This window comes from Brachyhypopomus gauderio, chromosome 12, assembly GCF_052324685.1.
Source record: "Brachyhypopomus gauderio isolate BG-103 chromosome 12, BGAUD_0.2, whole genome shotgun sequence".
NCBI lineage: Eukaryota > Metazoa > Chordata > Actinopteri > Gymnotiformes > Hypopomidae > Brachyhypopomus > Brachyhypopomus gauderio.
The window spans coordinates 5,502,871-5,574,959 of NC_135222.1; the positions used below are offsets into that span (position 1 = coordinate 5,502,871).

General features: G+C 44.9%; 1 protein-coding gene and 1 long non-coding RNA gene across 2 annotated transcripts; both read left to right on the forward strand.

The window, feature by feature from the left end:
* The first annotated feature begins 5,924 nt into the window (after positions 1-5,924).
* LOC143528402 (uncharacterized) lies at positions 5,925-11,725 on the forward strand. Its single transcript, XR_013134449.1, has 4 exons — positions 5,925-6,054; positions 9,198-10,044; positions 10,604-10,681; positions 11,570-11,725. It is a non-coding gene; the product is annotated as an uncharacterized LOC143528402 (long non-coding RNA).
* A 30,633-nt stretch (positions 11,726-42,358) lies between these two features.
* Positions 42,359-49,085, forward strand: nfia (nuclear factor I/A). Its single transcript, XM_077024615.1, has 2 exons — positions 42,359-43,472; positions 48,513-49,085. The coding sequence occupies exons 1-2, from the start codon at positions 43,446-43,448 to the stop codon at positions 49,068-49,070; spliced, it is 585 nt and encodes a 194-aa protein (XP_076880730.1). The 5' UTR covers positions 42,359-43,445; the 3' UTR covers positions 49,071-49,085.
* Positions 49,086-72,089: the final 23,004 nt, after the last annotated feature.

Consider the following 72,089-nt stretch of genomic DNA (forward strand, 5'->3'; position numbering starts at 1 on the left):
TACACAAGGCAAACACAATTGCGATCTTACCAACACTCTATTGAATATATGTCTTTATAAATAATAAGTTGTTCCCTTCAATGTTCCCTGTAAAATGAGAAACCAAATTCTTTAATGACTTTATACAAGTACATCAATAATTCAGATGATCTTCTGTAGTAACGATCAGGCATGCACGATGACTTGGCTTATCTTCTTTCTTCCTTTCTTTCTCTGTTACTCTCTTCTTTCTTTGATCATTTTATCATTTAGTTATTGAGTCTACACAGCAATTTCAGTGTATTTGTATCATTCTCAGATGACAGCAAAGTCAGAAAGACAAGAAGAGGAGATGTGTGTTTGTCGTGTGTGCGTTTAGGGAATCGTCTTTGGGTCCATCTTTGGAAACATGAGAGACAGCGACCAGTTGGACACCTGAACTGTGATAAGACAGCACAAGCACAAGCTTACGACTGGTGTGACAATAACACTGATATTACAAAAACAAAACCCCAAACTGATCAACATCAAACTGACATGACAGTTGTCAGTATATCTTGTCTGCACCCAGCCATCTCGCTCTTGTCTGCAGATCCAGACGCTCTGGCATAGCGCACCAGATTGCCAGACCCCCCGTCTCTGCCAAACATCAGGGCCCCATCCTGCTGCCTGTTCCCTGAAGGATGGACCAGCACCTGCTGTTGGCAGACAGCACCCCCCCCCCCCCCCTCTTTACAGCCCCCTCCCCAAACTGGCTTTCCAATGCTGGAGGGTGAAGCATCATGGGGAGGGGGTAGGGTGGGGGTGATGGTGCCACCACCACCACCACCATCACCATGCTGGGACCATTGCATGCTTGATTCAGATAATCTCAAGATTTTGAGTCTTGATTGTCTGAAGCCCCGGGTGCATATTCCATATGGTTGTCACCTCCGCCTCTATTCCATCATGATTTTGGTCACGGTGGAATTACTGACTGGCTCAGATGACCTGCATTCACTCTGGAAGAAGAGCAGAAGCCATCCAGATTAAAAAAAAAACATAAACAGAGCGTGTGATAAATGCTTACTTAAGACGCAGAAATCTATGAGCCATCACGCACGTGGACTAGTAGGTCATATTATGGTGTAATAATGCACACTGTGTTTATGTTTCATGATCTATTCTCTAGAGTTCACCCTGTCACTTATCAAACAGTAATTAGTTTTTTTTTCACCCTGAATTAATGCACACTGGAATAAAGACTATCAACTCTTTATTAATGAAAGCCAGCATGTGTGAATTCCCTCCAGAGGAGTCCTCCCATTTATGATCATTACTATTTCCTTAATTATTTATATTCATATATCTTCCTCTGATTTTAATTCAAATATGAGACACGCTGACATTATTGTGCTCAAATATCTTGCCACATATGGTGGGGTATATGAGAAATGGCAGATGATGTCAAGTGCCAGCGTGCTACAGAAAGCCCGATCTCATGAAACTGCTATCGATTCAGTCAACAAATTTAGATTTAAGGTTGAACGTTCAAGTAACCTCAACCAATGCCTTGGAGTTCATATTGCAGCTGATCGTGCAGAGAATGCTGCAGTCTAAAAACAATGTTCATGAAAACATATGTTTCTGCGTCCCACATAATTGCTAAGCAATCATTTGCATTCTGCTCATCTCTCCTCCTGAGGCTATAGGCTAATGCAGTAGGGCCTGTGCGCTCTTGCTAAGAGCACATACTGCTTTATGCTAATTTCAGGCCTGAAATGTTGATGCCCAGTATGAGAGAGTCCTTTGGCTATATCTTGCCCACCAGGTTAAAGAGCAAGGCCAATCATGGCCAAATAAGGGCACTTCTAGCCATGGTATATTGAGCTCCCCATGGCAGAAAGTGGAGCCCTGTGTGAGGTCAGAAGATCCTGAGCTTTCCCCTCCCCCCACACAAACTTCACATCTCACACACTCAGGAGTTGGTAACAGTGCAGTATCTCTGAGCATATGGTGCTAAGAATTCTAAAACTGGAGTCAGTGACATTAACACAGAGGTATTTGTTGAAGTGAGTGGGGTTGCGGCAGGTGAACAAGACCCAACCCTTCAAAACAAAAACAGGTAGAAATGCTTCTTCTTGCCTTCTTTAGTTAATAGAGTTGGCTCAGCTCAGTTGACAGGGCTCCTTAATCATCTCATTTAACCACTTATTACCCAGCATCTGTCTGAACGCACCCAGGAGCAGCACAAACCGCAGTTCCGGGCCTAGACTCTCTCCTATCGCTACCGCTGATTCACACCAGCAGCACACGAGGTGGCTGATTTAAATCACATCTTCTCACTTATTCAATTCAGGTTATTTATTCCCCTCCTAAAAGCTTGAAATTGTAAACGAAAAAAAAAAAATCGGTATAATGAGTTTGCATAATGGAGTGTTTAAGAGGGACAAGCTTGGGGTAATTATGCTCATTAAGCGCAGTAACTAATGAGGGCCGTTCCTCCTGTGCCACAGTGACAGTCCTCTGCTTCGCCAGTCATCATTAATCTCACGTAATCAAGGCATGTCTCATACACGTCTCATACACGGGGACAGCCACTCGTGTTCCAGAAGAGCCACCAACAAATAGCCATTTTTTACGGTGATCAGTAGCTTTGGAAACAAGTGACAATCAATCAGAACTTGGCTGACAGTGATGAAAAGAATGGAATGGAATATATTTTACACAACAATTAATGGCAGGTTTGTTTTACATTTAAAGTGTGGCAGCCATTTTTTACATGTAAAGTGTGGCAGGTGTTTTTTTTACGTCAAGTGTGTTTTGATTGGCTCTCCAGAATGCCCCACAGTGGCAGTGCTCCAGGACCCTACTGAGCCACTGTTTTAACACAGCGCACTGCATATAAATGACACCCCAGAGTCAACTGTGTTTTACATAATAAAGGAAATCTGCCTATGCTGAGCTGGGTCACAGTGTGGTGATAAAAGTACTTACTCATTGTCTTGATTAATGGTGCAGAGATATCTGCGCCCCTGTTTCACTCAGTAATACAGTAAGAGCCAATAGCTAATAGCTCAGACAACACTACCATGCCTGTCAACTGGTGTAATCAACATCTGAACACCTTAGAGCTGAATATAAAAGCATACGATGGAATTCAAATACATCCAAACAACATAACTGCCAACATTTTCTGCCCGCATCAGGTAACCTACTTAATTTTGACCAAAATGTCTAAATGAATAATGGATGCTCTGCTACCTATGAGAAAGGAGTGATTAAATTAGAGTGGACAGTGGAAGTCAGACCATTAAATATGAAGTTAATGGCATAATTATGAAAAAGAGGAGCATTCAATGAATTTTAACTTTTTTTTTATGTCTGTAAGTCCAGCATAGCTTCTGAGCTGGTTCTGTCTGAAACATTGAAACCTGACAAAGGGCTAGAGATGTGTAGGATCAGGTTACAGATCCTGGGTTCCAGTTCAGCTCTGGACTGGGCCTGCCACCTGGTCTCCTGCTGTGCCTGTTCTCCAGCCCTTTCCTGAGCACATGTCCAACAAGCTCCAGCGCAACATCTCACGCATTCTGCTTTCCGGTCTGTACCAAATGATTATAATCCTCGATCAGCACACCCGTAACACACATCGGCAAAGGAGACGTAGAAAATGACGAACGAATGCAAGAAAAAATACACTCATGCGCTGTGGGACCAACACAGAAGCAAGCCTTTTCGGTCACAGTGTCTCTCAGCGTCACTCTAGGGAGATGCACTGTTCGGTGGGCTTTGAAGTCGTCGCAGTGGCACGAGCAGGCTGTTCCTTAAAGCTGTCTCGGGGGGAGCGGGCCACGCCAGGGCAGAGAGCCTGCCAGGCTGCTCCGCTTGCCTGTTAATCTGCGCTTACTGGGACGGGGAGCGCACGGACGGGCCTGCCAAATGTGGGGCGTGCTGCAGATGGCGATGCTCACGCGCTGCGTTCCTCTCCTGGCTCTCCCGCGTGCTCTCACCTGCAGTTATTCATATGCATGAATCTGCTGTGGATGCGATCCTCACTTCTGATTTTTTTTAGCTGTTTCCTTCTTTCCTGTATTCCTCAGGATGGTGTCAAGAGTAAAATGACAGTTTTTGTTTTTGCAATTAAGGTATAGGGGAGCAAGAATGTGAATGTGAGCGTCTACAAAGCGTGAGGGGCAATGGAGAATTTTATTTATTCAATTTCTATAGCATTCCAGCCTATATAAAAATATCTGAGGAAAGGACAGTAACCCTTTACATTCAACGTTTCAACAAGTCTTTTATAGTGTAAAAACCATACCCATAAACTGACCACATTGCATTAAACAGTTTATAATGTGTGTCTTGACAAACGTGGGGCGCCTACAGAGCACAGACAGTCTAACAAAAAGAGCTTGCTGAATCTCACACTCTCACACTGGGCTCCAGTTCGAAGATGGACATCTGCTGGAGGTTGTTGAACATATGTTTCCTCTGTGCTCTGTTTTCAAAATTAAAAATATAAGGTCTGTCCAATTAAATACACAGCAAACTGTTTTCAATTTCAACACAAAAGAGGTGGTATTTTAAAACTCTCAGAACTTTGACAGAGTAGGTCTACTGTTTGTTTAATTCACATAATTTCATGCTATATTTCATTTACACTGACAGTAAAATACAATAACAACTGAAAATTGCTGAAAATGTTTTGGCTGCACAATTGTTCAACTCACCAATCTAAACCATAAAATGAAATGGTTAAATATGTCCACGTTTGACTCTTAATGTAATATTAGTCATATAATATAAATCATTTTTTATGTTTTATTTGCTTTCTTAATGATAGCTGCCTTGTTTTGCATTGTCCTGTCAGTATTGTCGTTGGAGTCAGCGTGCAGATGTGATTAACGGTAGCAGAAGGCATGAGAACACTGATCTTTACAGTAGGATGATTAAATTAATTATGTTAAACAGCTGTAAACGCAACAAGCTGCAGAAGGGATATTCTCTGTGATCAAAACTGGACAAGGCAAACCCAGGTCAAAGGAGACATCACCGCAGTACTGGGTTTAAAGTAGTTTATATGCAATGCTTTATACTAAAGGATCTGTTATGTCATAAATACAAACAAACTACCTCACTCTAGCGGGCTTATTGTGTTTCTAGCATAATGAGTTAATTTTAATTACATTGATCATTAATAAAATGCTATCAAACAACAACAAAAATTTTAAACGATTATTATATATTTTTCCAGAAAAATAGCTCTGGACATTGCAGGAATTATCTTGCAAGAAGTGAATCCTTCACAAATCGTATTATTGTGTCTCTTAACTTCTATCACCCATGAAAGTCCAGGGTTCACCACACAAAGTTGTGACTTTAGGGTTTTGAAAACACGGATATTTTCAAAACCTAACAATAATCATTGTGGGCCTGGCTGTCACAATGATCATTATGTATCTCATATTATTATGTATCTCATATTAAATAAACATATTTAAATCACTGAATCTAATTCATTTTAGAAATGAGAATATTTACAGAGCAGTATTATCAAACCATTAGTATTTACACAATAAATGGTGGACATGTATGACAATTATCCAATGACATCTGCAGTAGGCTATAACACACGTCTTTCCGCTGTTTTTGTGGAAAAATTGAATTCCAGGTACGTTTATTTTTCTGTCATTAACATAAACCATATGGCTATACTATACAAACTCTTTATGCTGTTAAAATCAAAAATATATACTTTGACATCAGATCCTAGTCTAATACAAATAAATAAGACAAAGGAGCTTTTATGTATATACACAAATATATTTATACAGTTTCCTCTGTTACAGTCAGTTTCCAACAGCCGATATATTGTGATAACGTTGAACATCGTTCCATTCATTCACCTCACGCTACTTTTCCCGCCACTGAGCACGAGACCTCAAAAAAGAAACGATCTTCACAGTGAGATGTTGCTGGCTAGTTAGCCAGATGCAAGCTTTGCTTACAAATATTACTCTGAGGTACCGTTGAACTAGTCGTGAATTCTGAAGATGTCATTACTACACCATTCAAAATCACATCATGTCTTTAAAGGTAAACTTTACCACTACTTTTTATTACGTTTTTGGAAGCTACGTTTTCCTGTTTAGCCAAAATCTTATTGAAGACTATCCTAGTTCGCTGACCTAACTAGCTAGCTCGGGCTTAAATCTAATGGCTAATTAGATCTAATTGCTAATTTTGTTGATTTTAAACGTTTACCTTTACGTGGATTCTACATTTTCATTTCACATTCCAAAATGAAGTAGGCTAAACTAAACACCTGTGTTGTACAAAAGAAGCGCTTAACAACTGCAACAACCGTTTTATAGTAGCAGTAGTAGTAGTAGTAACCCACATCACTCTCTGAATAACTTGCTGAACAGTTTAGATAATTGGGACAATTTGGAGTCCATAACTTGCACAGTAACTTGATAAAATGTGTTTTAGTATAGTACCTATTAACAAACAATATGACGTCTTCACTGCAATTTCCTCTAGTTTAAATTATTGTAGAATATATAGTTGGAAATGTAGGCTTATCCTAAATAATTTCAAATATGTTTCAGTTTGTGAATGGTCTGATATGTTTAACCCATCAGTTCTCAGTGTGTTGACCACATTTTATGCAATTATTGACACTAAATAATTTCTGGAGCTATTTACAATATGGATAATTATTATGGATCTTCTCTCAATCTATTAAGTGGAGCTTGACAGACTAAGTTGACTTTTTGCATGTCCTTAAAAATGATATATGCTGTATTATGCTATTTTTAACGATCCCTTCAGGTTTGTTAATGAATATTAAACGTGTAAGGCATGGCATTTCATGGGACAGATGGGTAGGAACAAGATGGAGAGAGTGGTGGGTGAGTGTTTAGATGGGTGAAGGTCAAGAGAACGGTGCATGGGATGCTGCTAGCTGACACTGGACATCACTGTGACAGATTTGGCTGCCACTCGTTGCCATTATTTTTGATTCACTATGACGTGCCAAGACAGACATCAGTGTAACGGGTCCTTCTCAGGGTAATAGAGCTGCACCCTGCAAACTGCCTGATGCTGTAAGTGGCACTATGGCATCACATCTTATTTTTTTGGGGGGTGGGGGGTGTAATGCTGTGGCATTTGGCGTACCTCTGCGGCATTTGGCTGCCATTCCAAGTACCTGTGGGGCTTTTTTGAGAAAAACATGCTTTCCCTTTTCACAATCACTCATGCGAGGAAATAAATTCCTCAAAAGTTGTCTGCTTTTCCTGACTCAATCATCAACTTCGGCACTAAGAAAACTGATGAATGTAATATAATGAACCATTAATATTCTTTTAAAGGTCCTTGGGTATAAATAGCATGGAAGGACAGTAAGGGGTGTCCTGAAACTCTTCCAGAGAAAGGTTACGTGCCAACTAGTCATTAATCTCTTTTGCCAGGGTAATTGTTTCAAAGTTTTATTTACGTGTCAACATAATTAAGAAATCTGTATAGATTTGAGGTCATTTATCCACTTGCGTCTTTACTGGAGTCGTTTGTGCGGGCCATGGTACTAGACGTGACTTTATCCCCACCACACCAGTCCTTGTAAATGAATGAGTTTGGGCATGTCTTGGCGAAGAGTACGCTATGGAAGCAGATGGTGCTTATGGCCAAGTCTCTTCTTTTTTACTGTGCTTCCTCTCTGCCTTAACTCTGCCAACCTCTTGGTGTAAGTCTGCTGCCTGCTGGCACTTTCCAGACAGGCACACCATTCAGTTTAGTGACACACACAGCACACATACACAGTTATCTACCACAAACAATCACATCAGTTGTTATTAGGATCACCTGGCCTTTTTGCTCATGACTTGCATTCATCTTTATGAGAACATCCATTCGTTTAAGATGTTCTCATGCCATATTCGCACCTTGGCATTTTACTGTTTAATCCTTAGGCTTAATTAAGCAGGCTTAATCCTGCTTTTAGGATACACCGACTAATGATGTTTAAGATGTGTTTGAAAAGGTATGACTTTTGTCGTCTGTTATATATGTATTGATTGAATTTGATGTGGCAAAGAGTAAGTTAAGCTGGATTTCATTTTGTGTGGTTATAGACAGGTTTTTACATTTCTTACTTGATTTTGCAAAACAATGGACTCATTATAGAATGGCTTCCTCGGGCAAATCGAAAGACATTGGAACACACTAAAGCATATGTTTGCCTAGCGCGTTTCTAATCGCAGACACACATTTTTTTTTTTTTAGAGCAAAACATCCTGGCCAAATTTTGGTGTTTGTGCAAATGATTCAAATATGAAACAGTGGCACTGATGATCAGCTCACATTTTATGGCATTGTAGAAATTGTGTTTGTACAACCGTAATTGGTCTAAATGGCTCATTAACATTTCATAATCTTGATGGACAATTTAGAGTTTCTTGTTCTCACAGTTCAAAGACATCATTTAAGTATCACTCATACCTCATGTGTAATATGCTGATAAAAAGGTAAGCAATAAAGACATTTATTTTGCAACGCCAGGTCCCTTTACTGTTTAATAATCTGTAACCAGTAGCATCTGCCAACAATTGGAGAGGAAAAATGCATGGAGGTAAACACACTTATTTGTGGAAGACGTTCCTGGGAATATACTGGAACTTCTTTTATTCTGCATGTGCTTGTCAGGCATTCGTTCAGCTCACTAAGATGTACTCACTCTGGGTGTCTGTGGGCATTGGCAGCATTGAGAATTACTCCATAGTTCATTATGGAAAGCAAAACAACAAATAGAATGTGATATGTGGTATTTCATTGTACTCAAAAAGAAATGTGTTGCCTTTTGTGCTTATTTTATTTTTAATATGGACTTCCATTTGTTTAATTCAATTTATTATAAAATGATTCTTATTATATTATTCCATTTGTTATATTAACACTTTTAACAACTTTTATATACTTCATGTAGACTCCTAATTTGCAAACCAGATGAAAGAGTGGCAAGGAATAACTCCCTAGGTAACAAAAGAGAGAAACCTTGAGCTTATTGTCAATTTGGGACCTCATCAAATTCTTGTTAACATCACCATTTTGTTTTAGACTCAGCTCTGGTCTTTTCTCTCACAGTCGCCTTGTGTATAAACGTCTGTGTATTAGAAACCACAGATTTTGAAGCGGACGATCTCATCACCATGACTCTCCGTGTCATTCTAAATCCACAGGTATGGAGACGTGTGCAGTATGTGCGTGGTGTGTGGCCTGGCTGGATGTGATTTGGACAGTGGTGGATGGCACTCTGCTTCCTTGCCGAGACTGTAGTGCCAAGGAAGTGAAAAGAAAACAGATGTCAGCAATTGTTTTTGAGGCATTTTGAATTAGACTTTGGTTAGCAAGAGGAAGTCCCCTAACGTACACATTTGGTTTAGTTATTGGATTTTCAACTAAATTAAAAAAATCTGTAAGACATTCACAGCAGATTTCAGCATTTTGTATTGTAAAAAATACTTTTAAATTATAATTATACATAAATTTATACTTATATTTAGACTTCCTAAAGCCCTTTGTTGTACAGCAAGGATCTCTACATTCTCTGTGCTAGCACACACCCAGGAAAAATAGCATTGCACAGGTGTGTTATTTTCTGAATCACGGGGAAAGTAAAGGTTATATTATTTCTATTTGAGAGACTTAATTGAGGAATGCAAAACATATGAATTCAGTGCAAGAGTGCCTTCTACTGGCCGATATAGGAACGGTAGACTGTTGCTTAAAAGTAAGTCTTGGTATTCTACTTTGATAATATGATGTTGTGATAATCTGGAATGAGGGCCTTTATAAATGAGGTTGGAGGTGCAACCTAACATTCAGAGACTTCCTTGTGAAGAGCAACACACGTTCTCCTATTCAACACTATTATTTACAAAGTGCATACAAACACAAAGCTCTTCTCACTATTAATTAGGACCATGGTGTGTTATCATAGAGAAGACCTGTGAGGTGTGTTCACGCGAGTGCTGCATTCCTGTGAGATCTGTGAGAGCTCGAGTGCTTTCTGGCACCCGCTGTCCTGTGAGTCCCGGTAACCAGTCCTCACACTCTGTAGCTTTGCCTCCACTCTCCCAGTCAGGAGCTTAGTGTCCACCCTCATGCCACACGCTTGTGTATCTGGACATGAACATCGTGGTGGAACTCGCGTGAACGGGCAAGCACATGGCCTCCTTTTGCATGTGACTTCCCCCTGTATTATATTAGTAGATTCTATTTGAACGGGGTGACTAATTCAATAACTAATTATGACTAAGTAGAGGGCTTATTATTTATATATTTGGGTGAAAAAAAAAATAGAAAAAGTGACCTGAAAAGTCTTTTTAAAAATTGTAATTTTAATTTTAATTTTTAATTAAAATTTTACATTTTGAGCTAATGTTAAATTTATGTAATAATGTTATGTACACATTTAGAATGTAATCAGCTTACTCTAGTTATATCATTATTATTGTTAGTCAAGGTACAATGTGTATATATATATATATATATATATATATATATATATATATATATATATATATATATATATATATATATATATATAGAGCATGTGATAAATGATATATTTGTATGTTTCTAGATGCTGGCCCGGGTTTTGCTGACCTTTGAGCGCTAATGCTAACTTTCCGGTCGGTCCTCTTTACACTGGAACAGTTGGGTATGATTTACCTGTGTGCTGTTGCTACCCCCTAACACTGTTCTTGAGAACAGGTTCTTCTGTATCTGGGCCCAAATCACATTCCTCAGGTCACAATGGGAGAACTGTTAGGTGCTTGGGCTCTGTCTGCTGCCCCTGGCTCAGGTATTCCCCTCGCTCGGCAACCTGAGCCCCATGCGGCTTGACTGGGGTGTTCAGGATCTGCCGGTCCACGTCTGTGCTGCATGCTTAAGTTGAAAAAGAGTTGGAGTGTATTGCGGGCAAAACATGTTTGTGTGACAATGTTTCATATGTGTAACACTGACAGTGAAAATGAAATGTTTTAAACTGAGTTTGTGACAAATACATAAAGAGTTCCAATTAGAAACTGAATATATAAATGTAAAAAAATATGTACAAATATTTGAAAAAGTTTTAAAATTTATAGTAAAATGTGTAACTCAATTTATAGGATTTGCTTAAGAAGGGAGAAGTTTCCCGGTATAAGGAAGCTATCACTTACAGTAGTTAACCTCACAGAGAAGTAGGAGGACTGTCTGAACATGACAGCGTGGGCAGTGTTTTCTCTGGGCTTCAATTATATTTCCAAAGTGTCCACATTAAAGATGACATTGAAACTGAATAAAAATACCCAGAAGTACATTTCCTTTTTTTTTTTACATTTCCTTGAATTTGTAACTCCTAAGAATTGTAGGTAAATTTGTTTAAAAATAGACTCTTGCCAGGCGGTGGAATGTGAAGGGGTAAAGTCCAATAACCAAACATGATGGTCTTTAAGCAGTTCCATCTGTCCAGCAGATATTTCAGGCTAATAGCCTGTGGTGTTTTAGTCCGCTGCCCTCACTCCCCTCTACCTGACTCTGTCCTATTAAATCTCTCCACTCCAAGCTGAAAGAAGAGTAAAAGAGGAACTCCTGCAGACCTAAGTCAGCTGAATAGTGGCGGTGATAAGAGTGCGGATGATGATGATGATGATGATGATGATCATGAAGAAACATTCCTAATTAAGGAACGCAGGCATTCAGTGATGTGGAAAAGGGCTCATCGTTGCCGTGTTGGTTTTTTTTTTTAAGGACAGCTTGCTCTCAGAGCAGATGACTGCCGCTCACCTTGCCACGGGGTCTGCGTGAGATTGGTTCATTGTCAGGGCTTTTTTTTTTTTTTTTTTTTTTTTATTTTTTACCCATGATTCCATATGGTATGGAGCGGGCTACATGTTGCCCAACATGCCAGTGCAAATGTTTTCTCAATTAGGTGTCTTATCTCCGGTGAGTGCGCTAGCATCAGATGAAGCTTGCTGACAGCGTCATGGCAGCTAAAACCTCGGAAGGCTCCATCAAATGGCAGCTCTGCTACGACATCTCGGCCAGGACTTGGTGGATGGTAAGTTGGCAGCAGCCAGAACTGTGTTTTTTTTTCCCCTTCCTTCTTCTTTTTTGCCCTCTTTTTTTGAGAAAACTTCCCTCCCTCTTTTTTTACACATACAATAGAAAAAAACACAAAAGCATCTTTGTCTGGTTTTGTTTTTGTTTTCTTTTCCTTTCTTCTGCTTCATATTCAGTAATGAGTGTTTTGTTTCATGTTCGTAATGGGCGCTTACTTGTTTGGTTTCTTTGCTTGTCTTAAACTCACATAATAGCGTCTCTGTGGGTCCTGTCACTTCCATTCTCTTGTGTCTTCTTTTTAAAGTTCTTTTCATTGTCTGCTGAGTTGAAGATGTCAGATGAAACTTGACATGAAGTCTGTCCCAGACTGTTCTCAGTTGCCGAGCTGTTTTATTCTGTCCTTAAGCGTAGAAAAGAGTGCTCCTTGTTCCGCCGAACGCTTTTGTCACTTTTGCACAAGTGACAGTTCATTCCTCCACTTTCAACTCATTTATTCATTACTCTCGCGCTGTCAGTCGAGCCGCCCCCCCATGCCCTTCCCGGTTCTCCTTTCACACAGGAAAAGTTCCACCTTATAGTAGGGGAATGAAACGAGGGAAGAAACAGGTCAAAGAGAGTCGCGTGCCGCTTCCTCGCGATCCTCTCCTCTCTGCGGTGCTTGCGAGGAGACGGGCTGCGTGCGTGGTCCGTCAGAGGGGCGCTGCTCCTCGGCTGTGACACTCCACTGCTGCAATTAAAGCATGAAAGGGGAGGCAAAAAAATCCCCCCCAAAACCCCCAAAGTGCTATGGGACGAGCCGGGCAGATTAACTTGCTTGTTGTGGGCAGTGGGGCCAGCCAACCTTTGACATCGCTGTCACTCCAGCAGAGATGAGGAGAGGTGAAAGTGGGAGAAGGGGGCAGACAGAAGCAGAAGATAAAAGAGTAATGTTTAGTAGATTTTGCAGTGAGATGCAGAAGGGCATCAACAATGGTCTATTGTTATTGGCAGATATAAATGAGCTTCGTCGGAATGGATGAAAGGGCTTCTCAGAGCCAGCCGTCCTGAGTTCATTAGGGGAGAATTCGTTAACCCAGCCTCATTGTCTTTATTATTGCCTTGATTGCTATAATTATAATAATTATTATGATTATTATAATTTTTCTAAATATATGTATTTTAAAAGCCAGTGTGGTGCCTCAAACTTTTTTGCTGTCCAGGTTTAATAAAGAGATAACTATGTTGCCTAGAAACAATAGCTATATTATGGGTACGATAGAGGGGTATGAAGGTGAGGACTCGGCTGGACTTACCGCTGCTCACACAGCCCCCCCCCCCCCCCCCTTCAGCCTGATCCAGGCCACTGACTACGGTGCACCAGTCTGTGTGGGGAGCTAACAGGGCAGCATGAAGAAGAAACTGCAGTCCTGCTCTTGCTGGGGTTTTTTTTATTTTACTACAGCTTCTAAGAGAAACTTCTACTGTGTCCAGATTAGGGACTAGGAAATGATACGATTGTGGTGTGCGGGCGGAAGTCTCAGCGGTTTTGGTGCAGGTCTTTGTGGAGCAGGAGTGCTGTGGTGGGGCCAGGGTGGAGTGTCTGGGCCCCGGGCCCCGGACTGGATGCTGGCAGTGTGGGAACTGGAGTGCGTGGACGTGTGATCAGGCTCCGCTTCAATAACAACTAGCATAGGTACTCTGGTACTTTACAGATAGTTGGACTTCTGTTTCACTTTTCACTCTTCTGTGGATAACTGAGATGGAAATGTGTAATAATAGTTCTTTTACGTTATACTACAAATCAAGAGATAAAATGCGTTTTTAGTTTTTGACCTTTAAAGAAAAATCAGGTGATGTTTAAGTTTCTCTCCCTTTTGTGAGGATAATTTTGTATGGTAACTAATGCCCATGATGTGTTTCACTAGATATTAAATACAATTCTTGACATTTTGATAATATAGCTGTCAGTGAAACATTTAACAGTATTTATTCATTATCTCGTTTTTAAATCATCTTAAATAATAACATCTAGTAGTAATTTAGATTTGATTGTAATGCTTTCCATTACAATTAAATCTAAATAACTACTAGATGTCATTATAACAGAGGTAATTGTTAAATGGAATATTTGTTTTAAAAATTCATCCGCCATTGAATTTTATAGAATCATCTCGTTTAACTTGTTAAATAGAAATATTTGCAGGATAGTTTTAAAATTAAAATTTACATTAGTTCATACATTTATTGATTTAATCATATATTGTGAAACTTTGTCTTTGACAAATTAAAGTTTCATGTGTGGTGACTTATTTCTGTGGACTTTTTACATTGCCCCCATTTCTGTGGATTTACATCTAGTGTGTTTAATATTAGTGGTCCAATCCCGATACATTGTTTATATAAATACAAAAATATGTATACGCGTGTCTTTGTGTGTATGTGGGTGTACTTGTTTGGATGCAAATGTATTTATATTTTTATTGTTTTGTTCTTATATTAAGGATATAGGATAGTAAAAAGAGAGCATTTGTCTTTTAACAACACCATTCCAGAATGAATCTGCCTGATCTGTTTAACACATTATAAGTCATTGAAATATATCAGAGAAATGTGAGGCAGCTCTAGTTTGCTATTATAGATTATTTTAAGCACCACAATGAGGCTGTCATACCCTAATTTTCATTAGCTTTATATTTTAACTCTCCACTATATGAATGTAATTATTTATTTAGCTACTAAAGGAAATATTATTGCTTATCTAAACTATGATTAGATATTTTCCATACTAAATTATGTATTAGTTGGGAACAGTCAGAGGTGTATGCTTTTGATTGGATCTTAACCACGATTGTCTTCCATTTTCTTAAAATGTCATACATAATGTATACATTATATACATTAGAGTGTTATGAATTAGCTGACTGTTTGTCAGTGTTGAAGAGCATGTAGACCTTGTTTGGAATTAGCCAGCAAATTACCCGTCCTCGTCCTCCTGAGGTGTGTTTAAGGGCATTGGGGGAGTGTTGGTGGTGTTAGTGGGAGACTTGTCCATTCACCAGTCCCATCTGATCTGTGGGTATGATGGGAGCTTGCACCACCTAAAGGGCTAATGAGATTTTATCCTTCATACAAGTGTTGTGCCTATAATCTCCTTGTCACAGAACAGACTCCCCGTGGAGGCAGAAGTGTGTGTGTGTGTGTGTGTGTGTGTGTGTGTCTGTGTGTGTGTGTGTATGTGTGTGTGTGTGTGTGTGAGAGAGAGAGAGAGAGAGAGAGAGAGAGAGAAAGAGAGAGAGAGTATTTGTAAAGGCTCTGTTGATTTGTGAGAAGATTAAAATAATGGTGTGGCATAAGACAACTATAAGAGTGCACTATAAGAGTGCAGTCTACATCACGAGGGCATGTGAATAGACTTTTTTGGTTAAACTTGTCAAATTTGGTTAAACTAGTAACCAAATGGTCACTGAGAAGGTTCCTCTTAATTTTTCAGACAAAACAGTGATCAGAGTACATTCATATTCTTTCCTCAGCAGTACTGACGTTTGAGTTTTTTGTGAACTCCATGTCTTGTGAAGTCCATTCACTGTATATTACATTCTGTTCCATTCTGTTGCTGTTGTCGCTGTGACAGCAATCATGTTTTTAATAGTGATTTTCAGTTAATTGAAATTAAGTGTAATTATAGTATATTCACCTTAATAGTACTTAATTTTCAATATATTTAAAGAAATATGTTAATGATTGGTTGAAGGAAAAATGTTATATTTTATCATCCTTTTTGATAAGGATGTGGTTTATGTGACGTTGATAACATAAACCATTGTTAGCCAGTGAAAGACTGACCTTTACCTGAACTGCATACCGATGTGAGTAGTATAAATAAAACATAGAAATCTAACAAAATAATCACAATGATCATAATGAGTGTGAGCATGAGTGTGTTGTCCAAAAAAATTTACATCTGTAACATAGGAGACATGTAACTTAAGCTTTTATAATGTATAATGTATAAAGTATGGCGGTCATAAGGCTGAATTCTGTTTTTTAACCTACTGTGGTGTGTTTTTTTACTGCAGACTGCCTGACTGTGTATGGCTCTTTAGTGTGTGTTAGTATCCTCTTGACTGAAAGATGTTTCTAATTTGGCCTTCACTATGGACTAAGGGAGAAATGATTAGAGAGGAGGAAATTGGAGGATTAAAATTGTCTGCTTGAACTTCCTGAGCACTGCATGCTCCTTCTCAGCATCCGTGCTCAGGGACTTCCAGCCCCAGGCCCTGCAGAGAAGCCACATCTTCATCCCTCCTCTGCACACCTCCAGAGCGCGGTCCTCGCGTGCTGCGAGACTGCTGGACTCGCACTGGATTCTCGGTAAGACTCGGGTTGTTGACGGGCTGCGCGGTGCCAGCCACGACAGCTTCTCCGCTTGCCCGGTAGAGCTGGAGTTCATATATAAATGGAGGTTTGAACAAGACCTCTAAAAGTGCATTTCAGGCACGTTATGATAATAACGATCAGTTTTGTAGCCTCTTCAAAATCAGAATAAATTTCACTGTTTAAAAAGTAAATATAAACAGTAATTTTGGTCCTTCTCTGTCATCCCATCGAAGACACATAGTACTATTGCAGACATGTACCACACAATGAGTTTCCTTTCATCTGTCTCTTCAAGGAACGCCTTGCACTTCAGCGCTGTTTGATTTTTGAGACGTGTGTAGTTCTCGGCACATCTTTGCTCTGTGAGACATTGTGTGAGATTTGAGCTCTAATATCCGTTCATATGGTTAATGTCTTTGGAGACGTGCCTGAGGATATTCTTGCCTGCGTTGTGATGTATATCTGAGCAGAGAGAGTCTGTGATCCGGCCACTGCACTGTTACTTCTAAAAACCGCTGCCTCCTGTTCCCGAGCATTTGAATGTGCAGCCGGATAAATTAATGTTATCATATGTGAAATGGGAATATTGGTGCAGCTTAATTTAGGTTTCTTGAAGCTCTCACTTGGCAGATAGCTCAGATGTTGGCTCATGAACACGAAAACGTGAAGAAGATTTGAATCAGGCTCTGTGTTAAAAACAGGAAGTAAGGAAGACAAAATTTGGAGACCATTCAAGATGTTACCTGAATTTTTTTATAGCCCTTATTAAATATGCTTTGTGGTTTGAAGTACTTTTTGGTGCGACTTCTCCCTGTTTAATGTGATTGCACTATATTTTATAATGTTCTTGTGTATTCTCACACAATTCACTACAGTAGAAACTTTACTGTTACTATTAATAGAAACAAAAATAGTGGTATTTCAATATATTTTAGAAATATCGTATATGAAATTGCGAAGTGAAATTTGTTAAAAAAAATGTTCAAGGTAATATAGCCCTTTTTTCAGTTATGTTTCTTTGTAAGTAAATAGAGTCATGTATAACCCTATATGTGGTGTGATTATATGTAATTTAGACTATGATTAACCATGTTATACCGGTGAAGTTCTCTCTTTGTTTGCCAAAATCATGTGGCTTTTCACACAGATCTCTTGAGAAAGAGATAAACACCCTGGCCTGCAGATTGATTGGTATACCTTAGTAAATATAAAAGCCTGTGAAGGATGCTTCTGTTCTGTTCTGTTAACAGAGATTGTTTATATGTGAAACGGATAATATTGTTCCTTGAGAAGGTTACGAGTCTAATGAAATGGGGGGCTGCGCAGTTCGCCATCTCCTGTCATCTTTGCTGTCTCTTTGGCCCTGTGACACTTTTACCTTCTGTGGCCCCTCCCTGCTGTCTAAGCTACGCTCCGTGTCTACGCTGAGGAATGAAGGGATCAATTGTGTGGAAGAGATGCGTGTAAAACCCCTGCTGTCTAGAGCAGGTCAGGGGTCGCTGTGTGAGAAAAAGGACCCCTTTCTATTCCTGGCACGGTTCTGTAAGGCGTGCCACTCTGGGCAGGAGACACCCCCTTCAGTCAGTCCCCAACCATGTCTCTCCAACTCCGGCTTTTCCCCTCTCCCTCTCACCCTTTCTCTCCCCAGAGAAACATGGCTAGTGGCCAAGACAGCTGCTTCTTTGGGCCAGGCCCGGTTGCCGCTTTCTGATGCTCGTCTAGTTTGGGACACCCCCTCTAATGCCGTGCTTGGGAGTTTGGACGAGGGGCATGTCTGTAGCCTCTGCCCCACACTGCTGTGGTGACGGGTCCTTCAGTTGTTCAGTGATCAGTTGTTCACCACTGCTGACATGGTCCCACGGGGCAAATCTACTAGATTCTCCCTTTAGGGCAGAGGTGACTTCTTGATGGTTGACCATGTTTCACAGAAACAGTATTCTAAGGGTTTTGTTTTTTTCTTTTTTGGTACATAATTATTCCTGAGTATGTCATCAGATTTCCACATTCTCAAAGGTCCATGTTATCTTTCATGTAAAGAATACACAAAGCTGGTCTGAATAAGTGTCGTCCTGTGGTGTGATAACATGGCATCAATGGCAGATTCATCAGAGTTATGGACCCACCATTACAGGACCCCACCCTCACAGGACCCCCTCACAGAGCCCCACCCTCACCTTACCCTCACAGGACCCCACCATCACAGGGCCCCACCCTCACCTTACCCTCATAGGACCCCACCCTCACAGGACCCCACCATCACAGGACCCCACCCTCACCTTACCCTCACAGGACTCCACCATCACAGGGCCCCACCCTCACAGGACCCCACCATCACAGGACCCCACCCTCACAGGACACCACCATCACAGGACACCCCCACAGGGCCCCACCCTCACCTTACCCTCACAGGACACCACCATCACAGGGCCCCACCCTCACAGGACCCCACCATCACAGGACACCCTCACAGGGCCCCACCCTCACCTTACCCTCACAGGACCCCACCATCACAGGACACCCTCACAGGGCCCCACCCTCACCTTCCCCTCACAGGACCCCACCCTCACAGGGCCCCACCCTCACAATACTCCACCTTCACCTTACCCTCACAGGGCCCCACCCTCACAATACCCCACCCTCACCTTACCCTCACAGGGCCCCACCCTCACAATACCCCCTCACAGGACCCCACCCTCACAGGGACCCACCTTCACAACACCCCACCATCACACCACCCCACCCTCACATGGCCCCACCCTCACCTTACCCTCACAACACCCCACCATCACAGCACCCCCCCCTCAGAGGAGGGACTCTCTGGTCCCTTTGTTTCCCCAGCCTGCTAACCACTCTTCTTTGTTTTCTCATAAAAGTTTTGCTGTCATATATTCATCTTTCGCTGGACATGTATTCAGTGTCTTAAATGAGGTTTATGGATTTGTATGCAAGTATGCATAATGTGTGTTCCTTGGGAGTTGTCTTTTTTTAATAGACATGGAAAAAAATCTAAACAGGTTCCAAAAACACCATCTGGTATTTGGAGGAGTACATTTGTGTGTGTGTGTGTGTGTGTGTGTGTGTGTGTGTGTGTGTGTGTGTTGGGGGTGGTGATGGTGAGAAGTGATCCTTTTTTTTCTCTTCATAGCTCTCCTCTTGGTCTTGAGCCACCCGCCACTCTGCTGCCAAAAAAAGGTGTCAGTCGCCAATGGTGGGGAGGTGGATGGGTGGGGGGGTGTGTGTGTGTGTGTGTGGGTGTGAGGCATTGCTGCCATCACTGGATCTTGGCCAGTGCCATTAACTCTTCCCATCCTCATCAGCTCTGCCACACTCACCTGCTCCATGATATCTGACAAAACCATCCGCACACTTTCAGCCTTTTGATTTATGACCACAGTTTAGAAACGTCGAACTTAGGCGAGCGTAGCCGACGTGACACGGAGTCCGGTCGTTTTACGGGCCGTCGCCGTGGACCGGCCGTGGCACATTTGAGAAGTGACATTACAGAGATTGCTTTGAAGTCTCTCTGACGGTTTGGCAGGCTTTACTGAAGCGGTGTGTCTTCTCTCTTCAGCCGAGCACAACGTCTGTGGGAAAGTTGCCCCAGCTTTGCCTGCGTGTGCACAGAAAGCTCAGGACGGCATGCGGGGGCGCCGGTGTCATTCATTCAGACGTAGCTGTTTCATCTGTTTGAGTAGAGCCCGTAACACGGACCCCTTCCTCTTTAAGGAGGCGCAATATATGATGTTATGGGGCAACCCTCAATATTGACTCAATGAGCCAATACAAACATAAAACGATGAAAGATGAAAGCATTTATGTGGTTAAGATAGCTGTAAAGTATGTGTGTGAGAGTGAAAGAGCTGTGGGTTAATGGGAGAGGATGTTAAACTAGAATTGAAGCTGGCAGTGTTTAGTCTTTAGTGTCTTCCAAATTTTGAAAATGTTCTTTAATGTTCTTATGCAGGCTCGCTTTTTAATGATGCAACTGCTCTTCTGGGTGATGTATTTTGATACCCAGCAATCTGAAAACCAATCAAACAAATGAGTGGATGATTCCAGCAAATAAAATCAAGATTGCCACTTAATCTGTTTAAGAGAGGTGGGCAGGATTAGGTGAGATTATAGTTTAGTGGATGATTAGCGATGAGAGTATTTGTCAGTCTGTTGTGTCACTAAAGGCAGGACACACAGAGGACATTTTCTGTGTGTGTGTGTGTGTGTGTGTGTGTGTGTGTGTGTGAGAGAGAGAGAGAGAGAGAGAGAGGAGCTATGCAGACAGATGTCATGAAAATCAGATTAAAAATGAGAAGGGCAACACAGTATTTACGACCAGTATTTGCTTTTGCCAGGAAATGGAGGTGCAGGCCCACTTTAGTTGGGCATGTTATTCTCATGGGTCTTTACATTAATAATTGTTTTAAATGTCTTTTTGTGAACCAATCAGAGAATGCTATTAATGTGTTAGTTAGGCATTTAAGTCCACGTTACAACTGCTTATGGTGGCAGGTGGACACATTAGTATCGGTGCTCTCTCTACTCGGCTAAATAAATATTTATGCTCCCCGCTATTCCAACCCAGATTTGAACCCGCCATGTTACATTAGCAGCCACATTCGTTACATGCTACACGCAGCATCACTAACCCCTAGTTTGTCCCAACTCTCTCACCCCTCTCTCCCCAGTTCTAATTAAGTTGATTCAGAGCGGTGCCTGCTTCACACGGAGACGCCATTACTTATGCCTGTCCGGCGCAGAGCACACCGTGACCCTCCAGAGTCTGTCGCCATGTTACACATGCCCGCAACAAGGGAGCTGCCGACCCCTCCGCTCTGGGGAGTTTAGCAGCTGGTGGGGGCATCTCCAGAGGCCAGCATCTCCCTAGCCCCAAACACACACACACACACACATGCTGGCAAGGTGGGGTTTCTCACACAGCAACCTTCTTAGTTTTGGTGATGAACCTCCATAACTCAGTTCTTACATATCAGGCCGAGTGACAGAAACAAGCTGTAAATTGCAGGTCATGGTGCTACATGTGCGATCGGTAGAGCGTTATGTATGGCGACCTCATCCGTCCGCTCTCTCTCTCTTTCTCTCTCTCTCTCTCTCTCTCCCTCTCTCTCTCTCTCTCTCTCCCTCTCTCCCTCTCTCTCTCTCTCTCTCTCTATCCCCTCAGTGAGCAGATTAAAGGCAGAGTCAGCTGTAGCCAGGGGACAGGCTGCCACAGGCCTCTCCAAGGTGACCCCTGGCAAAGCTGGCAGCACATGTGTAGCCCTGACATATCCAGGAGCCCACTGGCCCCCTCTCTGGCTGGGGCTGCTGGTGGGGGAGGCCCTAGCAGTGGGGGGGGAGGGGCCTAGCAGGGGGGCCCGACGGCTGTCCTCCCACTTTCTGGCATGGGCAGTGCTTGGGGGCAAAGGGGAGAGAGCTGGAATCTGCTCGGGCTATGGCTCACATAAGCACAGCGTTTGGAATGGGTCTGGTTGTCCGTGGTGTGGTATTATTTCATGACCTCACACACCCTTAATGTGAATAGCAATGATGGCTATTGAGCAATGATGGCTAATGATGGTTTACTCTCATAGTACATGTGGAGTTCTGTTTAATGCACTGTTTGCACTTTTATATTTGGGTTATAAATAGAAGGAGTATGTACAAACATAAAAACAATTATGGAATAATTTATATTTATTTCATGGTAGTGCAGAAAGAGCTGTCATAGGCAGCTTTGACTTGAGGTTCAAGGTGACCCTGTAGCATTTTTGAGTGTTGATGTTGCAGTACGTTAAAGTATTTCCGCACTTTTACTGTCCCTTTCAAAAGTCTTATCTGACACAGGGTTTGTCTACAGTTCTATGCGAGGGGCCTCCTAACGGGCGTCTAATGGCGGTTGATTTGAAGGCTCGCAGCAGGCAGAGGATCTTGACTCTGGTGGTGGTGGTTGGGGGGGGGGGGGGGGGTGGGTGGGGGGGGGGCAGCCAGTCCGGTTCCCCCAGCATGGGTTAACTCGGTTTTGTCTGATAGAAGGTGAGGCTGTAGCCTCTGTAAGTGGACGCATCCTTCTGCAATCAGTGTGCCCGGCCCGGGACGCTCCTCACCACGGACGCAAGTCATCCGGCAGGCAGCACACGGTCCGTTTACCTCTTAATTGTTTCCATCTTCCAGGGGCTGAGGGGGATTCTCCTGCCAGACAAAACAGTCTCCAAAAGCAACCTCCACTTCAAGTTATGACACTCAATCTTGAATCCAGCGTGTTCCCTGCTTCACGGTGTACAATATGGGAAGCTGTTAAATATCAAACCTCCTTTTCCCCTCCTGAGGTTTACCTGGCAAATTTCTGTGGGCAAGCGATTGCTTATCCGTTCGGGTCGGTCTGTACCGACTTTGCCCCGCTGAAAGTAGTGAACTCGATTCCTCTTTCTGCGAGTAGGAGTGAGTGAGACTGTGATCATGAGGGGGGGTTCGTTTGGGAACGTTTTGTCCGCTCTCCGCCGACTAGGACCACAGAACGCTGCGTGTGCAGTGCAGGTATTGGCACAGGTGCGGTGCTGAGAGGAAGGGCTGAAACATGAGCACACTGCAGGAGGCCAGCCATGATGGTCGACTGGGAGCATTAATGAACCAGATTAGATGTCCCAGCGTTGAGGAAAGAGAGCGAGACAGAGAGGGGAGAGAGGGGGAAATACATGTAAACGGGCCTCCCTGCCCAGACGTTTACCACCTCAGTATGACTAGAGAGGAAGCTCGGAGGGAACTGGTTGAAATGAAGAAACGAATCCTTAAACAATAGGCACAATAAAACAGGACGTGGTAAGGTTAAGGAGGCTTGTAAATGACAGGATGGGGTTGCATTCATTCCATCTGGAAGGCCCTGGGTGACCCGTTTGCTCTGGCTAGTGCGTATGCCACTGGCACACTGAGGTGTGCTCAAACGCCCACACCCGTCCTCCTGGCACTGACCTGGCATCAGCGGAAAGGGACTTGCGCTTTGGCATTTGGTACCACCTACTGGAACTCTAGTGAAAATGTAGCCTGAAATGGGGGGACAAAAAGTAAATAAATTCATGTTTGTCTTTCTGGCTCATTTTTGAAGATGGTAACTGTGATCTTGATTAGTCGAAGATTGTGGGTTGCGGCTACAGATTAATTTTTTAAATTGTATATATTTTATGTCTTTAAATGGTTTTATGGATTTAATACGCACGTTTCTGCTTATGAAATACACACATGTTCCTGTTTCCCTCTAGAGAGCGAGAGCTTCGTGCATTTAGGTGTGTGACATCATTATTAGCTAACCTCTCCGTGGCCCGGCCTCCGTCCAAACTCTGTGGAGTTAGCTGCCATTGAAACCTTTGCCAGATGGCATGCTTGCTCTCGTCTCCATCGCCTGATTCCCTACGCTGCCAGGGCTCCGCCTGCCTGCCCCCGCCTCCTAAGAGCAGTGTCAGGTAGACACTGTAAAAGAGGATGGGGGGGGGGGGGGGTAGCTTTTCACCTGCTCCTTCTGCAAGACCCCTGCTGTGAGCAAGCTGTTCCCTCAATGCCCTCTTTCCAGCGACACCGGTGCACTGACACACCTGTCCTCCCCCCTACCCCGCCTCCCGCCTCTCCAAGCCCCCGCGCGTCTCCCAGCAAGCTTCCGCGGCGAACGTCGGGGGGTGGCACGCCACCGCTTTTTGAAAAGCGGTGTTAAAAGCAGCCGGTCTGGTGGTCTCTGGTGAGGGCCGGACTGGGCCGGCGTGCCGTTTGAGCGGCACATGGGGGAAGCCCGTCCGTACGCGCACCCAAGCGAGGGGATGTTTACGACCTTGGCCGGCCTGTGTGCGGCAGAGCGGGCCCGGTCCCCGGCCCGCGATGGGAGGGGCGCACATGCGGGCTGCTGGAATGGGAGGAGGGTGACCTCTCTTTGTTTAGTATCTCTACAGGACTGTAGCTAATAAAACTGAACGGGACCTGAGGGAAAGCAGCTGAACTTCCTGTACCAGTGGTGTTTATTTATTTGGAGAGTCCATTTCAGGTCTCTTGAGCTGCCCGTAAACAGAAGAACTTTCCTCGGCTCCAGATTGCCTGTTTTACTCCTATTTATTTTTAATTTCCCTGAAACCACTTTGTGTTGCAACTCGATAGCTCCTTGCTTGTGAAAATTGCCGGTTTCATCAGGATTCCAAAAAAGAAAAACTCCCCGTACCCTTTTTAGGGGGGGTTGGGGGGGGGGGGGGGGTGCTGTCCTTTAATTCCAGCCCCTGGTCACTCATGCAGATAAATACCTTTCTACTTAAATATACATATGAATACCTTTCTACTTAAATATACATTGGGTAATTAATCTATTCCATCTGCTTCGCTCAACATCATTTCTATGATACAGACATTTCCAAAACAGATTTGGTTCATATTGTGTGGATAACTGGGACATTGTTATGAAAAACTGTAAAATAAAATTGAAGGCTTACATGCTGATTAAATAAACATGCAAGCTCAAACCAACAACCAGGAGTTGATGGTTTTTGATTTCACACTCCCTGAGATGGAAATTGGGCTATGTTAACACTTCCATCAGGACGGGCTGGCAGTAGGCCTAGTTGAGAAGGCTCGCTCAACTTTGAAAATATCCACTTTAAAGGTTTAATAGAAATTAAAACAGGCGCATATAACAGGAAATCTGAATTTCCATCACGTGTGTGTGTGCACTCTCACTGATCAGGGCGGCCGTGCAGCTGTGTTCTAGCACGCTGTCAGCTGTTTCATGCTGGTCCCATAACCTACTGTTTCTCTGCTGCCGAGACCAGATGATGCGTATGCGGTCACTGTGGCTCTCCTGAGGAAAGGCGGCTTTTACAGACAGTTGTTGCTTGCTGCTGGTTCATCTGCTCAGCCAAATGGGAGTTTGTCTTTATTCCCCCTGGTGAACAATGACGGATGTTAGAATTGTAATATTTAAAAGGGAAGGGTTTCTAGTACTTTATATAACCCCAGAAAGCAGCATTTGGCAGCTGACTCCTAAGGCCTCCTGCATTCCTGGGACATGACAACAGATGCCCAGAAAAGATCGTCTGAAGAGGAAGTTGTGGTCCCAGCAGAGCGAGGAAGGGTCTTCTTGTTGTTACTCATGTAGGCTTTGTAAATGCTTGGATATGATTATAATATTATTATTTTAAATGTATTACAATTATTTATGGGGAGTAAAAAGTTCCAGACTCCATCATGTTGTTGTTGAGCAAATTCCACTGAACTAAAGTGATGTCTGGCCTCATTTTCTCACACTTTTTAAACATCAGAACTGAAGTGTGTTTAACCCTAACAGCTTAGAATTACACCAATAACAATTGTGTTATCAAAAACAATTCAGATTGCAAACATTTTATTCAACAGGGAAAGGGTTTAGAAGCACAATTATTTTTGCAGTCTGAAATAAAAAAAGAATAATTAGCACTACGTGTTGGTGTTTATACGCAGCCAGAAGGTAAATAGCTACTAAATTAGAACCTGATTTATTAGAATCTCTTGCTTGAAGCCAGGCTGTAAATCCTTTCAATACAATAAATAACTCTTATTTCTTAATGCGTGTAGTTCTGCGTGTCTTTATTTCATACTGCCCTTCAAACCAATCAACAATTTAGGATTTATTTTCCTAGATAAGAGGAAAGACCTGTTTCCAGCTCTATGGGGCAAATTTCCACTTAAATAGGACAATTATTGCAATACTCAAATGTTTTTTCACAAATTTCAGTAATGGCACACAAAGAAGATACATTTAAGGTTACATAGGTACCTGCCACCCATAGATGCACAATATTTATTTATTCTTGTTAAGCAATTTCAAAAAACTAAAATATATCTTTCTTTCTTTCTTGCTGCGCCCCCCTCTCTATCTCTCCTTCTCTCTCCTGCCCCAATCTCTCTCTCTCTCTCTCTCCCGCCCCCACTCTCTCTCTCACTCTGTGATGATCCCTCCAGAAGGCCCAAGTAGCAGCCTTGCCCAACTGTTACTGTCTGTGTCTCTTCTCTGGCAGCTGTTTCTTCCAGAGGCTGGGACTGAATATTCATGATGATTGTATTCCCATGGCCAGTGGGCTACAGCTGTCCCCATGTCTACACACACACTTAAACACACACACACATAGTCATCCTTTCCCACTGTACATCATGCTGACAAGACCCAATCTTCCACTCTAATCTTTAACATCGAAACCATTTCAAAATAGATCAAAAATGTCCATGCGTCTTGCGTGGAGGACACTCGTGTCCCCCTGTGTCTCCTCTCTTACTTTGATCTGGTTTTGAGTCTCATCTCTTGTCCTCCCCTCCTTCACCAGGTCAGAGTTAAAGTGTAAATAAGACTTGAGGCCTTGCAGGAGGCCGAGACTGGAACCAGGTTATGAGTGATGGAGCCGGACTGACAGATGGTCCTGGAACTTCTGTCAGATGTGCCACATTCTTCACTGGTTCCCTGGCCCTGTCGGACTCCTCCGGCGACACACTTGGCCTCTTTTTGCCTGTGTGCGTTCGCCGCCTCTCCTCGCAGGGGCCGACCCGGTGCCAACGAGCATCGGGTCTCGTTCTGATGTCCTTCTCTCTCAGATTTACTGCATGAATAGATGACCACGGATGATGGAGTTGCGGGAGGGTTAAAGAGGGACGGAGGAGTGCAGATGTGGCTGAAGGTGCTTCTCTTGGCACTGGCCCGTGGGTTCGGTCGCCTGTGTGTTTCCTTCCACGCGCTGGGGAGAAGCCGGGCGGGGGAGAGTGGCTGAGGGCCGGTCCGCTGAAATACAGCACACGGCCATGTGCTTTTCATTAAGCCCAGCGGAAACGATTGCTGACCCACTCTTTCACAAGGGCACGTCCATTTAACTCTTCAGTGCAGAAAATTAGATATGGGGAAGGCTCAGATAGCAGAACGAGAGAGAGAGAGAGAGTGTGTGTGTGTGTGTGTGTGTGTGTGTGTGTGTGTGTGTGTGTGTGTGTGTGTGTGTGTGTGTGTGTGTGTGAGGGGAGAGAAGCACTGTGGAGGGACATCAGCTTTATTGAAAGTGAAGCTGAAAACCAAACGCTTCCTTCATGGTTCCTCTGTAATTTGTTGGGTGTCTGTGTGGTCTGCTCCTCCCGTTCTGCTACCACCTCCCTGTTCCGGCCGTGGGCCCAACGCCGCCGTCTCACCCACACCGGCGGGGCCCGAACACACACTCACCATACAGTCCTGAGAGATACTGTAGAATCACAGGAGCTAAAGGACACTATAGGAGTTTGCATGAGCGTTAGACTAATGAAGGCGTATTGAGGGATGGAGACACACACACACACACACCCCATGTTGCCCTGCTGGGCAGTCAGACTGGATTCTGTGACTGATGGTGTCGCTGTGTCCCACTTCTTCTCTCAGCATCCTTCATCTCTACCTGAAGCCTGTGTAGGTGCTGCCCCTGCTACGGTCATCACTCACCTCTGCTGGCAGGGTGCTCAAAGGAACCCCATTCATTTCCCTTCCACCCCATCTATTGCTGGGGGAGGGGGGGGTGGGGGCGGGTGGTGGACACACCTCAGCGTATGGCTGTAGGGTATCAAATTATTAAGATGAGGTGAATTAAAAGTCACCATCCTCTCAGGATTTCCAATGCCACACTTAAAGTGGTGGTAATAAAACATTTAAGGTTGACCATGATCTGTGAAGTGCTGTGTAGTGTGTGTAGTGTGAAGATCGCTACAGGTGACTGAGAAAAGATGGATGTGAATGTTTTTCACTTTAACACTCAATATAATGATCTTCGAAATATGAGGCTGGTTACCTTCCATCTTTGGGGCAGCGGAATCTGAGGTATAAAAGGAAAACGAGAACAGGGTGCAGAACGTCTGGCCTGAGCGTCTGAGCTGCGTGTGTTGTTAGGATTCCTTGCAGCTGGTGAGCACATCTGTTTTCTGAGTGGAGTTCCTTTTCTTTCAAAAGTAATTTAGGAGCAAGCAGATTCTATGGTGTTTACACTGGAAGCTCCTGACCCTGTTCTGACCCTGATGCTGAGAGTGGTCTAGCCAGAATGGATTAGGCGGCCAGAAAAGCCTCGTGTAGGTCTTTATGCTGATGTAGAGACATTTCACTTTCACACACTTTGTTGTGTAATGATGACGAAACTGAGGATTTATTCAACAAGGCATTTCAATCTGGCACACAAACAGCTCTTTTATGTTTGATTAGAAGCAATTTACCTGTTTTACTTAAATGTAATGCCTGTACTGTGTTTGTGTCTGTTACGTATGATTTTAACAGGCTTTTATACTTTTGTATTTAACTTCATGACGATGGGTGACCTCTAAATATGTTTTCCACTAGCTTGATGTAATTGCAGCCTGTATACACTGGATGGCGACATTGTTCTAAATCCGGAACTTTGGATCCCTGAATCGGCATATTGGCAAAGACACAACACGTTTATAATAAGAGATGTTTAATTTAAATGATCAATTACTGATATTTACAAAGACGTTTACTTTTATATATACAGTTTTACATTTTAATTGAAAGTTTATCTTTCTAAACACATGCTGTGTGTGTGTGTGTGTGTGTGTGTGTGTGTGTGTGTGTGTGTGTGTGTGTGTGTGTGTGTGTGTGTGTGTGTGTGTGTGTGTGTGTGTGTGTGTGTGTGTGTGTGTAAACAGAAAAGCAAGTGAAAACAAAAGCCTCTGATTACACTGATTTATCAGTTTACTGAATTTATTTTAATCATATGTTTACCTCAGGTAATCTATGCCGTATTTGCATTGTATTTTGCTGACCTCACAACTTTCCTTGGATACTTTTTGGATTACTTGGATACTTGGATTAGTTTTATTATCTTAAGTCTTATTATGCATAAGGCAAAGGTTTGTTTTCCAAATAGTATAGATTTGGCTAATCCCAGACACATCCATATTCTCTGAAAATGGGTCTTCTGCAATGACATTTGACATTTTCAGCTACTGAGATGACAAACTCAAGACAAACTCTTTTTCTTTCCCACCAGGCACATCAAAGTGAACCGTAGTTCACAGACGAAATTAAATCTTCCCCTTAGATAAACCGAAAGATAAACACAGATTTTATAAGACAAAATGAAAACATAAGAGTCACACGCTCACAGTAACTGAGAGAGGGTCTTTTATTTATTTATTTCACATATTTATTTTGTGGGAGGGATTGTGCCAATGCGGGTTTGATGTGAACGTGTGTTGTGAGAAGATAGCAAGGCGTGAACAAAGGCGTCGCCGGGCACGGGCGGAGCACAGCGCCCCCTCTGGTAGACCGGAGACCTGGTCTCCACTGGCACTGTCTCCCTGAGTTAGTCACACCGCAGGAGAGGGGCCCCAAACAGCCGGCCTGGCTCCGCCTGCTGTCGCCCGGCAACAATAGGCCTGGCACCGTTCAGCCCTGCCCATCGCCAAGTTGAAAGCCTAATGATCACACACACACACACACACACACACACACACACACACACACACACACACGCAACATGGGCATGATGCTAAAAAAAAAAAAAAAACAACAACAAAAAACCCCAACATTAAAAATTCACACAGACAGTGAATGGAAGCACATGGCTGTGTTTTTGTGTGCCTTATCTGCGGTGAAAGACAGCACACTGTCTTGGCTCACGCAGGCTTAAGCTTGGGGACACAAGGGTTTAGCAAGGTTATATTGTGGGATTTGGCCGTGTTGAAATTAATTTCAATATTTTCTTTTGCGTTTTAGTTAAGCGGTTATAGCATTGCTATGTAGCATTTAGTAAAAATAGTTTTATTTTTAAGCAAAAGTTTTCAGTTTGGAAAATGTGGCTGTTTATGTGCATTTCATGGCTCTACAGTCTCTCTCTGTCTCCTCTCCCCTCTCTCCCCTCTCTCTCTCTCTCTCTCTCTCTCTCTCTCTCTCTCTCTCTCTCTTTCTCTCCCTCTCTCCCTGTTTCCCTGCCCAGCTGTGCTCAGAGGAGTCTAGTCATATTACAGTTACTAAAGGATTTTCATTCAACAATGAAACGGTGTAATTAGTGGCTGCGCTGGGATCTTCCCTTTAGTTAATTGTCATCCCAGTCACCTGTCAGTTCCGACATGGTGCTGTGGAAGGCTGCTGGAAATGTGTGTGTGTGTGTGACTGTGTGTTTGTGTCTGCCTGTATGTGTATTGGTAAGAATGAGGGAGCAGTTTTCCACACACATCCAGCTGCTCCAACTTGTAGTCACCCCCTCCACCCCCCCCCCCCCCCACCCCACCCACAGTCAGGAACAGCTGTCAGGTGCTTCACTGCGATAGTGTTTTTCATACTGTTTGAGGGTGGGGAGATTGTGTGGTACATCTGTATGTGCATACATTCTATTTGCTTTTGTGTGTGTGTGTGTGTGTGTGTGTGTGTGTGTGTGTGTGTGTGTGTGTGTGTGTGTGTGTGTGTGAGTGTGTGTGTGTGTGTGTGTGTGTGCAGTCTCCACACAGTGATTCCATTCCTGCTTGCTTCCTATGTGGACATGTATCTGTGCTGAGTGACTGTACATATGTAACACAGAGGGGACATGTATCTGCACATATGTAACATAGAGGGGGCATGTATCTGTACATATGTAACACAGAGGGGACATGTATCTGTACATATGTAACATAGAGGGGACATGTATCTGTACATATGTAACACAGAGGGGACATGTATGTGTACATATGTAACAGAGAGGGGACGTGTGTCTGTACATATGTAACAGAGAGGGGACGTGTATGTGTACATATGTAGCAGAGAGGGGACGTGTATCTGTACATATGTAACAGAGAGGGGACATGTATCTGTACATATGTAACAGAGAGAGGACGTGTGTCTGTACATATATAACAGAGAGGGGACATGTATCTGTACATATGTAACAGAGAGAGGACGTGTGTCTGTACATATGTAACAGAGAGAGGGCGTGTGTCTGTACATATGTAACAGAGAGGGGACATGTATCTGTACATATGTAACAGAGAGGACGTGTGTCTGTACATATGTAACAGAGAGGACGTGTGTGTACATATGTAACAGAGAGGGGACATGTATGTGTACATATGTAACAGAGAGAGGACGTGTGTACATATGTAACAGAGAGGGGACATGTATGTGTACATATGTAACAGAGAGGACGTGTGTCTGTACATATGTAACACAGGGGACATGTATGTGTACATATGTAACAGAGAGGACGTGTGTCTGTACATATGTAACAGAGAGGGGACGTGTATGTGTACATATGTAACAGAGAGGGGACATGTATCTGTTCATATGTAACAGAGAGAGGACATGTGCCTGTACATATGTAGCAGAGAGGGGACATGTATCTGTACATATGTAACAGAGAGAGGATGTGTGTCTGTACATATGTAACAGAGAGGGGACGTGTATGTGTACATATGTAACAGAGAGGGGACATGTATCTGTACATATGTAACAGAGAGGGGACATCTATCTGTACATATGTAACAGAGAGGGGACATGTATCTGTACATATGTAACAGAGAGGGGACATGTATCTGTACATATGTAACAGAGAGGGGACGTGTGTCTGTACATATGTAACAGAGAGAGGATGTGTGTCTGTGTTGAGCGTTTCTACATATGTAGCAGAGAGGGGACGTGTGACTCTACATATGTAACAGAGAGGGGACATGTCTCTACATATGTAGCAGAGAGGGGACGTGTGTGCCTACATATGTAGTAGAGAGGGGACATGTATCTGTACATACGTAGCAGAGAAGGGACATGTCTCTACATATGTAGTAGAGAGGGGATGTGTGTCTGAGAGGGGACGTGTGTGTCTACATATGTAGTAGAGAGGGGACGTGTCTCTACATATGTAGTAGAGAGGGGACATGTGTGTCTATCTACATATGTAGTAGAGAGGGGACATGTGTGTCTACATATGTAGTAGAGAGGGGACGTGTCTCTACATATGTAGTAGAGAGGGGAAGTGTGTGTCTACATATGTAGTAGAGAGGGGATGTGTCTCTACATATGTAGTAGAGAGGGAACATGTGTCTCTACATATGTAGTAGAGAGGGGACATGTCTCTACATATGTAGTAGAGAGGGGATGTGTGTGTCTATCTACATATGTAGTAGAGAGGGGACATGTGTGTCTATCTACATATGTAGTAGAGAGGGGACATGTGTGTCTACATATGTAGTAGAGAGGGGACGTGTGTGTCTACATATGTAGTAGAGAGGGGACGTGTGTGTCTATCTACATATGTAGTAGAGAGGGGACGTGTGTGTCTACATATGTAGTAGAGAGGGGACGTGTGTGTCTACATATGTAGTAGAGAGGGGACGTGTGTGTCTACATATGTAGTAAAGAGGGGACATGTCTCTACATATGTAGTAGAGAGGGAACATGTGTCTCTACATATGTAGTAGAGAGGGGACATGTCTCTACATATGTAGTAGAGAGGGGACGTGTGTGTCTACATATGTAGTAAAGAGGGGACATGTCTCTACATATGTAGTAGAGAGGGAACATGTGTCTCTACATATGTAGTAGAGAGGGGACATGTCTCTACATATGTAGTAGAGAGGGGACATGTGTCTCTACATATGTAGTAGAGAGGGGACATGTCTCTACATATGTAGTAGAGAGGGGACGTGTGTGTCTACATATGTAGTAGAGAGGGGACATGTCTCTACATATGTAGTAGAGAGGGGATGTGTGTCTGAGAGGGAACATGTGTCTCTACATATGTAGTAGAGAGGGGACATGTCTCTACATATGTAGTAGAGAGGGGACATGTCTCTACATATGTAGTAGAGAGGGGACATGTGTCTCTACATATGTAGTAGAGAGGGGACATGTCTCTACATATGTAGTAGAGAGGGGACATGTCTCTACATATGTAGTAGAGAGGGGACATGTCTCTGGTTTGCTCCTGTACTCCTCTGCTGCTCTTTGCATGTGTGAGCAAACAGAAGGGAGGAGGGGGAGGGTAGAAATGTGTTGAATATACCAGCATATGTCTTGCTATTCCAACAGCTTGCATATGGGCCCTGCTTGCCTGGAGGCTTGTTTTTAAGATTTTGGACTCACCACCTAATGCTTTTTTTTTTTTGGTGGAGGATGTAGTTTGCTCAGTACTGTTCCTGAAACTTATGTGTAAAACCTTCTATGTGAGAAAAATACAGCGCATACACACTTAAAAAAAATTATTATATAACAAGCATAATTAGGCCTGATAATGTTGGCCATATTGCGGTTTTGGTCATATAACAGAGCTGCACACTGTTCCCCACAGCACATGCTTGCGCTGCGGCCCGCTGTGAAGGTGATCTTCCCCCTCCACACGGCTGCATGACGCCCCTGCTTCCTCACGGCGCCTTTAAAGCCCATATGGTCGCCTTCAGTCCTCTTCAATGCACACAACCGTTCCTTACATAGAGGCGTCTTTCAGCACCGCTCCGCGTTCTGGAGGGTCCGCAGACGGCCAGGCGTGTTCAAGGAAAGATAATGCCATATTGCACTCGCAGCGATGGAATTATTGCTATATATTAATGTTTACCGCATCTATCGCTTTTGTACAATTTAATCCGTTTTAGGTTCTGTGGACGTTTTGAGCATTTCTTCAGTCTGGCCTTTTGGGCACATAAATAAAACAGTAAAAATGGTCAGAATGCTGAATATATTTATTTCTGCAGTGTATAAGTATGTGTGTCTGACGGGGGGGATAGAGAGGAGTCTCCTAGTAAAGATTTGACTTCTTTAATAAAGAGTAATGTTTGCATATTTATATTTTAATTTGGTTTGCAAGGTTCAGAATAGTTAATATTCTGTAAGCCTGCTTGGGTTAACCATAAGCACTGTAGGTTTGTGAATGAGTCCAGCCTGGATGATACGCAGGGCTGACTCACAGATCCCGTGTGTGTGTGTGTGTGTGTGTGTGTGTGTGTGTGTGTGTGTGTGTGTGTGTGTGTGTGTGTGTGTGTGTGTGTGTGTGTGTGTGTGTGTGTGTGTGTGTGTGTGTGTGTGTGTGTGTGTGTGTGTGTGTGTGTGTGTGTGTGTGTGTGTTTCCTGGCTTTGCTCCAGTGCTTGCATCTCCGTGACAGCAGGTGGAGTCCACTACTTCCAAGCCGCCACCCCAGACTCCCTGTTAGCCTGGGCCAAAGCATCTCAGACTCCCACAGCACACAAACAACCCCATTATGAGTCACTCACCATTTACCGTTACCTGCATTGTATATAATACAGACTGTCTGTTGTGTTTGCACCTTTCATCAACCCGATTTGTTCACCAATTTATTGAGACAAAAACAAAAGAAATTATGTGAATCGAGAATGTAATTGTCACTTGGCTGAAAAAAATACCATTTTGGGTTGAACTGCTTTGTGATGAGTGACGTGTGGGAGCTCTTGAGGGTTTTGAATCCATGGAATGTTCTAGAAGCACAATAACACAGGAGTAAGGGGACCTTGTGACCCACTGCGTGATTATTCGTGAGGGGCAGCTCAGTGATTCTGCTCCTGAGGCAGATAATGTTATTGCCCCCAAGCCGCTTAGGCGGAGCACCATGCCAGGTTCACCAGCTCCACACAATCCCCCTCATACCCCCCCCCCCCCCCCCCCCCCCCCCCCCGCCCCCACACACACACACACACACACACACACGCTGCCCTGCAGGTGCGCACAGCACGAACTGTGACTGGCTGACCTGTGTGATATTTACATCCCCAAGACCAAACACCTTCATCAGTCTCATGCCTTACGTGTTCATATTTCATATAATGATTACACACACACTACTTCAGCAGACTTCTTTCTCCGGTTCTCTTCTGCCTGAATATCATGTCTAACATGAAAATAAAAAATTAGGGAAGGTGATCACAGTAAAAAAGTATATTAGAAATACAACAAACCAAAAGATGATGGTATGTTTATTGCAGTTCTTGACACCATATTCGCTGGCTCTCAGAGGTTTAACATGACTGACAAAGCACTGTTGTAAAGGTTACCCGAAATGACCATGTCTGAGAATGTCAGTAGGGTTTCCATACTGAAAGATCACCCTCTTGTGGTTTTGTGGGGAATAATTTAAAGATGGGGGCAAAATGAGGTCGTCCCTCATTTATCCATAGTCCAACGGAGAGGGAAAAACACAGCAGAACATTCTAGATGCAGTGTATTCAAAATAAATGTTATTTTGTGGCAAATGGTAAATACACATTTTGACATGTCATGGTTCTGTTTCAATTGTAAAGATACATATATAATACTAGAGAATCTCCTGAAAAAAATATGCAATGATTTTCATCAAGACCATTTTAATACATTTTAATAGTTTTAGCATGATCTTTTTTCCCCTTAAGATGAAAGACAGTAAAAAAAAATTACAAATGAAAAAAAATGCTGTGTAAAGTCAAAGAACTTAGATATGGCTAAACCACATCCATCCATAAGAAGCTGCATAAAAACTGGTTTACATGTTATCAGTTCTTTATTAATGAATTTTTTTTAAAGCTGAAATTTTAATTATTATACTTAAATGTATAACAAAAACGGGTAGTGTAGTAAACAAGGATAGTAAGACCTCTCTTATTTTAGTCAGATGGCCAACTCCACAATTCTCACAACTTAAAAATAAGATCTAAAAATGCATGTACAATATGTAGTTTTACACATGTATAAAGTACAGTGTTTGGTAATGTATAAAAACAAACAATCTATAGCACATCAAAATGATAATTTTAATTTCCATTTTAAAATCGTGATACACATTTTATTTTATGAGTTACTGAAGAAAGAACTGATTTGGTGATAGTAGACCTCTAACCATAATTTAATTAGGCGAGTTTTTTTTATTATTCTATTTAAAGAAGAGGATGCAGTTTGACCTCTTCACCTAGAACATGACCCTGCTCACAATCCTTATTAATCAATAACTTATATTTATTGTAAGCCAAATACGACATTTACAAGCATTATAAAAGACTACAAGAATATTTTTTTACAAATAAGTACAAATTTGGTTAAGCGCCGCTATTTCATGTAATGTCGAATGATCGCCTCTAGATGGCGTCTTAGCCTGCATTTGATGTCTGCTGGTTTGTTTGAAGAAAAGCAGGATGTTACAAATTTAATTAATGAACAGTCGTATACAATAGGATTTCAGTAGGCAACAAGATGTTCATAGATCTAGGACCGAACATAGAGATGATGGTAGCAATTTTTGAATTGCTATTTTATAGTAAAACAAAAACAAACTGAATAATTTTATGTTTTTCCAATGAATGAAATTAAACGTCTGTCTAATCGTATTTTATCTTAAAAGAATCGATCATTTTATGTTCTCTTTAAAAATCGGAACATTTTTAAAATATATTTTTTGCTTTTCTTTTGGTTATGTATAAGTTACATTACGTATAAAAAAAGTAAATCATGATATCTTTTTGAATTTTGCAGTTATTGGACACCCCTCTCAAATAAAAAGGAAAACAAAGATACACACACACACACAAACATTCAGTGTTTCAAACATTGTTGAATGTTGATATATCTAGTACTGATTGCTTCTTATTAACTACAGAACGTTGACTTTTGGTCGTCAAACTGTCAGTTTTGATCCAGATTCATATGTACCCTCCCGCGCCTTTTTAATTGCAGAACATCTATCCTATGAACAACCTCACTTGTTATGCACATTTAAAAACTGTAATATCATTTCGATTGTTTGTTTGTTTTGTTTTTTTACTTTATTTTAGCTCAAACTTGTTAGACTGCTTGTTAGACTACTGCGGAGTGAGGCGAAGCAGCTTTGCTTGGATATGCGTTTCTCAAGGAACTTTCAGCCACTGCGTGTCTTCTGAGAGGGTTTAACACTCCTATTCGCACACCAAATTACTTTTCGACGTGAGATTGCTTTGCAGAAGATAAACGCTTCTCGCAGTTATTCCTCGATTAACTAATGAGACTGCTGTGCAGAAATACTTCTTGCAATTATCCCTCGATTAATTAAGTCTGGAAGTAATAAATATCTGTCGATATAAGCTCCGCGTTTGCTTTAACTTCTCGCCCAAGTTTATTTGGCGAGAACCACTTTTACGCACACCCTGTCCCCTAAACGTGAGAAACGATTTATTCTTCACACGTGCATACTGTGTTCACTTCTGACACGTTTTGGGTGTCGTTTTTAAGATGAATGCTTCGCTTGTTCCTAACATGAAGTATAACTATTTTTTAATCAAAATGTAACTAACGATCGTATTTGGGGAAGAATGTTTAACCGGGCGCATTTTGTTCCTTCTCACACGCGTGTATAATACATAAGTGTTAAAATATTATTGATTAAAACCCGTCTACAGAACATTCTTCGCTAAAACAGATCTTTTTTCGGAAGAACATCTTTAACTCAAAGATTTCATTGCGTTCTTTGCGTTGCAGGCTACGTACCTTCGTCCACTGGATACAGAAAAAAACTCCCCCTAAGTTCATTTGGTCGCGCTACATGATTGGCTCCTCCGGTACCGTTATTATCCCGTTGCGGACAAAACGACTGCGTCTTAAAACGAAATGATAGTCTTAAACTGTTTGGGCAGCGTTATTCCGGTCGTTACCCGTAGACTCTGCAGTCACTGCCTTCGTCCTTGCAACTCTGCTTCCAAAAACCTTGGCACAGTTGCCTTGGTGTTAAATATCTTTTCACCGAACTTGGCAGAAATATGTCTATGAGGCACAGAGACGCATAGCCCTGGTGCTGTTGCCATCAAGAGACAGCAAACAAAGTAACCGAGTTTGAATTATGTAGATTAGTGATTTTTGAGTCTGGGTTGTTGTAGGCTGGTTATCTTACGACAGTCATTTGTAATGCGTAAAAAGTGTTTTAAAAACTTCTCTTCCTTTTAAGACTATAAGACCTTCGCGTTGTATGGGCATGGAACCATTAAATGATGATAAAATGACACAATTCTGTAATCGCAGTATGTATTATTTTATTTATTATAATAATGACCTGTAACTTTAGTTCGTACATCAGGAATTCACTGTCACTTGCGTTTTATATTTACTTTTTACATTTTTATTTACCAATTAATGATTTTATGGTCAAATGTTTCGTATCGCCAGTGCACGGTGTTCAACGACTGTTAGCCGAGATTTACAGGTTTTAAGAGTCTCGCACAGAGACTTTGATTATCATGGTCACGCCTTGGCTCAGAGTGAATACAGTCTTGTGTATGCCTCTACACAGGCTACGCGTGCAAGGCCTATACTATGATGGGAACGGATAATATAGTCCTGCGATCGTTATAATTTATAATTTATATCGTTATATAACAAATTGCTCTTACGACTGATGTTTGCTTTGATCATACCGCCGTCTCCCCATTCGCACGTGGAGATTTTCGAGGGACACTTCGACATCTGACCCTGACTGGCGCTGTTCAGCCATCCAGTGCTGAAATGAATCTTGAACAGAAACTTTCGCCGTTGCTAAAATATAAATATTAGAATATGGACAGTAGGGCCTTAGTTCGGCTGGGAGAGGCTGTGATGTCCGTGACAGAACCGACATGAATGCTAATCTAATGGTGTCTTATAAAAGCCTACTAAGAAGGCCTGCTCACCTTTGGTTTTGAGGAGGCCCGACACCATTATCATCAAGCAGTGAAATATACTGTTTTAATATACATAATGCTTTTAAGGGGTATGGTTTAGATAGATTGAACTATATTGATTGTTGAATAATTTGCATATATCGATATTTACAAATGTATTCAGTACTGACTTTTCTACACTAATTCTTCACATGGCCTAAAGTCTTTTAAGAATCCCATAGGTCTATTAGAGAAAGGATATTTATATGTAGGCTAAACGAATTCAGTCTAACTTAAGAATTCGACGTAATCCTCTTTCGGCGCTGACTACAGGCTTTGAAACACGTTGTGATCATGTAGTTAATATTATTGAAGAGTTCATTATTACTCAGCCTGTATCAGAACAGAAGCGCGCGAAACCATCTCCAAACTGAGTTTACATAATAAACATAGATATATAGATCTCAATTGTATTTTTTGGATATAGTTTTGTGTTTATAAAGACTGTTAAGCCTGACTGACATTAAATTCACCTTTGTTATTATTGTTTCACTACATGTGTCAGGCGTATGCTGTTCTTTATAAATCCTTTAGACCGTGAAGAGTGATCACTAAATTCCTATTGACAGCAGTCCTTTGCGAACCCTGGGGCTATTAAAACGATATATACACGGAGCCTTTCTGAATATTTCTGACTTTACAGTAATTTCTTTTCGTGTAGTCTTAATATTGTCCACGCTTATTTTAAAATAATTTGTTGTCTAGACTTTTGCTGACCCTCTAAAACTTTGCGTAGTGGCGCTGGATGTATTAACAAAAGGTGTGTCAAATGACGGTTGCGTTCATCGTGTGTATTCATAGTCCTCTCTGGAGTTTGTACTATTAATCGATTTTTTTAATCGACGAGCATGGCTAAGGTTTACACTCCGTCTGTGATATAAGGCAACGTGGCACCGCGGTTGCTTTTGCCGTCCGGCGCAGTAAATCCTACGGTCGACGTGTTGAACGTGACGTGTGCACGGGAGCGGAGAGCAGACCGGGATCTGATAGGTATACGACCCCAGGTGTGATTACCCTGTATGACTTTGAGCAACGGAGGTGTCGAAGTTCTGCGTGACTACTATGCAGATTTAATCGATTGTGGAAATAAACAACGGGGACCCGATGAATCGATCACAACTTTTGAACCAAGTCTTAACCACACCAAAGACAAAGTACATCTCACAAATGGGCCAGTTCTGCTACGCTTGGACCGCTATCAAATCTCCAGGAGTGACGAAAATACATGTATCGAATGTTGGGACCGGCAAGAGCAGTAGTATTTTTACTTTTTCTTTCAGATTTTTATTCATTTTTTATTAAATGTATCTTATAGTCTAACATCAATAGATGTTTCACCAGCGTGATGCGTTTCGCATCACCTCCTTAAAGTTTCTCATTTACAAGTAGCAATGATACGTGAAACAAAACGTTTTATCGTGCAGTTTTGCAACACTGCCTTATTTTCAATGTAGCAGTCTTAGGAAAGGGACGGTGATAGAAATTTGCTACACTGAAAGCTACATGAATGCCTGTTTACAAGTTTCTACAATATCTGAGGATCCTCAGCGATCATATTTTCGAAAGACAGTTCCTCCTTGATCACGAGGTAGAACACGTTGTCTCCACTCCTTAGTTGCAGGTTCATCCCCAGAAAGCTCGCGTACGCTGCCAAACGGCGCCGATGACAGGCGCTCTGCGATGGCTGCTCGCTGTGAAGTATATTCCTAGGATTCGTTTCTGACGTGAAACTCAGCCAATACCATCGGTCAGAGCTTCAAAATCCGGAATGTCGTCCAATCACAAGCAGCCTCAGCGCAGGGAAAACCCAGGAAGGACAAACGTGCACCTGCAGCAAGTTAGAGTGACTCGAGTATTTTAATACAGGCTGTACATTTATGTTCCTGTGTGTCAGCGTTTGCAGCGAAATGTAAAACTAACGGACTAACACGCTCTCAGCTAATTAATATTATAATAATGTTATTTTTATTCATGCCTAATGTTCGTGTAGGACTAATCCAGTATGTGTCTTTAAATGATACGATCAAAATCTTTTTGCTGGTTCCTTGTATTTTGTTACACAGAGATCTCACTTGCTGTGGTGTACCCCAATGCGTCCCAATGCATTTAAAGTGTGGACCTTGCTTGGACGCGTTTTTTTTTCCTGTGTGCTCTGACACGAAAATGGACTGGACTATGGTGTTATGACCATTTGCTAGGGGGCGCACAATTGACTTATACCGGAAAGGAGTTGATCATTGAGAAACCGGGGCAGAACGCCAAATTCTACGCCTGAATTTCTAGGATAAAGAACAGTGTTGTTTCTTTATGCAGACTGCCAGCACACAAACGTGCACGTGGTGTGTCTAAGTAGACGCATTTGTACTACTTATCGTTGAAAAGACGCCACAAGCCCGTCACTTTTGAACGTGTTCTTAAGTTATTAGGCAGGGATACAATGAAACACGTTAACATGTATTTCTTCTATTCTATGAAGAACTGAAGGACTGCAATCCTGGCCACTTAATAGTATATAACATAAGCCTGCGTCACTGGGACCAATATCAGGAATCTGTTCTTGGTTGAATAGTTCAACCTTTTTAGAGGTATTTTCAGTGAGACCCATGAAACGTGTCCCAAAGCTCCTGAAATATTTAAGCGACCTAATCTCGGAGGCAAGGGGCCATGGAGTTCCAGTACATGATCACTGATTTGAGAATTCATGAGTAAATCATATAGGACATACACAACTTCTGAGTAATACGCCTATTCTTTTAGGCCAGTGCCAGTGTCCTTTATAGGATAATTTAAGCTTTTTTCAGTAGACTATTTTTTGTTCATCGTTACTCTTTATCCAGACAACCATGATGTAACCTCAATAACTATTTTTCTGTTTGCTCACAGTCACAGAGATTTAATAAAGGTGGTAATAAACTGACGATGGGCTACAGTGATGAAGTTAATACTGACTTTGGTTGTGTGAGGTACATTTGGACGGGGACCCGGATGGACTTGTGCGGTTCTTTTACAGTTTGAATAGTTTGCGGTGCTGGTTTAAGGATTTACTAAATGGGTTTGAAGTGGCCGCATATGCCCTGCCGCACGGTAACGGTCTGCGTGTCCTGTATGATCTCTATAGTCCCGTCGCCTCTCCCCACACGTTTCCTCGCCTTAAACGTCACACGAGGGAGCATTTCTACGTTTAAAGGCTTGTTTAACTTGAGTATGTCTCCTTTAAAGCTTAAATTCGAATACACTATAAAAAAACCGACCATTATTCATAAGCTGCGAAAACATCGGGTGTAAATCGCCGGTCGGACCACGCAAACGAACCGCATCGCGGCGTTTATATTTATTAGACAACTTGCCAAAAATAATAGATGCATTGTTTTTTGTAATATGTCTTTGCGACACGGTTTAGCCCATAAAAGAGTATGTAAAGTAGCCGGACGCCTGGCTCGTCCCGCAGGTTCCGCTACAGGGAAGGCGGATAGTGAGGGCGCTGTGCTGGGTGAAGAGTTTGTGCTCCGGCACCGTGCAGAAAAGTGAAGTGCAGCTCGGTGGGTCGGCCAACGCGGTTCTGGTTCGTCCTCGCTCCGTTTCGGATGGACTTGTATCCTGCGCCTGACTTTTTTTCTCTCAGGTTGAAATAAGCGAGCCGGGATCAGGTGCCGGGCATTTGCAACAGGCAACTGTATGGGTTTGAAGGATATTATTATCTCCGTAAAGCACGCCGAACCGTCCTCGTTCGTAAATCCGACTCGTTTGGCTCCACGGCGAAGCCGCGACCACATGTCCGCAACGGTTTGGGTCGACGCAAACGTTCGGCACGGTTCTACCAGAAAGAGTGTTATTCAAACGGGACTTTTTAAACGACCCGACGGACTTTTTTTTATATGACAATCTTCGCACACGAGGGCAACATAAAATGATTGTTCCTTTCGGCGATTCACCAGTTTCCCCCGTGGTTTTGTAAATCAGTGTTTTTTTTGTCCGTCTCTTGCTCCGCCACAGGACGTTTCTGCGCGGTTGATGATGTGTTTGGTGGAAGTTGTGACGGTTCGGCGGAATGGACCGTGCGGCTGTACTTGTGCGGTAGATGGAGCCGTGTAACTCGAGGCGGGGTTAAAGTTCACCTCCACCAGCGCTGAGCGGCGGCTGCGGCTCGCACACTTGGAAATGTGAAAGCAAGAAGCAGGCTTTATTTCCCCTCTCTCTCTCTCTCTCTCTCTCTCTCTCTCTTCTCTGTCTCTTCTTTTTTTCTTTTCATACACACGGACGTGGCGATCACTCGCACATACATACACACCCACACGTTCACATACACACACACACACTCACACACATCAACACATACATAAACACGCCGATTCGTTACAGTTATCCAAACACACACAAACACCTCACAAATTCAAGCTAAACATCGCCAGATATGTATTCTCCGCTATGCCTGACACAGGTAAGTGCGATTTCTCCATCGTGTTGAAGTATATTTGTTGCGTTTGTGTCTTTTTCCTCCGCCTGGGCGGGACAGCAGGGCTAACATCGCCTAACACGAGTAACTTTGTGCAGCAGATTCCTGCTCTGACAGAGCGAACTACCACATGGCGGATGGCGCCCACCTCACATATAAACGCCACAGTCAAATATTTGTGTTTTGTAAACGTTGTTGTTCGGATTAAAAACACTCTTTGATGTTTAGGGTAACGGTGTGTAAACAGCGCACGGGAGTGGATAGTCTCACCTATACAAACTTTCCTCCGCAAGATTACACTGGAGTTTAATCCATGTTCTCTAAACGAGTCTCAACATAGTAAATCCACTCGGCCGTTGTTAGTTTGTATTGACTGCTGCCTTCGGCGTGATGTAGTGACTCGTCTGTATTCTATAAACTACACAATATAGTATCAATATTTCATGAGCCGGGCTCTTTCATACGCTTTAAGAAGTCTTTGAAGTCTTGGAGCCACGTCGGCGTACAGTTTGGTGGTCAAACGTGGGTACACCTGGATAATCACCTTTATCTTACGACTACACACTCCTGCCATGTGCTGCGGACACTAAAACAATAAACACACGGGCACGTTTTCATCGCCTTGCTATCTTCATAGAAGATGCTCTCAACTCTGAAAAAGCGTTGACCTTTTTTACCGGGAGACTTTTAAACATAGCGAGGTGGAACAGACTCTTCCCTCGTCCGATTCGTATTTGATTATTTTTTTTCTAGTCAGTGGGGAAAATTTAACCTGCTGATTTTTGGACTTTTGCTGAGCGGTTTGGGTCGTAGTTTGAAAACCTGCGCGGTCATTTCTGTGGTGGCTGAGGCGTGAGCTGTCAAGTGTATTTGCGTGTGCAAACCTATCCGGTAGCTGTAAAAGTATGGAAAAACTTGTTCTATCGTGCTAGAATATGTAGATTAATTTACGTTTTGTGGTAACGTTTGTGAAGACGTCTGAAATCCGATGTATATAATTTGTGTATAGCGCATATAACATCGTGGGAATGCGAATGGAGATGAGGTCAGGTAACAGGAAGGTTTAATTGTGATTAAAAGGCCAGACTGAAGATGACGCCATGTTGAGGAGATATTCAGAGTTTAAATTGATGTATTTTGTTACACACAGGATAATAAGAATAATGGTCCTTTGAGATTTTCCCTCAAACCTATTTTATGTGATGTAGGCTGTCATATGTTAGTTATCGCCTTCTGTTACTGAAACACATTTCATTTGAAAAGTAGATCAAAAGTAGATTCACTCAGTTGTTGTCATTTCTTTTTATTAAAAGTGTAAAGTAGATGAACTTTTAGGTAAACTAGGGCCTCCAACAAAAATCTGATTGTCAGTATATATTTTCAAATATTTCTCCATTATTTTGTAAGATGTTTATGACTTTGATTAGTTTAATATTTTCATTGAATTCAATATGTCTTACATATTGATTTGTTGGAAGTATTAATACAGTGACATTCAAACTTTTGAGAACAGTAAAATACGTAATTATTTTGTCTCCTTCTGACATCTGAAGTTACGCTTAAATGTATGTTTATAATTATTCGTTGCAACAGCAATATTTTTTGATGAAAAAAACCCCCAAAACTTAAGCAAGGGGACACTGAGAGGATTCTCTGTGTTATGGTGAATTTCTTAGTAATAAGTATAATGGAAGGGCGTTTACAATGCTTCAAAATTGATTTGAGGTTTATAAGACAGCATTAAAATGATTCCGCTCAAACAACACGTTATTGCATCGATTAGAGGCTCAGAGGAGCAGAGAATCTTCTTAAAGCGTTGTCGATCCTGTTCTTGAAGACATCATGTTGTCCAAATGTGTCATTTATTTTTCATATAGGTTTATGTTTTGTTAAGTTAGTATCTCAAATCCATGACTGACATCTTCCATTCTGAATTTTGGAAAATTAATAATTGAACAACAATTTATTGAAAACATTGTTTTTCTCTTCACAAGCTTGCTTTTTATTGCCTTGGTCAAATAAAAAAAATCACTGAGAAATTCACTTATTTATCAATTCATTTATGATTTAAAACGTATATGTGTTTGGTTCATATTATCTTTTGTTTAAAAAACCTGTGCAGGTGAATTTCAGCTGGTACTTAATAACTTCCAAGTCCTTTATCTGCCTGGACCACAACGCACTATTGTTCTATACGGAGGGCCTGCGTCACGCCGGCCAAATCAGTACAGTTCACTTCAGGAGTCAGGGGAGGGGATTGGGGGGGGGTTCTGGCTTATCCAGTGCGGCTTATGTTATTGGGCTTTGGGCATGTTGTGTGTTAGGGAGCCTGGGGAGTAGTGCTGTATTTGGGGCCTCTGGTGAGAGTGCCGTTCGCTGATTCGTTTCCCCCTGAACCCCGTTTGCTTCCACGGGGAGACGTGCGTCAAAAGGAGAAAGTGATCTGTGTCTTCTCCCTCGTAATTAGGTCTCTGTGATGCGGAGTTGCAAGGGAGGTTTGCTACAGGGCAGAATGACCATCATTTGTGTTTTAAATGACAGTTTTTAGTGAGTGATGGTGAGAGGACTGTTATTTAGAGACAATGCAGCTGTCACCAAGGTTCACAGGAAGACGTACACAACTACAAGTGGAACTTGTTTGATATATGACTGCAGACATAGTTTCTGCAGTTTGGACAGTTTACTTTTATAAAATGTGGAATGTGATGCATGCATACTTAACCAGAAGGTCACATACACATAAACAGACAGTACAACATTCTGCAGGAAAAAATCATGTAAAAAACAATTAAAAACAGGAATATATACGTTATATATATATATATATATATATATATATATATATATATATATATATATATATATATATATAAATTGATATGTATATATATAAATATATATATAATTGATTTCCTTTGAGTTGAGTTGCAATATTTTGAGAGTAGTTGAAGATGGATAAGAGATTTCAGACTTGGGAATTAATCCAGAATTGAACAGTTTAGTTTCTGTGCCTCAGAGGGACCAAGAACATGAAGGATATGTTAGATTTTAAGACATTTATTATTCCTCTTGATTCATTTGTAGTAATTCTTCACAGTAGGTGTAGGCGGTAGGCGATGCTTGTTTGGAATAATGTATATTTCACACACACACACACACACACACACACACACACACACACACACACACACACACACACACACACACACACACACAAATTGATCCTGGTCATATCTAAATCACCTACATCCTTTGAGTTGAAATTAATAAGACAAGACACCGTATTGTGAAATAACATGTAAGACTCAATAGTTTGATATATAGCCTTATTAATATTAGGATGTGTGGCACTCTGCATATTATCACTGTGTACTGAAATAAATGCGATAAATCAATAAAAAATGTAGAATTTGAACTTTGTGACGCTATAGTGAATGTTTTAGCAGATTTATAGGCTTTGCATATTTAAGGTTCTATTTTAGGAATCTTTGCAAGTGGCAACATTTATAAAGTTGACTTCGGCAATTGCTGCTTTGATAAATAAAATAAATAAAAATGAATAAACAATTGCATAGCAAAAGATTTGTGCGTTTGGTCTTCGCAGACTTGGCTTAGTGTCTCACTGGGCTTGCCGTATCCAGTGTGGCCTGCTGTGTGTGCTGTGTGTGTGGAGGGACGCAGGGCGGGCGGGCAGGGTCTGGGGATCTGCGAGGGGCTTCGGACATGCTTGTGGAAGCCTTATTTCACTCCCTGGCAGTCTGCCATTGTGTTTTTTGTCTTTCTGCTAAATCCCTGTAGTTCTGTGTGAAATCCCAAATTATTTAATATTCGGCTGACTTATTAGTTATTTCCTCGTTATTAGGACTTGGACTGTGCCCTTTGGAGCTACAGAGCTTTGTGTGGATATAGACCTTCTGTCATGGTTTTGGAGTTAGAACAGAAAAGGAAAACACAGAGAACCAGTGATCCAGTCAGGCAGTATATGTGTTACAGGAGCCCCTGTTGTAAATGTGCTTTAGTGGATGATGATGGCGAGGTCTCCTGGTTAAAGTAACATTGTGGTTAGGATATCATGAGTGACTTGTGTTTAGAAGCAGTAGTATTAAGAACAAGCGACATTTAGCATTGTGATTAACGGAGCTTTTCTGATTCTGCTATAGGTCATTAGAACCGACCAAAACAGTAAGATAGTTATATTGTGACATATAAGAGAGAGAGAAAAAAGAAATGCAGAATGTGGTTTTTTTTTGCACTTTCAATTTTGTGTTTAGCTTGAATTGAGTTTGCGACAGATGGTGTAATGGTAGCAGGTGTAGCATGAACCCAGTGGACGTTGCTACCTTCTCTCTGCGTCCTGTGTGAGAGGTGCCATGCTTCTTTGTGATACCGAGTCAAAGTATGATCAATACTGTTTTGGATCTGGCTGATTGAGTATATGTCTGTGCATATGTATAAGGCTTTATAGAGAATGGATAAAAATAGCTGGTCCGATTCCCCCACTCGGTTGTTTCTTTTTCTCTGTCCTGGCAGACCCCTACAGACCTACATTCTTGCCAGAGAGCCAAGATACGGCCTAGGCAGGCCTCACACACACACACACAAACACACACACATGCGCGTACACATTCACACATATGCACGCGGCCCTCGGCTTACGACCCACTCTTACTCTGGGCTTCCCTGCTCCTGAAAATTTCATCAAAAAATATGAATTTATGTTGTTGCATAAACCTATAATTACACGCATAATTACTAGGATATCATTATGCCTATGCGGATGGCTATTAAATTGTTACATATGTTCATACAATTGAGAGAAAATTACATTCTGTAATTAGAAAGATTTTTATCTTAACAATTAAGCTCATCACATGTGTTTTCCATACATATGTCCACCTGTGCTGTGTGCTGACGGTTGCGCTAAGTTCTCCCGCGTTAGCCGCGTGACGCTAACACGCGTTTTTTTTCGCACGCACGTTCCCTCCCGATCCTGACAACCCCCTCCGCCCTGTCCCCTCTCCGCAGGACGAGTTCCACCCGTTCATCGAGGCGCTGCTCCCGCACGTGCGGGCCTTCGCCTACACCTGGTTCAACCTGCAGGCCCGCAAGAGGAAGTACTTCAAGAAGCACGAGAAGCGCATGTCCAAGGAAGAGGAGCGCGCCGTGAAGGACGAGCTGCTCAGCGAGAAGCCAGAGGTCAAGCAGAAGTGGGCCTCGCGCCTCCTGGCCAAACTGCGCAAGGACATCCGGCCCGAGTTCCGCGAGGACTTCGTGCTCACCGTCACGGGCAAGAAGCCCCCCTGCTGCGTGCTCTCCAACCCCGACCAGAAGGGCAAGATGAGGAGGATCGACTGCCTGCGCCAGGCCGACAAGGTGTGGCGGCTGGACCTGGTCATGGTGATTTTATTCAAAGGGATCCCCCTCGAAAGTACTGACGGCGAGCGGCTGGTTAAGTCGCCGCAGTGCTCCAACCCGGGGCTGTGCGTGCAGCCGCATCACATAGGAGTTTCGGTAAAGGAGCTGGACCTCTACCTGGCCTACTTCGTACACGCAGGTAAGTCCCCCTTCCTTTGTCTCCACTAATTCCCTCGGTATGTCAAGGCCGAAAAAAAATACGAACAATACCGCCACGTCCCCATGCGGGTTCGGCATTGTTTAGAGCAGATATACTATACCATAGGAAGAAAGAGCAGCAGGTGGTATCCCAGTACATTAACACCAAAGTGTGCTGTGTGAAACATATCTGGAGAAAACAGGCCTCTGTCCTCATCCTGCACACCTGTTTCAGACACCCTTTAGTTCATCAGCGTAAAACAGGAGTCTGGGAAAAGCTGCACTCCTAGTTACAGCCCTCTCTCGTGCCACTCATTCATGTATATTGGCCCCGATTTCCCCAACTCTGACACATGCATGTTACCCGTGTCAGGTTTGCCAGGGTCCACATTTCTCACATTACGAAGTCAAGTAACACACATTGGCACCAGGAAACTCAGAAGAATACTCACAGCCAAAGTGATTAGCTTAATGCCAAATGTGTTCCTGTGTAATCGTCTCTAACTGGTGCTTATCTATTTGAGTTCATTGTTATGCATGTTTATAAATTCATAATAGCTCAGCAATATCCAAATGATAACATTAAACTTGAAAAAAGTTAGAAATCCATGTTTGTTTTTACATCATATGTGTTTTTCTGGTAATGTAAAAAAAAAAAAAAAAAACATATAAATGATTTTTTATACCAAATCTGCGATCTAGCGCAAAATATGGACTAAGTCCAGCTCGGCTGACTTGTGCCATTCGGATTGAGCCCGTCAGTGAGGCACTCGGAGGAAGTCCGGTGTGAATGTCTGATGGAGAGACCTGCTGATTGGCGAGAAGCCGCAGGAGGTCTGTGTCACACTGACAGCAGCACAAACACAGGCTTCCACTCGCAAGGCCAGGAGGGCGTGGCCAGGCAGACAGTGCACCTTAATTACTTTCATTTCCTCACGCTCACTAATCGTGGCTCTAAAGCCTAAGTGAGTTGGCAGCATGTGTCCATTTTACTGGCGCAAGGACACAACCTCGTCTGCCCCCCAGGACAGTGGTTATATGTGGGCCAAACTCCAGCTCTGCTGGGGTTTTGACAAAAGTGTAAAAATTTTGCTTCAACTCTTGGTCAAAGCTGGCGAATCAAAGCCGTAAACGTCCCCCCACTCCCAGCGAAACTGAGCAGGGGAGCGGACTACGTGTGGAGTAGGATACGTACGGACCGGGACACGTTCAGACTCAGGAAAAGGCCCGGGGTCTTTGAGGGGTTTTCTTTTTTGCAGTCTTCAGTGTGAGTGGCACTCTGTGTCTGAAGCTCACGTCTGTGCGGTCTAGATCAGACCTCAGCGTTCCTGTTCGTGAAGCTCCATTCAGACTCCATTCAGACTCCATTCAGACGGGTTCGGCTCCTGCTAACACCCTAATTGCTGGAGTCCTGATTTCCCTTTCGTAGGGTGTGACTGGGAATAAAATGCATCAGCAAGGGAACAAGAGAAGAAGTAGAAGAGTGAACAGAGGCGAGTGTTCTGGGGAGTGGAACGTGCCTGCTTCTAACAGTCTGCTACTCTCTCTCGTTGGGTCTCTCTCTTTCTCTCTCTCACACACACACACACACACACACACACACACACACACACACACACACACACACACACACACACACACACACACACACACTCACACACACACACACACACACACACACTTCTCCCCTCTCTCTTCCCCCTTTTCTCTCCGCTCCCTCTCCCCGTCTGCAGCTACGTCCAGGCCGGTCAGGTTTCCTCCTCTGTCTTATTTAAAGCAGTGGTGCATAGCTGAATCTGCTGTGATTAAAAGCCATCAGAAGGCAGGCTGACCTCATACTCAAACGGCCAAAGGGGGGGAGGTTAAGGGCACTTGAAGGCAGTAATTAAATTTATCCTCCACCGTTGCCTTTGAACTTTGGTCTGCTGCATTCTTACCACAATCATATTGATCTGCTTGTCAATAACAATAGATTTTTATTTTTTTTCGATAATTTAACACACACACACACACACACACACACACACACACACACACACACACACACACACACACACACACACACACACACACACACATCCTCCTCTTTAACTCACTGTTTACACGCATGCCCAGTCTGGCCAGCGTGGAGTGTGTCGCCGGTCTGGAGGAAGTAGAGCCCCCAGCAGACACCACGCTCACAGGAGCACTCCACACGTGGGAAAGGTCACGGCTTAAGATGTTAGGGTCGTGACCCTATCTTTAAGGCATTTGACCTTTTAGATAAACAGCCACTCTCATTAGCAGCCAGTCAAGAGCAGGGTGGTGCTTTGGTTCCCGCTTGCCCTTTGACCCCTAGTTAAAACAGGTGGTTTTGTTTGAGTGGTGGAATGGAGAGTGGGCTGGTTTAAAGCCTTTTGAATGGTGGTGTAATGGAGCTGTGAAGCTGCAGCTCGTCCTAAAGAATTAGACCCTCTACTGACTCACTACAGCTCATATCGTGTCTTCAACATATCGTTTAACACTATGATTAGAACCTGGTTGTCAGAACACTCATACAATCGATAAACGTGCTACTGTCCATAGCAAAAGTCCCAAGGAAATATTTATACATAAACTACATTTGTTAGGAAAGAACAAAAGAAAAATATCTAAGTAATCTAAGTAATCTAAGTAATCTAAGTAATCTAAGTAATGGTTATTCCTCACAAAGGGTTTGAAATCTTCTCAGTGTTGAGCGGGAACCCTTACGAACTTTTAGAAACTTGTTTATTGAACTATATTTTCATTTGATTCGTGTCTGTTCTCACCCAGGACAGCACAATAGAAGGATACTGCTGGTTTAGAAAGATAACATGCCCCAGCTTGGGCTTCTGGGTATGTTCAGGGGGGAGCTGATAGATATTTATACTGCTCTTACCTTATCTGACCTAGGGGTTGGTGGCCATGAAGCGCTTTAGTGTGTAATAGAGGGCCTGTAGGGACCCCGCCGCTCTGAGCAGTTCTGTGTGAGTCTGATGTTTTGTTCTGATTCGTCGGGATGGCCGGTGAGCGTGGGTTCAGGAGCCGGGACCGGGCCGGTGGTGATCTGGGCCGGCGGGAATCCAGAGCGCTGGTGGGAGAGTGGCGTGACGGCGCTGGCTGCCTGGTCTGGTGTACGCTGTGGGATCCACCAGTATCTCCCGGCCCACTTTTGACACAGATTGAATTGCAGCCGTTTCATGTTTCTTTCTTTCCACCGGCGAAGGAATAACAATAATTTGGGTCTATTTAAGGCTATTGTGGGATGAACCACAGCCTTTGTTGTGGTTACTGCAGTACACATTGTGGGTAGAGACCCCCCCTACCCACCAACCCCCACCCCTGCCTCACTCCTCTCTGTGGAGTCTCTACTCCCCTAAATACCATCGACCAGCGCTGCGTTGTGCTTCTACACACACACACGCGCACACACACACACATACACATTAACACAATTATGCTGTCATACTACCATTCATTGCAAATAAGGTTTGTGCCCATTCATAAAAACATCAGCTGTGGTGAGTTTGAGGTGAATGTGGAGTGTTGGTGCTGGTAGGCTGGCTAAGCTCACCCTGACCGGCTCCCAGGGAGGGTTTGAGGGCTGGCCACAACCAGACGTCCCTGGCTCATCTCACAGCCTTGCATCTGGACTGGTTTTTGCTGTAGTTCATTTGTTGAGTAGCATATGCTGCTAGCGGAAGTGTTTCTCATGGACCTGATTGCATGGTAAGTTCAGGTAGTCCAGTGTGTATGGTCTGTGCTCTCTGCTGATCTGGAACACGCCCCGTTCTCCTGTTAGACTTTATCCATCAGCGGTCATATGAAAATGAAAATAGTGACTCGTTAAGACGCATATAAACAAACCCAGCTTTCTTTCCTTTGTTCTTCATTTATTTTTCTCTTTCTTTCTGTTTTACACAACTTTCTTTTTACACAATATTTACACATTGCATTCAGATTTCTCACCATGCCCTTGGGTGTTGGTCCCATTAACAGAGAGCCCAGGACTCTGTAGGTGTGTGTGTGTGCACGTGCAGGTGTGCGTGTGTGTGTGTGTGTGTGTGGATGGCGAGCGGTGAGTCAGTGTGGCGTGTTATGGAGTGTGAGAGGCTGAGTGAGCACCTGCTCTGTGGCCCTCTCCGCCTCCCCCTGTGTAGTGGTGCAGACCGAGGCTGGGGGTTGGCACCAGTCAACTTCTGCTAATTAGTTCTGCATTAACTCCTCAGTCATCTCAACACATGGACACTGAGAGAGAAATGGGCCCCACGATGAGAGACCGGAGGAGCCCGGCTAACAACAGCCACAACTATTTATAATTTCTGTACATAAAGACATATATATTCCCTCAATGTATATTTAAGTATATGTAAAATTATATAGATATATGTGTAAAACATGTAAAAATGTAAATGTAAATATAATGTAATGTAAGTTTGCTTATTTTATTACTAGTCCACATCATCTCTCTGTGTATACACATCACCACCCACTGCAAGGCTGAGACAGAGATATAATCTGTGTGTGTGTATTTATATTGATAGATAGTATGAATACACATGATACGGGTCTAAAGTACATAAATGTTAACTTAGCAGTCAAAAGGTGGACATTCAGTTGCATCAATTTATTATTCAATAAAGTTTGTGCTTTTTTGGCCAAAACAATCCTGGATGCTACTTAGGGCTAACGCTAGGTCTGTGGCAGGTCATAGCACCAAAAAATGTGATCACTCTGTATCGCACTGAAAAATAATTTAATGACAATAATGTGAAATTTCATAATGCACTGTAAAGTGACTTAATGCATCAAAACGAAGTAAATATTTACACATCATATATGATATGTGTCTCACTATTGGTACTATTGTATTGTATCAGAATCTTTACTAGACAGAACCATCAGCAGGTTTCTTTTATCATCTTCTAGCAAATTTTCCTTTCCTAAAATAGTCATCCTGGTCTGTATTGAGACCTGGTATTTTCTGTAGACAAGGACCTCTAATTGGTCAGACTGTTCTAGAGTGTGTAGACAGTCTTCTAATTGGTCAGACTGTTCTAGAGTTTGTAGACAGTCTTGTAATTGTTTGGACTGTTCTAGAGTGTGTAGACAGTCTTCTAATTGATCAGACTGTTCTAGAGTTTGTAGACAGTCTTCTAATTGGTCAGACTGTTCTAGAGTGTGCACACAGTGCCTTTTAATTGGTCAGACTGATGTAGAGTGCGCAGACAGTGTCTTCTAATTGGTCAGTCTGTTCTCTTCTGTCAGCGACACCAGACATGTCTTCAGTTGCAGAGCAGCAGCGCTGGCTGACTTTTGAGAATGGAGCCTTTGTGTGTGCATGCCATTCAACAGGAGTGCCTTTGTCTCCCAGCCCTGCTGCCTGCCAGCCAGCCACCGCTGCGCCTTCACTGGGAGAAACGTTGATTGTATTAGGACTTGATGAGGACTTCATTTGAATGGTGGGCTCACAGCTCATGTGCTGCTAGGGCCCTGGGTATCAAAAAAACAAAAACAAAACAACAACCAACAACAACAACAACAAACGTTGCAAGTCACCTAATTAGCATTTTTATCACACACACACACACACACACACATGGCTCAGTGTAATGAATGAGAACTCAGAACCTATGTTCCTATTGCTCCTCCCTTGTCTTTGCTGCGAGTTCTTTATCAAGCCGAATTCAGCTGGCTCTGTATCGGGCCGTATTAGCAATGACGTGCGTTATCACGGCTTTGTGTAATGTACGCATAAAGACAAGGGCTTAAAAACGAGAGAGCTTAAACTCTTAAGCAGCCCAAAGCTTCCTTCGCTTTTTCTGGATGAGCTTTTCCCTCGTAAGCCCAAGCCCCGCGTCGCTGCTCAACCCAGCATGCTTTTCTGCTACGGGCGGCCGGACTGATCCGTGAAATCTGCACCGCGCCGACGTCTCTCCTTGCCGAAGCCCTCGCTTCCCGTCACGTGTGAGCAGCTACGCATGCGCATACAGCACCGGGCCAGAACCTCACGCCATCGTTCTCGGGGTTTATACGGGCCCCTTGACCAACGTAGAGCTTCCGCAACACAGGAACATATCGGTGCACGAGCCGGCGGGCCCGACAGCGTGGCACGGGCAGCCAGGACAGCGGTATGAAGGAGCAGGCAGACATGAAAGGCGACAGCTGTGGCTGTCTGGAGGGGGAAGCTACCACTGCAGATGGTGAAAGAAGCGAAAAATATAGTACCGTATGGCTGGTAAAATATATTAGAAAGACTGGGGTTTGGTGTTGAATGTGTGTGTGTGTGTGTGTGTGTGTGTGTGTGTGTGTGTGTGTGTGTGTGTGTGTGTGAGTGCGCATGTGTGTGCATATGTGTAGGTGTGTGTGTGTGTGTTTATGTGTTTTTTTTCTCTCTATATTTTCTCACTGCTTTTCTAAAATCCCTGTAAAATTTTGAGAAATTTGAATACATTTATATTTTTTCTTTTAGCTATGTTATCAAATGTATTTAGTAACTGAATTCATGCTTAAGATTTGGCTTTGCGTTGGCTTATTAGTCACCATCAGCAACATTCTGCTGTAGCCTTCAGCTCAGCGCAGTTAAACCTGCCCTACTGTACCCAGCAGTCTGGCTGTTTTAAATAGAGGTCAGTTAATGCTCTGCATTAGAGCCTTCAGCTTCTGGTTACTCCGGTAACCCTTTCTGTGACAGAGCAATGAAGGGGTGTTGACCTGTTCCCTTTTGTGATGTCTGGGGGGTATATTCGCATCTCAGCAAGACAACACTTTAGAAGCCTTTGTCCCGCCCGTCAGGCTGTCGAATATATCAATCTCCCGTGACGGCAGTGGGCATGCGGCAGGGGCGAGGCGAAATGCATTCTGGATTTAATTAAGCCGAAGGTTGGTTTCTGGAGCGCAGTTCTAGCGAGCGAGGCCAGACCAGAGCAATGCTCTGCATACGTTACGAAACTGCCCAACGTGTTTGGACCCCGGCCAGATGGTGGACACTACAAAGAATCCATTTGCTAACAAAGTGTTTGCTCTTTAAGCAAGGTTACTTGTCATCTTTGTTATTTATTTATTCATTTTTGGTTCGGTTTTGTTTTTGCTCGCTTTTCTTCCTTTTTCTTTTGTCAGATGTTATTTTTAATTATTAAAATGGGTGTGGGGGAGGAGGGGGGGTTGAGGTTGCAGCCTGAGTGTGGAACTGACTTTAAATTATTGAACTATTTATCCCCAGAAATGCCCTCAGTCTCCCCGTCTGTCTGAGCTGGAGGAATATAAATAAATAAGTGAATAGGGATAATCAGACTCCAGCGCAGTTCAGGCCAAGCCGCAAGCGCTGGCACTGCACCGGTGCCTTCTGCTCCTCACAGCCCTCCGTCCCTTCAGGACACCGCAGAGGCACAGAGACCAGACACGCCCGCATACTCACTCCTGCGTCAGACCACGGCCTGACCACAATGCCGGAGTCCTCTGCCCTGAAGTCTCGTCGTTTTTTAACACGCAAATAACGCTGAAATGACCAATCTCAATGTCATGCTGTCGAAGATCATAGCGAGGAGATGTTTATAAAAGTGCTTGTGATCTTCAAGTCCTTTTTTTCCAAGCTCATGTGTTCTTACTCTTCGGCTGGGGCTGATTAAATGTACGATGTTCTGTGCAGTACCGTTCGTTCCAACCTCTGAACTTGATTGAGGCATTAGTCATAAGCAGACGAGCAGTAATTGTTTAGTAGCGAGGAGGAGGCGTCGCTATACAAGACATGACGTGTGGAATCCCTTCACCATGGCACCTTTTTTGGTTATTAATACTCTTTCTCCTATATGGTGACCCATGAATCCTGAATGAGCCGTGCCCCCCCCCCCCCCCCCCCCCCCCCCCCCCCCCACCCAAACCTCCCCTCCTTTTGTGAGCTTTCTCAGGAAGCACATTCTTCGTCCGCAGCCTCCGCGAGCCTCGTCCGTCCACGCTCTTCAACAATAAAACTGTTTTCACAGACGAAAACAAAAGCGACACTTGATTAGTTGCGAACCGTCTGGGATCTCGGAGCAGTGTGACCAAGCTAATTGCTTAAATCTGTAAAAGAATGCCGGCCGATTCCTCGTCTTGCAGCGAGACCCCTAATCACAGCCCCCCCCCCCCCCCCAACAACCCCCTCCTTTTGTTACGTGGGCTGAGCGATGAAGGAGAGTCTGTTAATGTGACCACAGGAGTGGGGCAGGGCCTACTGCTCTGGCACGGAGAGTTTGAGGTGCTTGCCGTTCCGCGACTCCCGGCCACGGCCAAGACGCGCTGTTGTGAGATATAGAATATTGTTTAGAGATTCTTACGTTAACACTTTGGAGAGTTTGAGATGCCACGAATTGGGCAGAGGTCCCCGGAGGCCTTTGTCACGCTTCTAGTGGCACGGGGACACCTGCTGACTAGGAGACGTCCACCCTAGAGGGTCAAGGGTGCCCTCATCATTCGTTGATCTTCTGGCTCTCACCTTTATCCAAAGCTCTTCGCAGTACTGGGAAAGCATGTACACATCTATCAGTACATGCGCTCCCAGGGAACTTTGAACAGACTAGTTGTTAGAAGTTTCCTCTGCTAGCACACCACCTGTAACTGCTGACTGCTGATTGGACCAGTTCAGTGTCATTCATTATTTATTTTGCCTTTCATGGTTAGTTATGCTTCCAGTTCTTTTCAACATGGCCTGGGCCAAAGAATTAGCACGCATTCTGTCTGTAGTAAGGGTTATCTGCATTTCAGCCTCGTGTGTTACAAACACGTTTCTGCGGATTAGCCGCACGCCCCCCCCCCCTCCCAGAATGTCGCAGGTGGAGAAACTTGTCACAGAAAGTAGGAGCTACTGTAGCTCAAGCTGAATATGGCCCGCCCACCCGATGCTGCGGAGAACAAGGTGCAGGAAGCCGTGTTTCACCTCGCTGCTGGAGAGGGGGAGAAGGTGCGGTTCAAAGTCAGATGTGCCGAGATAACGGCAACAGTCACTCACAGGACCTCTGTGCCTTGTGGCCAGCCTGGCCCTTCCCCCCGTGACCTGACAGGCAAAAATGAGCGACTCCCACCCGTTTCTTCCTTTCTTTCCTTCCCTCTTCAAAGTTGTTTCTCATCTTTCTTTTCTTTTATCTCTCTAATGGCTTTTATGTCAGGAGCATGGAGCGTGTCATGCATTTTTGTCTCTGTTTTATTTTTGTGCATGCAGTACAGTTGGTACTCAGTCCGGCAGTGACGCGGGTTTTGTCAGCTCTCTTCTGCATGAACTAATGATGCACACACACTCAGCTGGCCGAGAACGGACTGAGCGGCCAATTGTCCTGTTACTTATAGTGGTTTGAAATGGGGTAACCATGATGAAGATTTCACTATGGATCACCCAGTACAATTTCCAGAGCCAAAACCACAAAAAAAAACTGTCACTGTCCAATTACTTACTGATCTCACTGTAACAAAAAGGCGGTTTGGCTCCATTAACTTTCCCTTATATCTCCTGAATAGTTAAACGCTTATTACACTTTATATGCACTCTATTATCACACGGCCATTCTGTTTTCGCAGTGCGGATATGATGGCAAAAGGCAATCGCTAGGATGCATCCTATCTGTAGTGGTATACACACAAACACACACATACACACACACACACACACACACACACACACACACACAGACTCGCCGCTCCTCCTGTCCTGGGTAATCTTCAGGCCCCCACTCTGTGGCTTCTTGCTAATTAAATTCCAGCGCTGTCCATTAGACGGATAGAGTGAGCGCACTGCTGACTCGACACAGGTAGGGCGGCCCGCTGGAACGGCCAGAGCAGCTCAAGTGCCTGAGCAATTCATTTGCCCCCCATTTTACACATCCCTGGGTCACCGCATGCTTGCAAGGAAGCAGGAGGGGCGGGGTTTTTGCACACCGAGTCCCGCCCCCACGCAGGGCTGTGTCCTCTGAGTGGGTCGGCGCAGGTCATGGACTCGGTCCGCAGGTCCAGGATCTGCCGCCTCAGATCTACTCAAGCCCACGACACAATTTGATGCGCTTCATCTTTGGCGTATGATGCCGGCATAACCGTTCACGATGGTTCCTTACATTAGTGGGTCCATTAGAGTGGAACGTGCAATGCTTTGTCTAGTCAGGAAGTATTCGAAGGCCTCTGACCAGAGGAAGCGCTAGCACAGGCTGCCGTGTGCATGGCCAGGGTTCTCCCTGTCTGCCCTGCCGGAGGGGGCGCACGCAGGCACGCCGAATCACACGCGGCCGCGCACGCTTCACGGCACTGGAGCCGTTCTGGCAACGCTGTGCGGTTTGGCGGAAAACCTATTTGTTTATGTTAATGGAAGAAAAGTCGATGCCAAACGATGCCGTGAGCTGAGGGAGAGGAGGACGCCGTGTGTCACCACGACTCCCGCATCATGAAAAATTCACATTTTACATGGAGTTTGGAGAAGTTGTCCAAGCAGACAAGCGAGGCTAAAGTGTTTTGGCTCCTTCCGGACGCAAGGTTTTCCCGACCTGAGCGGTTCCGCACATGAGAAGCACCGCACCGTTTGTGAAGATCTCTCGCTGTTTATTTGAGCGTTCTCACCCCAGCAGACCGGGACGCTCGTTTTCCTCGGGCTTTAATGAAAGAGTTAACTTGTAAAGAACCAACCAGCCATTCATTGGCCGAGCAGATGAGAAACAATTGAAAAATTAGGGAGAAAACCCCACCAACAACAAAACTTCCCCTAGCCTGCTCTTCTCTCATTAGCATGTGAATTGCCATTCATTCATTCATTTATGTTCCATTATATCCTCATGAGTGGGTCCCGCACAGCAAGGGCCGAATAGGGGAGCTTCCGTGAAGATTTAACGTCCGTCTCCGGGGTGGGGGTTGTTTCTTTCACATGTACACTTATTTCTGCTTAAAAGATGTTTGTCAGGCTGAAGTGAGGGTAGGTGTGTCAGTGGCCTGTGGGGCACAAGTGAGCTCGGGGCGACAGGAAAGGGGGGGGGGTTGATTAAAGAGGGAGACGTACAGCTGGCTCCCTCAGCCTCCCATTCCCACACTCTCATTCCAATAGGCTGGTCTGTACTGGTATATTCTAATTCACCGTTTGCCTAATTAACATCTCATCTGCATAACCTGTTGCACTCCCCCCTTCTCCCGTCCCTCTATCAAAAACAATGCGGGCCCGATGAAGAGGCTTAATGCCCAGCGTCTCTCGTCAAGATTAAAAGCAGTCTGCGCTTTTCACAACCCCGTCCCTCCCCACAGCAAATGAAAGCAGCCGTTCAGGGCCCGCGGGGTGCTGGCGGTCTGGGTGTCTTGTTCACGCACGCTCAGCGCCGGGCCTCGGCACCACGGACACGGCAGCGTGAATTCCACAGTAAAAGTCTGCAGGCCGTCTTCCTTCACTGACTGGCGCATAGTCGTTTATGGCAATGCATGTTTATGTTTGTTGTGGGGTCTGACCCAGTGTTCTCTGCTACGTTGTAAACATCGTTTAAAATAGAAAGCGACGCTTGAGAGATGACAGGATGAGGCTGAACTCTCGGTGAGAGGCGAGGTCCCCCGCTCTCGTCACCAGTTCATCTGTCACTTTCAGCCATTTTCCTGACAGCGTCAGTGCTGTAACGCAGGCCGTTCTCAAATCCAGGCCTTATCACGTTGGTTTTCGTTTACACTGCCGTCAGAAGGGGACTGGCTTTTCTGGGGGTTCCCGTTTTATGTGGTACTTTTTTTTTTGCAGTAAATCAAGATAGCCGAGGAAGCTTTGGCTGAGAGGTGTGGTATGCAGTATGTAAGTGGTGTGCGCTTCGATGGAGACGCAAACCAGATGCGGAGTCCCTCTCTCGCTGGCATGGTGTCATATCCCGGCTTGACGTGACAAGACCACACCCCCCCTCCCCCAAATCCCGCGTGTGAGCACTTGCTCAGATAAGCCCCCCTCCCCACACGGGAGGCAACACACACACACGCGGTGTTTTAAATAAGGCCTCAAGACGCACATATGGAGGGGGAAATGCCCCCCCCCCCCCCCGTAATCCGTGGTTTTGGATGCCGTTTCGCAATCGGCGTGGAGAAGCTTGTGTGCGCTGGAGGTTGTGTGTCAGCGGGGATGTCATCAGTCGCAAAGCTGGCCATAGATCAAGTTCACGAGACAGAAAGTAACTGCTGCAATTAAAGTTGTGTTACTTTAGAGAAGGCCTTTTTTTCCCCCCCTCTTTTTGTTTGTTTGTTTGTTTGGGCCGTCTTCTGCTGCTGTGGTAGCTCTGGTTTAAACACTTCCATAATATTTATATACCCAGAACACAGAGCCCAAGCAAGTCGTTCTTCTGGGTTCTTTTTACGAGCTCTGTGCTGGGGAGCGACGCTGCCCGAGGTCGCAGAAATGACAGGGGAAGGAGAAAGGAGCCGCCGTCCGAGGGTGTGGCTTGGGGGGGTGTGGCCTAGGGGGCGTGGCCTGGATGTTCACAGCTGCGGCAGGCCCCTGCACAAGCGCAAAACACTTGTTCAGCGTCCTGCTGGCTCCAACACCCAAGACCCTCCTTCACCATTCAGAGCAGCGGGGGGGGAGGGGGGGGGGAAGGGGGGGGTGACGTTTCTATTTTGTGCAGCGAAGCAAAATGACAGGCAGCGGCGTTTATGGTTACCGCCGCTCGTTCAGACCGTGGCAGTTAAAAAGGGAGGGAAAGAAGTTAAAAGTGGGAAATAGGGGGAAGAGAGAGAGAGAGAGACTGCATAGCATAACTGCTCCTGCCCTCTGCTCTCTTCCACGGCCCTGACACCCATAACTCACCCGGCCCTTTGTTTGTTTTTCTCCATGGAGAGATAGCTTTGATTCCTGTTGCGTGCTTTTGTGGCGGCCGTAACTTATCGCCTCTGGGGTCTGCTCGAGGCTCGGAGCTCGGTTGAGACGCCTGGCTAAGCCACGTCAGCCTTGTGCAGGCAGAGATTCGGAGCGTCACCTCACCGGCCACCCGAGTGGACACCTGCTTCCCCTGACGTCCCCTGCTGGGCTGGGCCACCCGTGCTGGGCAGCCGGTTTATTGCAGTTCCTTAAGTCCGGAGCGGCCCGTCCGGCACAGTCAGCGGACGGTAGGAAACATGGACGTGCGTGTTGTGTTATGGGAGCGGGAGGCCTTGATCTGCGTGTGGCTACATGGCCGTACAGTAGGAGCTACTGTCCTCTGTGGAGAGCAGCGCTGGCGAGGGCTCCGGGCCTTGGGCGATCCGGCCCGGCTTGTCTGGCTTCCTGCACGGCTGGCACGATGAGCCCTGAAACAGAATGACCATTAGCTCACAGACGCTATGGAAAGGATCACTGTCGCACCAGCACATTGTCTCCCCCGACAAATTCACCTGTTTTTTTTTTTCTTTTTACCTAAATAATTCATCCGTAATCAACCTAATCCGCACGCCTCTCCCATGGAAGACTCTGTGAAGGGCTGTGTAGCTGTGAATCTTTAATCGCTCTCTCCGTGATGCAGTTCCTCTTTTTGTTCAGATACACTCCACCTCAGACACACTCACCTCTTACACACTCCACCTCAGACACACTAAATGTGCCATATTTTGTCAATTGTGATTTTTACACCCCAATCGAAATTTGTCCTCCGCTTTTAACCCATCTGTGCAGTCAGAACACACACACACACTAGTGATTACTAGGGGCTGTGGATCACACGTGCCCAGAGCGGTGGGCAGCCCTAGCCCGGCGCCCGGGGGAGCAGTTGGGGTTAGGTGCCTTGCTCAAGGGCACCTCAGTCATGGCCTGTCTGGGAATCGAACCCACGACCCTCCGGTCACAAGTCCAGTTCCCTAACCGCCAGGCCATGACTGCCCCTACACCTCATACACACTCTACCTCAGACACACTCCACCTCAGACACACTCCACCTCAGACACACACCACCTCAGACACACCCCACCTCAGACACACTCCACCTCAGACACACTCCACCTCAGACACACTCCACCTCATACACCCCACCTCAGACACACTCCACCTCAGACACACTACACCTCAGACACATTACACCTCATACACCCCACCTCAGACACACTCCACCTTATACACACACCACCTCAGACACACTACACCTCATACACCCCACCTCAGACACACTCCACCTTATACACACACCACCTCAGACACATTACACCTCATACACCCCACCTCAGACACACTCCACCTTATACACACTCCACCTCATACACCCCACCTCAGACACACTCCACCTTATACACACTCCACCTCAGACACACTCCACCTCATATACCCCACCTCAGACCACACTCCACCTTATACACACTCCACCTCATACACCCAACCTCACACACTCCACCTCAGACACACTCCACCTCATATACCCCACCTCAGACACACTCCACCTTATACACACTCCACCTCAGACACACTCCACCTCATATACCCCACCTCAGACACACTCCACCTTATACACACTCCACCTCATACACCCCACCTCAGACACACTCCACCTTATACACACTCCACCTCATATACCCCACCTCAGACACACTCCACCTTATACACACTCCACCTCAGACACACTACACCTCAGAAACACTCGTTAATCGCCATGACAGACCCATCACCATTTCATCTGCTGCTTTCTCACTCGTCTAGTTGACATCATTTGCCGTTCTCTGTCCTGTCTGGCCATGTTTAAATTTGAGGGGGCATTAAAAGAAAACCTATAGCATTTGTATAGAAAAACCCATAAAGGGAAGCGTGAGGGTATAATTGGAGTTAGTCATTAGATTGTGGCTCTGTAATTAAGCAGAGTGGATTGGTGGGGTGCACTAAGGATGTCACCAAGGGATGCTTAGCAAATGATGGCAGTGTAGTTATGTGTGTGCGGGTGTGTGTCTGAGAGAGAGAGAGAGAGAAGAAAAGAGAATGAGACGGTCTCCACAATATGCCTGGAGAGATCCACGTCCGTGGGAACCTCTCTTCCTCTTCTTCCTCTTCCTCTGTTCCCCTCTCCCCCCCCTCCCTGGAGTCCAAGAAGCAACAGCGTCACCTCCGTCCCCTTTCTCCGCACGGATCACGATATCTAATCCGTCATCTTTGTTTTCAACAAACATGGTGCAAGCTGTTGTTGGCTGGCCCCAGGCTGTGGGCCCATCTGGCCAGTGGGGCTCTGCTGGGGAGTTAGAGGGGAGTTAGTAGGGTTGTGGCGCCCGGGCCGCTCGCCCACCTGTCCCGCCTTCACACCCACACCCTGGTCCACTCCCGCACCTGCGTCAATCCCATGCCATCCCTCTCCAGCTCCCACACCCTATCCCACTCTGGGACCCGCATCGTGCACCCTGTGCTACTGACACTCGCATTGGTATTGGTACGTGGGTGGGAGGGGCTTGGTGGCTTCCTTTTGTTTGTGTTTGTTGGTGATGTCATTGGTCATTACTGTGCCATGTCAATCATGTGGTTTTGGTAAGCGCAGAAGGGGGCGGGTCAGGTGGAAGTGCCCTGTTAGTGGCTGCCCAGAGAACTGCCCCTGTGATGCCCCTCTCAGCTGATTCAGATTAGAGCAGCTCTCGTTTGCCTGCTGTGGCCCACACCACACCACTGAATCGCACTGAAAACACACGCCTCCAGAGGACACTAGCAATTATCCACTGGACTGTGTCTAACATTTCCCCTCTTGCCATCCATTTTGGCGATCACTGTTTTTGTATTTGTGTGTGTGTGTGTGTGTGTGTGTGTGTGTGTGCGTGTGTGTGTGTTAACCTGAGAGCCAGCCAGACAAGAGGAAAGCAGTTTTGTCTGTCTCTATGTCTGTGTGTGTGCGTGCGTGCGCATGTTTGTGTGTGTGTTTGCGCATGGGCTGAGCGGCGTATAACGTTTCCCGTCTCTGCCTCTGTCTTTGGCAGTCGTGCGTGTGCAGTTCGCCTGCAGACCGGCCGCGGTGACGCGTGTGCGTATCCCAGCCACGCACGGCACACGCCACCCAAACCACCACCACGCTCAGCCGGAAGTCCCTCCGCCCGCCACCACGTCACCCCCGGGCCTCCACCCGCACGCTCTCCACCCCTCCACCTTTGCTACAGCTCATCAGTCTTGTAGCAAAAGGCCCTGTCTCTGTGCTGAGGAGCTAAAGGACAGGCCTCAGGTTGATTAGAAGGATTAGCATTCGATTTGTTGAAATTGATTAAAATTGAAACAGGACGGATTGTAAATGGGATAAAACCTGTCTCTTGCTGTGAGCCCCCCAAGTCCCAGGAAGAGATAGAGGAAGGATTAGGGTCCTGCTTGACTTGAACATCTGTTTGTAATAGAGATTTGATTGTAACAAGGTTGATTTTAACTTGTTACAGCAAAATGCTTGAAATGTTTATTATATTAGTCTCATTACAATATCCTGGTGTCCATTTCAGAGACTATAATGGGCAGAGATAGTAATGTGAGAAGCTTGAGATTTCTGACTGTCTTATAGTGAAGCTGTGGTTTAATGTCTTATTACTGGGTTTCCCTTTGTGAGCCTTTGTTTAAGTGTAAGAAATACCGATCATGTGGTTTTTATTTCTTCTTTCTGCCTTATTTTTCTTTTTTCTGAATAGCCCAAGGTTACTTCTGTTCTAGCAGAGCATCATGCCAAGTAGGTCTACATTCGAGTGCTCTCTGGATGTCGGTGCGTGTGTGTGTGTGTGTGTGTGTGTGTGAGAGGACACATGGAAGACGGAAGGCCTTGGATTACTCGGGGTTTGGTCCTCATCACTACCTCGCCATGGCACCTGTCCCGTGACTGTGGAGCTGCTCCTGTACGGCTCGGGGCCGGCGTGCGGCTCATTAATCAGAGAGCGTTTCCTCTGAACACTGCCTGCAGAGTGACAGAACCGGCACCACGAGAAACACTAGAGGGAGAGGGGGGGAGAAAGAGAGAGTGACACAGAGAGAGAGAGAGAGAGAGAGGGAGACAGATAGAGCAACAGTGAGAGCTTTATTATTATTATTGCTAATGCTGTTATTATTTTGTGAAGTTAAAATGTAAACATTTTCAGTGATTTGGCAATATTGTATTTCATGCCATCATGCCAGTAAAGCCATATGTGACATGAAGCGACAGACAGAGAGGGAGAGGTGTAGCAAAAAGGAGGGGTGGTAAAAAAAGGAAAGATGAAAAGGGAGAGAAGGGGAAGAAATATTTGAGGAAGAGGAAAAAACAGAAATTAAAGAGGGAGATAGAAACGAAGATGAGGCATAAAGTGAGGTAGAAAAGAAGAGAGAGAGAGAGGGAGGGACAGAATTGGTAAAACTTTATTAATCAGTACAGTTTTCAAAAACAAAGCACAACTGCTCAAAGAGGTCACTTGGTTAGAGGAAGAGGAGACCAGTCCTAAACACGATGTGTAAAATAACAAAAACAAAACAAAAAAGACCCAGGAGCCAGGTTTCTGTCCAAACATTTAGCAAATTTACACAATTTTGGCAGAAGAAAAATACAGATTAAATCGTATTTCCATCCACTATGGTTATGCGAAGAAACGTTAGATGACATCGGCTGTTGTGATTAGGGACGGCGTTGAAACAAGCCAGAGACAGAGATTTCACTTGGCTTGAAATGTCGTTGTTTATTTGACAGCCCCGATTCCATCACTCGTTTTCACATTTTGATATTTGGGTGTATTTTTTAAATTTTGGATTTTTTCCATTAATGGCTTTTGTGTGTGTGTGTATTCAAAGTTTATAAAAACTTGTTGGATGGAAAACCTGAGAGAGAGAGAGAGAGAGAGAGAGAGAGAGAGAGAGAGAGAGAGAGAGAGATTTCTCTGTGGTGAAGAGTCTTTACTGGGCTCTTAAACGTTACAAACACTTTTGACAACACCTCTCACCCTACACAGAAACACATCCTCTCCTCTTTCCCCTCTCTCCTCTCTCTCCTCTCTCCTCCCCCCTCCCTCTCCTCTCTCTCCTCTCTCTCCCCCCCAGTCTCTCCCTTCACCTTCTCCTCCAGGCTACCTCACTTCTATCTCCGCTGTTCTCCGTATTAAAGGAGCTCTGAAGAGAGGCTGCGTTTCCCCCCACTGAGGAACACAGGCTGTTTCCTCTCTCTCTCTCTCTCTCTCTCTCTCTCTCTCTCTCTCTCTCTACCTCTCTCTCTCTCTTTCTCTCTCTCTCTCTCTACCTCTCTCTCTCTCTCCCTACCTGTCCCTCTCTCCCTCTCTCTCTCTCCCTCCCCCCTCTCCTCCCAGTGGGGGGGTGGTGGGGCGTTCTGCAGCACTGAAGCTCTCCCCTCTTTCTCCTCGTCCTCCTCTCTCCTTTTTTTATTGTTTTCTCTCCTAGGGTTGCTCTATTTGTTCACTCCATCCTCTCCTCCCCCTCTGTCTTCCTCTCTCGCTGTGCTGGACACGCCCAGGTGTTTTCTGTCCGGACGATGCCGCTTAATGTTTACAGAACTTTTGTCTGCTTATGTCCGAGGCTGTAGTTTGTCTGGGTGTGTGTGCGTGTACACGTGTATGTTTGTGTGTACACACACACACCTTATCTGTGAGTGGGCTGCCACACCCACACGTCAGAGACTCACCTGTCAGCACACGTGCGCGCATATGCAGCCATGCACACGCAGGCTGGCAGTCCTGAGCACCTGAAGAATGCCATCCTGTGGCAGAGGCTCAGAAGTACGAAGGCATCAACAGCAGTGTCGCCTAGCAACAGTAGTTGGCGGCGACAGCAGACGCAGGAAGTCCAGATGAGGTGTGGGTCAGCCCCGAGGCTTGTCCCGATGCCCCTACTGGGTGTGCTGTCTCACACCACTACACAACAAGACATGGCTGTACCACCAAAGTAGATGACTATTTAATACACACACACACACACACACACACACACACACACACACACACACACACACACACACACACACAGTATACAGAAAACCTTCACACTCCGTTCACTACCTAATGGTAACGTGAACTCTGCATACTATGCAGGTCTTTGCATTACAGACGGGGACTGATTCATTTCAACATCATCGTAAGAACCTCACGCACGTTCTCCTTGCGCTTGTGTGTGTGGATGCACGCTGGGACTGGCTGGTAAATCAAAGCACACAGGACTGACTCCGCCCACTGACTCCGCCCACTGTGTGGGGCTGGTACTGAAGAAGCCCTTTAGGAACTCACTCAACTTGTGACATTCAGAGGTGACTTTCTACTACGACTTCACTAGTGCGGTTGTGTCCTGCTGGAAATAGGTAGGGGTTCTGGAGGTGCAAAGAGAAGTGTGTGTGTGTGTGTGTGTGTGTGTGTGTGTGTGTGTGTGTGTGTGTGTGTGTGTGTGTGTGTGTGTGTGTGTGAGTGTGTGTGTGTGTGTGTGTGTGTGTGTGTGTGTGTGTGTGTGTGTGTGTGTGTGTGCGCGAGTGTGTGTGTGTGTGTGTGTGTGTGTGTGTGTGTGTGTGTGTGTGTGTGTGTGTGTGTGTGTGTGTGTGTGTGTGTGTGTGTAAGAGAGAGGGAAAGCTGTGCCCAACACTGCAACAGCTGGCTGGCTGATATTGAATGCTGTCCTCCAGAGCACTGCTCAGATCACCGCTGTGATTAGTGGGCATCCGGCCTGTTCCTTAACCCGCCGCACCGGAGGCGAGAACCCTCCGGACGTGCCCCGAGCAAGCGTGGCCGGGGGCAGGCTCCGCCCCCTCCCTCGCAGGTGGCGCCGGCCAGGCCCCACCCACCCACGACATGTGCCATTTCAACATTAGCCTCCGGATTAGCAGACTGGTTTGTGAGGGGGCTGGGGGGGGTGGAGAGGGTGATGGATGGCAAGGGTGGGGGGTGTTGCACATCCACCCAGTAAGCTGATAAATATTTAAGAGCTTTTGGAGCCCAAAGGATGGTACAGTTGGAGCTACTCATCTGGGCTCCTTAATTAGGACGCACTCTGCTCTAGTGCCCCCTCTGCTTGTTGAGCCCAGGAGACACCGGGTAGAGCGCGCTGCCCCAGATCCTGATCAGACGGGGAGAGAGAGTGAGAGAGAGGGGGGGGGGGGGATCGAGGGAAGGAGAAAGGCTGCCAGCGTTTGCAGGGTGACATTAAACATCACCAGATGCTGTGCACATATTGCGAGATGAGCGGCTTGGTTTCCACAGAAGGCCGTCCCTTTCTTTCTCTCTCTTCCTTTTTTTCCATTTGTCGTAATCGCAACATCCGTTCAAACAAATGACGGCGAGCAAGCGGTACCCCGAGCCCCCGTCTGGGAGCAGGTAGTCCAGGAGAGGAACGGGGACGGCAAAGCAGTCACGTCCTTCCACCGTACAGGCTGGCTGAGGCTCCGCCTGGCCTTCCTGTCAGGGGCGGGGCAGTGTTGAGGGGGGGGGGGGGCGGAGCCTCTCATCACACAGCTCACAGCTCTTGGACAGCGCCCTGGGTCTGGGGGGGGTTAACGTATGGGGGACAGAACACTGATGAACACTCCACCAGGCCTAGGGGCCGCACTCCTTCACTCTTCCTTCCTTTATTTCATTCTTTTGTTCTTCTTTTCCCCCTTCCATCCCTCACTTCGTTTCCCCTCACTCTTGCGCCCTTACCGTGGTTCGGTCGGGACTGGCCGTACGTTACCTGGCCCCCACCGCCTCGTGATTTAAGCGGGTGTGATTTATAAAGCCAGCTGCCATAACGCATCCGTATGTCAGCTCCTCTCTCCTCCCTGTGCGACCCAACCCCGAAAACTCTGCGTCAGCACTCTGCCAACGGCCTCCTTCTCTCACATCGCCCTTAAACCGCGCTGCGTCCCGCCGTGTTTCATAAACCATCCCGTCGGGGGGGCTACTGTTGCTAGCCATCCAGTAATAATAAGGAGCCCCACCCCCCACACCGGCAGTGGGAGGGGCAGTCTGGCCAGGCTGTCACGGCCCGCTACGAGGGGCAGGGTGAGGGGGGCGGGGCAAAGGGCGTGGCAGTAGGTGGGGCTGGTGAGATGTGCTTAGCTGTGCTTAGCTTTATGTTAGCGAGATACGGTGGTGCAGCTTTTCAGCACCACAGGGCTGCACAGCTGCAGGGAACGGACTTCCACCAGAACCTCCACCAGAACCTCCACCAGAGCCTCCACCAGAACCTCCACCAGAGCCTCCACCTGAGAGTCCGCAGAGGGTTGCTGTAGGCTTCACGGCACACGGGTGGCCAAGCCATGGATTGTGTAATTAAAAACAAGTGAGCACAAAGCAGCCTGACACACTGTCTGTTTGTGTGCATGTGTGTGTGTGTGTGTGTGTGTGTGTGTGTGTGTGTGTGTGTGTGTGTGTGTGTGTGTGTGTGTGTGTGTGTGTGTGTGTGTTGCCACAGAACATAGAGGGGCAGTGGTGGAGAGATGGAGAGAGAGAGAGAGAGAGAGAGAGAGAGAGAGAGGGCCAGGTTAAGCTTGCATTACAGGCTCATGAATCTTTCAAGCCAGCCAGCCCACTCATCCTGCTCAACAAGTCCACAAGCCCAGAAAATGCATTTTTTCCTCTTCTCTGCTTAAAATCTTCCTCAGAATCTCCTCCATGTATCGCTGCCTGCTTTTTTCTCTTTTCTTTTTTTAAAACGCACCGCTCTGCAGAACAGAGATAGCGCAGCAATTTAAGGACCTCTCATAGGATCAGGGAGTAATGTAAAAATGTGCAGGGGGGGGGGGGGGGGGGGGGGTGGGTGAGTTCGGGTGCGTGGGGGGGGTGGAAGAAAGGATGAGAAGGAGAGAGCGGAGTGCCTGGAGGCCCGGCCCTGACCCACGTGTGCCGCAGTGCCTGGACAGCCACGGCGGGGAGGCTGCATGTGCGCCGAGCCCCAGGGCCCCGAGCGTCAGGAGCCCAGGACCTTCTGCACCGGGAGATGCTTCAGGGACCTGCTCCCTCACCACAGCCAGGCTCCCACAGACCCCCGCACCAGCGCTTCATCTGCAGTTGCTAGGATAACAACTCTAAGCTTCCAGCAGTCAGAAGGCCTGCTGGGTGCTTTTCTCCTCACACTGAAACAACCACCCACCCCCCTATTTTTCTCTTTTTTTTTTTTTCTTTTTCAGAGGTTATTACAAAAAATGTTTTTGGAAGCTGATCCCTGATCCAAGCGTCCTATTTTATTTTTTCTTAATTTTTTGCTGGGTGGAAGTGTGTGTGCATGTGTGTTTGTGTTTTAGGGACAATATATTTATTTTGCGCCTGGTTCTGCATGAACTCTGTGGTGGAGCGTGAAGTATAAGTGAAGACTAAAGCAGAGGGCTGGGAGGAGCCCAGGGCCCTTTGTCCTGCCTGTCCTGTCCCATTCTCCTGATTCTGTCCTGCCCATCTATCCTGACTTTGTCCTGTTCTGTTTGTCCTGACTTTGTCCTATCCCATCTGTCCTGATTTTGTCTTGTCCCGTCAGTTCTGATTTTGTCCTGTCCCATTTGTCCCCCTGTGGCCGTTAAGTGAACCTCTCCCGCTCCATTGTACTGGTACCCTGTAGCACTGGTGGCAGAAGGTCACACTGTACACTCGTATACTGTCAAGGTTTGTGAACCAAACAGTGAAGGTTGAATGCTGGTTATGCCCCCCCACTCGTCCATACACAGACTCCAGGATAAATCATACTGCTGTGACTGGAACACCCCACACACTGACCCCACATGAGTCCTCATGCTTTCCAGCACTCTTCTTGAGTCTGCCTCCCTCTCTCTCTCTCTCCCTCTCTCTCTCCTCTCTCTCTCTCTCTCTCTCTCTCTCTCTCTCTCTCTCCTCTCTCTCTCTCTCTCTCTCAGTTCAGCCTCAAGGTTTGGAAAGATAATGCTGACTGACCAAGAGGAGGAGGGGAAAGCCATTTCAGTGTCCGCATTTGAACGATCTAGTTAATATTATTATTATTGTTCTTCTTATCATTATTATTAAGTATAAATGTTCTTGTTTATTTTTGTTAGATGGGCATGAACAACTTTGTTTGCTGTGAAAGCATAGAATGGAACAAGCCTGACAACAGTCCCCCAGGTTATTTTATGCCTCACACACACACACACACACACACACACACACACACACACACACACACACACACACACACACACACAACACCATCCTCTCACTATGGCCTACTTCCCAGCGTGGTCAGAG

Coding starts and splice junctions, on each gene's coding strand:
- nfia (XM_077024615.1), top strand. CDS start 43,446: ATGTATTCTCCGCTATGCCTGACACAG. Junction 43,473..48,512: donor CTCCGCTATGCCTGACACAG/GTAAGTGCGATT, acceptor CCCTCTCCGCAG/GACGAGTTCCACCCGTTCAT.